This window comes from Hordeum vulgare, chromosome 4H (genome assembly GCF_904849725.1).
Source record: "Hordeum vulgare subsp. vulgare chromosome 4H, MorexV3_pseudomolecules_assembly, whole genome shotgun sequence".
NCBI lineage: Eukaryota > Viridiplantae > Streptophyta > Magnoliopsida > Poales > Poaceae > Hordeum > Hordeum vulgare.
Window position 1 is genome coordinate 263,018,221 of NC_058521.1, and position 72,089 is coordinate 263,090,309.

The 72,089-nt window shown below is 46.4% G+C and overlaps 1 pseudogene; it reads right to left on the minus strand.

The window, feature by feature from the left end:
• Nucleotides 1-2,691: 2,691 nt before the first annotated feature.
• On the minus strand, nucleotides 2,692-33,866 carry LOC123450442 (annotated as a pseudogene).
• Nucleotides 33,867-72,089: the final 38,223 nt, after the last annotated feature.

Sequence of the window (72,089 nt, forward strand, 5' to 3'; positions counted from 1 at the left end):
AAATAGGGGCAAAGACTAGAACCCTCAAACCCAACCCTTATAACGGAATATTCTGTTATAACGGAAGCGGCGGCGGCCTGGGCGGGAGGGGCCGGCGCAGGGGCGGGCGGGGCCGGCGCGGAGGCGGCGGCCAGGGGATCCATGGCGCGACGGCTGGGACGGGCGGTTTCCCTCCCGCGCTCGAGATGAAAAGGAGTGCGGGTTGGGATTGGGTTTGCCCTCCCAACCCTCACTTCTACAGGCTGCGAGGGCGTTTACAGGTTCGACCTCTAAAAGTTTTTACGGATTTAAGGGTTTAAGGGTTCTAGTCTACGTCGTTTTTTCGACGAAAACTGTAAAAAAGCGGTTATTTTCCAGAATTTAAGGGTTTGAGGGTTCTACTAGCGATGCTCTAACTAAGTTTTCTCCTCTTAGCATCTGGTTGTATTGGCCACGTGATGAATTGATCTCCTTTCTTGTAAGTGACACAATCATGGTTATGGAATAAATGAGAATTTATCCCAAAAAAAGAGAAAAATTAATTGAAGGTCCTCATACTTGTCTTGATGGTCATTTTAATCCACGTAATTGCAAATACCTGAAATATGATCCTCATACTTGTCCTAGGGGTTTACATACGGTCCAAAATACGATTTGCTCTATGTATTGGCTTACGTGGCGCTGGTCAAGTGGTACAACATGGCTTTGACCGGACAAGTCATGGAAATAGCCTGAATACATAGAAACTGGGGGGTTTCTAAAATTTCACCATAGATTGAAATAATCGCTGCCGCGTCGTCCCCTGCTAGTGCCAGTAGCCGGCGCCGCCAGGGGGTGCGCCATAGAGGAGCTCCTGCGCACCGCTGTCGTTGCTGCTTTGCCGGGCGAGGGGAGGTCGCAGCTGCTCTACTGAGCGCCGCGCCGCCCCGTCGCGTTGGAGGGGGCGACTAGGTGATCTCCCCCGACGCCATCGCCAAAGGAGGCAGCGTGTAAGTACATGGACTCGCCGCCAACAGCGGCGACGCCGGGCATTGCCATGGTGCTCAACGAGGTGTGCGCGCTGTTGTCGGGCACGGCGCAACGTCGAGCCTACGAACGAGAGCACACGCGTCGGTCTGAGTTCCAAGGCTACACGGGGCGCCCGCTCTACTTCCCGTGGCAAGGCGGGGACGCCGAGACGCGCGACATGTTTGTCCATGAGGTCGCCTGCATCGGCTGTCTAAAGTTTTCACACTGAAGAGTACAGCCAGTGTGGTCATCATGCTACGATATCTCGTCCATCTCCTCTGAACCGGGGCACCGCCTCCTCCGGTACGGCGACAAACACCTTGAAACCACCCTACCGCTGTTAAAGCAACTTCAGATCAATACAGACACATGGGGTGAATTTAGTTTGAACTCCGATGAACATAGGCCAACACGGAATAACAGAAAAGAAAGGAGTAGTTTTGGCGACGTGCTCAACCTTGCGTCATTTTCTCTTTCTTCCTTTTATTCAGCTATAAGCAACAAGTCTACTGAAAACCAGCCCACGATGCAGTCCTTTAGAGCATCTGCGATAGGCGTCCAACGCACGGTGCATAAAAAATCATTTTACAGCACACACATCTAATTTTAGCGTGCTCACGAACGCTGCCTTCAGCAATTTAACGCCCACGCGACACTTCAACAGGCGCGCAAAAACCTTCAACGCTTGCAACATGCATTTTTGATCAAACTATATATAGCATAGTTTTAAAATGATACAAACATAGTTTTTAACGATACATAGTATAGATAGCCTAGATAGATAAAAAAAAAACAATACATAGCATAACATAGATAGATAGAAGTCTACTCCTCATTGTCATCCTCGGACTCCGACGCATCGGTGTCCGATTCCTCCGTCGTGATGAATGCGTCAACCCAGCGTTCATCGTCGAAGGACCAAGACGACGATTCCTTCAACTTCACCTGAAAGAGTGCGGCTTGCTTCCGCGTACGCCTATCTTCACGATAGGCGGCTTGCTCCGTCCTCTTCTCCGCCCTCTACGTCCTCCTTTGCGCGAAGAATTCGCGCGCTCGTCAATGACGTCCTGCGGGAACTGTCGGCGCCACTCCGCCATGGCATGCTCGTCCATCTCAGCAATGCTGAGGCGGCGCTGCTGCCTCCGATTCCGGCGACCGTCCTTTTCGGTGACAACCCGTGGACGAGGCGCGAAGTTCTGCGCCCACTCCATCATCATCACCTTGGGGAAATTCATCCCCCGGCGAGGCCTATTGAGGCGCCACGCCGCTGCGACGTACGCGCGGGCGGCATCCTCGACGGTGTCGAACGTGCCGAGTCCGAGGCGCATGTCGCCAGATCGGATCTCGGCGTAGAAAATGCCGGAGGGGCGCGCGCGGACCCCGCGGTAGCCCAAAGTTTCCCGACGGAGCGGCGACGACGAGGCGAGAAAAGAGGCAAAGGGGTGCATGGCGAGACGAGGGAGGGCGCGGGGCGAGACGAGGGTGCGATGGTTTCGGTGAAATGGCACGTGGCGGGCGTCACATTTTATTGGCGCGTTGGACGCCACGCGTCAAATCTAGCGCGTCCATCTGTTGTTTTTTCCGAGCGCGTGAAACCGCCCCGCGCGCTAAAATGGAGTTCTTACGTCGGTGTTGGTGATGCTCTCGGCGTCACACCACGGATGCAATCGTGGTCAAGTCGTATCAGTTTTACAGAAAACAAACTAACTGAAAAATACTTTATTACATATAAGCATAAACTGAAACTAACATGACATGTTCAGGTCTGTTAGGATTAACACAACAGCCGCCTCTCGTCCCCGGCGCTGTACGGCAACAGGAAGCACACCTGCATGCTTCCGAGTAGCCACCACTAGAGTGGTAGCACAGCCCCAGCTGCCGCCTGTCCGTGAACGCGCTCACGCCATGCCGCCCCGCTGTGACGCCACCCTCCCTGTGCCGCAACTCATGTAGGTCGACATAGGACCGCGTCGGCAGTGAGCTGCGCCCTGAGCGCATCCACGCGCACGTCGCTGATGTGGAAGCACTCCCTCCCAGTCGCTCGACGCTCGTGCCCATGTCTGTCGCTCGCCACCCCGTACGGGCCATGCCGCGCAAATTCATTGTCGGTCGATAGGACGGCGTCGAACGGCGCCACGACCCGCGGCACGCTCTTGAGGATCAGAAGCTCCCGTCGGTCCCAGGCCGGCTCCGTCGCGGCCTCTGACTCCAACTCCCGCGTGAACCGCGCTGCGGCGACAAGGAATTTGGTGGATGCCATCGCAGAGCGTGTGTGACATCTGCATACCCAGTGTGACGCCGCCGCACGTGAACCGTGTGACCTAGAGCACAAGCGTTGCCAGTCCACCGTCGATGTCGCCCGACACGAGGTGGTCCAGCAGCGGCGAGTCCAGCCTGTCAGCATCAACGTAGGCCACTGACAGTTCCATCTCCATGAGGAAGAGGGCCACATCGTCCTCACCGGTCTCGAAGAGCGCGACGCTGTCGTTGTTGCGGAGGAGGCAGCCGACGAGCTGCGGGAAAAGGCCGAGTACATCGGCGATTGCTGCCTGGAGGACGTCGAGCGGGTCGAGGGAGACTGGGTGGACAGGGAACTACGGAAGAAGCGGATGATACAGAAGGAGATGTCGAGCACGTTACGGTCTGTAGAAGTTAGTAGCAAGGACCCGTGCGTTGCAACAGAAAAAAAAAATACCACACGTTTTTAATTGAGTTATTAAAATAATAAATCAACTAACTAATGTAGCCAGTCCTATCCTATTTTGTTGAGAAATTAACCTGTTTATTGTTAATTCCACCATGATGAGAAATTGAGCGGGACAAGCAAAGAAAACAAAGAAGCTACGTGAATTGATCAATTGACTGTTATCTTATTTCACTCATGGGATAAAGAATGTGGGATCAGATGACAAACTGAAGGTGATGTTCTATTCTCTGTCTCTACAACAATACAATCTTACATTCAATACATTCATTCATCAGCAAACAAATTCCCATAAAACAAAATTTCTTGCCGGTGCTTGACACACGGTTGGAGGCATGGGGAGGGGATCTTACCAGATGATGAGTTTCTGCTAGAGGAGGGGATACGATGAGGGGAGCAAGGGTTATGCGCCTCTATCTGCCCATAAGGAGTCGCCGTTGCCGCGCCATAACCTTGGAGTTCCCCGTGTGAGCCATGGAGGCCCGCCTCCACCTACAAGTACTTCGCTCCGCCACGCCTTATTTACGCGCCGTCGCCGTTCTGCATCGAGCAGACGCATCATCCTCAGTCACTGTAGTTGTCGCCTTGATTTGATCCAGAAGCTGTGCTCGAGCGCCGAAACGGGGGCAGCAAGCGGGCAGAGGTACGATCGCGGTGGCGGGTGGGATGAGATCGACAACTGTGGTGGTTGAGGTCGGCCGCGGCAGCGAGTGGTGTGGCAGCGGCCTAGGCACATGCGAGGGTGGACCAGAGTCGACTCGATGCGCTCGAGCGCCGCAACAGGGGTAGTGAGCGGGGAGAGGTATGGCCGCGGAGGCGGATGGTTTGAGATCGGCAACGGTGGCGATTGAGGTCGGCCGCGACAGCGAGTGGTGTGGCCGCGGCTATATGTGTTGGTTGTGATGTACCTACCAGTGCATAGCTCTCAGCGTCTCGGACGCGTGTAAGAGAGAAATCATCCTGCCTGATTTTGCGGACGTGCATACGCATGATAGCAGGCGAGCGTCATGCATCTATGTTTACGTGACAATGACGAACTGCAGGCGAGCGTCATGCATCTATGTTTACGTGACAATGACGAACTGCAAGAAAACATGAAGCACGTCTTGCGCACGAAAAATGGAGCTGTGTTATATTTCAGGCCGGCCTTCATGTTCTCCGCCAGATCATTGAGCATCATGACCTGCTAATGACGCCGGTCAGCGGGACATATGGATGTGTACGCAGGTGGTCGCCGGATAGCTGCTTACGTAGGGAGTCCCCACGACTTAGCGCTAGAGTGCTGATTATTATATGAAGGGCATGATGACCTGTTAATGGCGCTAATCATCGGATGGTCACTCGGCTACCTAGCTCATATGCAGAAGTGTCTTCGCCACCAATCGCCAGGCTCTGTACCGATGAATATTATATAACTTTTGCAGCGAATTGTTTTTTTCCTTTTGCGTTGGAGATAAATGATGGAGCGCGAGTTGAATAACAAAAATTACAGGGTCTTTTTTTATCAAAATGTCGCGGTGGGTTTTCCGACGGAAGCAATAACCGCTTTATTATTAGGTATAGAATCATGTTGCTCATGCAAGATTAGAAAAGAAAGGCAAACCGAGTTCTAATAGTATTAGGATTCCTAGTCCTAGTCTATTTTCATAGTCCCTTGTGGATGTGTATAAAAGACAACTTAGGGCTGTTGCCTGCAACACTAGGAAAAACGAAAAGCAATACAAAGCAAAGGCTCGACACGGGCCTTTAGCCATCAAATCCATCGATCGGCTTTATTCGTGTCGCTAGTTACGCAAGTTCCGTCAAGTAGCCGGCTGAAGCAAGAATCGCGTAGGCACGCCTGTACGGTTGCATACGCACGTTAAAAGCCAACACGGTCGGCGTCCAGGTCGGAGAGTGGCAGGGATGACGCTTGAGGCGGTGGCACCGGGGGGGGGGGGGGGGGGAGCCTCACGCTGTCCAGGACTCGCAGGTGCACCTGCAGCGGTGGCGGGGGCCGAGGCGCCGGCGGCTCCATGAGGGCTGTGCGTGCGTGTGACACCCTGCCGGAAGGGGAGCCCGCGCTGTCATGGTGGCAGGCGATGGGAGTAAAGGACGGAAAGAGCTCGCTCGTGGCCGGCGATGCACCTCGGCGGCAAGCCTGGGGCATGTAGGAGCGCAACTCGGATGCACTAGGGGCTGGGATTTTAGTTTTACCTATCTTGCAAATAAACCCTTGGTTTCCTGTTTATTCCAGCAACTAAGACGACATGGCGTGTCAGATGTTAGGTGGATCGAGTTGACATGTGCCAAATCAGCAAATACGTGTAAACCAGTAAGACAAACATAACGATTGTATTTCAGGTATCTCCAATTATGTGGATTAAATTGACCATTAAAACAAGTATGAGAACTTATAATGGATTTTTCTCAAAAAAATAGGAAAGGAAGACATGTGATTATGCTTATGAATTCAAGGATTATCTGACTCAGTAACTTTTAGCATTGAAGTCTGGAGTTGACTTGTTCACAAGCCAACTGTTCGTGCCCTCTAACCATGTAATTGTTTCATGTTTTCATAGAAGAGCATAATCCGTTTAGGCCCTGCTTGGAATGGTTATAAATTTCTACAACTATATTTATTTTACACGTGTAAAATATTGGCCATAGCTGATTTTTCTTTCGGAAACATAACGACCGGTCTATAACGGCTAAAAACGCTAATCCAAACGCGGCCTTAGAGCATCTCTAGCACACCCTGTATAATGCCCCGACCCATAAAATAATCGTCAAAATACAGGTCTGCGCGAAAAATGCTGGCCGATCAGACCTTGCAAACACGTCCGCCCCGTAAACGTTTTTGAGGAGCGCGACAAAATCGCATCCCCGACCCACGAAAACATAGGTTTCCACCTCGCCTATACGGTGCCCTGTATTCCAAGGAAGCGATTGGCGGGACGGACAATTCAGCCCGCGCCCTTTCCCCAGCCCCTTCCGCCGCCGCCTCACATTGGTTCCGCCAGTCCACCACCTGCGATTCCACCAAATCTGTGGGGTGAGTCGCACCGCTGGGACACTCGTGCCCTCTTTCGCCGAGCAGCTGCACCGGCTCCCCCGGATCCGCCAATCCACCGCGGCCGGAGAGCCACCGTCGGAGATGGAGTTGAGCCTGTGCGAGAAGTTTCTGCTCGAGGATTCATTCGATTCAGACGACACGGATGTTGAGATGATGCTTCTCACATTTCGCTAGCAGAGTTTGGTGATGGCTCGTGCTGCGAAGGAGCACGAAGACGAGAACCGAAAGAGGCGGCGAGGATCGACCGTCGACCGTCTTTGCATTCCTCGAAATTGCCATCTCAGAAACGAGATGCTGATGCAAGACTACTCCGCCGCCAATCCAATATATCCGCCGCACCTCTTCGCTGTAGCTTCACATGATTTATGAATTTGGCATTGCTTTTTTGATATGTCGGGTACTCTAAATGATCTTTCTTGAGGAGTTCAGTTAGAGGCTTTGCAACCTTGGAGAAATTCTCGACAAAGCGGCGACAATCGCTCGCTAGACCAATAAAACTCCTAACTTGCTTAACCGATTCAGGTTGAGTCCAATCAAGGACGGCTTGAACTCTCTCGGGATTGACATCAATACCCTTACCAGAGATTACGTGGCCTAGATAGGTCACTTTTGGTAACGAAAATTAAGATTTTTAAAACTTGGCATAAAGGCGATGCTCTCGAAGTTTCATCAATACCAGCCTTAGATGCTCGACATGTTCTTGTTCATTCTTCGAGTAGATGAGAATATCATCGACGTATACCACGACGAATTTACCCAAATACTCCATGAAGATTGAATTCATCAAGCGAGAGAAGGTGGCTGGGGCATTGGTTAAACCAAAGGACATGACGGTGTACTCGTATTGGCCATAACGAGTGACAAAGGCCATTTTTGGAATGTCCCCGTTTTTTATCTTGATTTGATGGTAACCCAACCTCAAATCCATTTTGGGGAAGACTGAGGATCCAGCGAGATGATAATACAGATCGTTGATCCTGGGGAGCGGATACGTGTTCTTTATGGTGACCAGGTTAACTGGTCGATAATCTACAACCATCCACTCCGTTCCATCCTTCTTCTTAACAAAGAGAACGGGACAAGCCCAAGGAGAAGAGCTAGGATGAATGAAACCTTTATTCAAGGCCTCATCTAGTTGCTTCTTAAGTTTGGCTAGCTCCAAGGGTGCCATCTTATAGGGTCTTCAGGCTATTGGAACAGTTCCCGGAATAAGGTCTATCACAAACTCTACATCCCTGTCAGGTGGAATTCCTGGCAGTTCTTCTGGAAAAACATCCGGAAAGTCACGGACTACCGGAATGTTTTCAGGTTCTGGAAGAGGATTGGCATTGAGGGAATAGAGTTGGCATTTGGCAACTCGAGTAGAGACATTAACTATCTCACCCGAGGGATGGGTAAGCTGAACATTTCTAGAATGAGTATCAATCTTGGCATAATGAGCTGACATCCAGTCCATACCCAAGACGATATTGATATCCGAAGATTTCAGGGCTATCAAAGATGCTAGGAAAACTAGCCTGTCTACTAGGATTTCATTGTCATAGGTTACCTGGAGGTTTGCCACTTACTACCAGGGGTTTGGACAACCAATGTGATTGGCATATCACAAAAGGACATGTTATGCAACTGTGCATAACTTTCTGAAATGAAGGAATGAGATGACCCAGTGTCAAAAAGAACAGACGCTGGGTGATGATTGACAAGGAGCATACCCAAAATGACGTCGGGATCCTGTGCAACTTCTTCTGCTGAAACATAATTCACGCGGCCACGTGCATGAGTTGGCTTCACATAGTAAGCTTTGCCTGACTTGCCTTGCCCAATAGACTTTCCATGTTGCTTGGCACCTATATTCTGGGGACACTCTCGTGAGTAGTGCCCTGGTTCTCCACACTTGTAACAGATGACCTGATTGGCACGTGGTGCAGCACTGCTAGCTGGGCCACCATAGGTCTTTGCTGGAGGGTTGGTCTGATTCGCCTTAGGCGCCACATAGGATGGCCTCGGGGTATATCTTGACGGCAGAGAGCTATTCGGAACCCACAGTCTGCGTTTTGGAAATGTAGAACCAGATGAGGGGCCACAGTCGCTGGAGTGATTCTTTGTGGCTTCATAATCGGTATGACCAGTCTCACCACTAATCGCCTTGTTGACAAGAGCTTGAAAGCTTGTACATTCGTGGAGGCGCAGGTCACGGCGAAGTTCAGGGCTCAGACCCTTGCGGAATCTTGCTTGCTTCTTGGCATCAATTGACACCTCTTCAGTTGCGTAGTGAGCGAGATTACCAAACTCGCGGCTATAAGCATCCACGGTCAACTTTCCCTGGGTGAAGGCACATAATTCCTCTCTCTTACGGTCCATCAGACCCTCTGGGATGTGGTGCAGACGGAAGGCTGCACTAAAGTCTGCCCATGTGGCTGCTGGTCCGGCAGGACGCATAGCTTCAAAATTCTCCCACCACATATTGGCGGGTCCTTCCAGAAAGTACGCCGCAAAGGTCACCTTGTCGGCCTCAGAAACATTGGGAGAGTGAATCTTGCGCGATATACTGCACAACCAATCATCAGCGTCGGGAGGATCGACGGAGTGATGGAACTTCGGGGGATTCAGCTTCACGAATTCATTGAGGGACACTGCATCATTCCTTGGCTGACGAGCCGTATTTTTCTCAATACGCTCTAGCAGACGGTTGGTCTCTCTTTTGTTTCTTTCCGCCTCAAGCATAACTTCCGCCAGAGAAGGCGGGTGAGGCAATTCTTCCTGCGATGCCTGACTACCTTCTCCCTGCTCATGGGCAGGGGCACGGTTCAGCCTGGTGAACACCATCCTGACAAACAAACTCACATCTTAGACTAATATTAACATCAATACTAGCTATGGATTAAGAATGCACTGAACACATGGAATGCGGAAATGAACATCCGAACAACATGGTAACAAGCAACTGCTATATATACACCATGGTTCATACACACCATTACATAGTTCAGTACAACCTTAACCGAAAAGCAAACTACTGAAAAGATGATACTACTCATCAGAGGCTTTCCAAGCTTCCTATACATTATTTATCTATGCCTTCGGAACTCATCTTACAACATAAGCGTACTCCACAAGACACACCGGACTGTGGAAGTACAGCGACTACCATACTACTCTTCCACTCACGGTTCAAGCATCCGCATAAAACATCTGATAAAGGTTGCCTCCATGGCCGAGGAGCTCAACCTGCAGATCAGGAAAAACTCGAGCCTGAGACCCCTGGGAACCGTAAGGACACGGGTGTGGCCTTGGTCCCCTGACTGGTGGTAGTAGAGGTCCCCGAAGAGGGGTGACTCCTCCTATAGCAGGCCAGTCAACATGAGCTGGAAGATCGGTCCTAACAGGGTTCAACATCTTTATATCTCCATACCCTGTCTGGACTACAGGTGCCAGCTGTGTCAAAGCCGTCCATAGACGGGCACGTGTAGCATAGAGATCCATACGAAGGGCACGAGCATCCCTGTCTCTATTCTCTAACATCTCAGCGGTGGACTGCAGCAGCGGATCCTCCATAGAGGAATCAAAGTAGACCCCACTGAGGTATCCTTCTTCTCCTGGCTGAGAGGCGGGAACATAGCAGAATTCTGAATTATGCAGCAGTGCATGTATGGCTCTCATGATGGTCAACATTGAAAAGGCAGCATCTTGTACCGCCATGTCAATAGTAACCCCCAATCCATAAGACCAATGGATCGGCTCCTCGGCTCCAGGGTAATCTGGGAATACCCTAATAGTGCACAGGTAATGACTCTGGTTGAAATCCCGGTACTGCTCCTCCACTGTATACTCTGGGTACCAGCGGTAACCGGCTACTGACATCATCCTGACCAGCATGGCCGTATGACCCGGCACATTAATGCACCTGGTCAGACGGACTACCTGACGAGAAGGACGGCCAGGCATATGAAAATAGAGAGTAGTGCAAAAGGCATTAGAGCTCTGGAGACAAAATTGGGCAGCATAACGGCTGTAAATGCTCAAAAACAATTTTGAGACAACCCACAAAAGATAGGATAGCATAACCACTCAACTATCAAGTTCAATTCTATGATCATCAAAACTTATTTTCTTTTCCGTGGAACAAAAGAATCTCGGAGTAACTCTCGACTCGTTGTCCTATAATCTACCGATTAGTAATACACGATCCTGAGAGAAAGATGAGTAACCTAGTTCTTAATCCCCGCAGAAAAGACGAGGATGACCAGAACAGAATGACTTGAGAAGAGAAGCAAGAATCTTATGTTCCCTTCCACAAACAATTCCCTTATATATAACTAATCAATTCTAGACTCAACTTCGACCAGTTTGGCTTGGTAATCCTACAATCAGTCAGGCTCTGATACCAACACTGTCGGGACCCGGATCCTAAGTCATAGGAATCCAGCCTGTAACACGTTGCATCCCTTTGCGGTCTCACGCACGGTTATCCCCACGGCTGCCACCTTACGTTAGCCGGGACCGTTTGTGCCTTTTGACTCACTATGCATTAGTGTCGCTAGCATTCCAATGTCCAAGAACCCGGGTATACATATCTAGTCATAAACTCAAGTGGCTCGACTGTACAGAGACATGCATACATAACCCAGCAAAGCAGGTGTCGATTATCAGCGAGTGTAGACGAGTCGTAGCAAGCTACAAGGACTCCATTACACCGCGTGACATTACCCAGAAAGGACAGACACAACAGCTAAGAAGGATACATGCCGGTCAACCAATGTGTCCGGAGCAGTAGCAAACTGCCAAGGCTCGGTGGAATCAAAAAGGGGCATTTCTCTGTATAGAGAGCTACTAAGGCATATGACTAGGTGTCGAATCCCATACATATCACACTGCATCACACGTACGCATGACATACTAGATATGCATAGATACAACAATGGCATCACACCATAACCATTCAACATCACGACATTTATTTAGAAGACTCGGAAGAGTCTTGCATAATATGTTCATACAAGCAGGGGTCACATGACCCGACACTCAAAGTCATACAAACCAACGGAAGCATAAAAGCTGTCTGAGTACAGACAGATGAAAGGATAAGGCATAAAGCCTGACTATCTACAGATCCCTTCTGAAAGGGGCTAGGTCGTAGTTGGGACACCAGCTACTCGTCGTCATCGATGTCTAGAAACAACCCACCTGTTGGCTCGTGGGTATCCTCTGCAACAATTATTAAGAAAACATGAGTACAAGAGTACTCAGCAAGACTTTAGAACAGATCTATCTACTCATGCTCAGGTATCAATAAAGGGGGTTGTGGTGTTTCATGCAGCAAGCCAACTTTGACTCTTGGCTAGACAAAACTACGTTTTTAAATAGTTTTGACAACTTTGTTTTCTCGCACACGAGTCCACTAACTCCACAACAATACACCATCATGGAATCATTCCGTCTTCCTACGGATATGCCATCCATGACACTCACACTTATCTTGATACTTTTATGGGTGGCCATTAAAGTTATCTATGAACAACATGTCTCCAAGTAGTCCATATCCGCGGACGCGACTATTCAAATAGATCATAACCCTGCAGGGGTGTACTTCTTCACACACGTCTCGCCACTTATCGCCATGTGCACGTCAAGCACCTCGGCAACCGTCAAGCGGAAGCCCAGCGAGGGAGTTGGCCACGACCGTTAACCACGCTAATACCTAGTCCAGGTTTATCGCATATTTGAGAGTAACCCGCACGGAAGTCCGGCCAAGGTTTCCACCACGGCCCCAAACAATGTGCGCAGGGTTCCCAAGCCCACCATCCGGGTGCCACTTGGTACACCGTGCCACTACCTACCGCATCATAGCCCACCTCTAAGGTTAGCACTATGCACGACCTCCAGTATGAATACAAACTCCAGAAACTACTTGCAACTCCTGGACCGGGTAATAGGCGATTAATAAGTCGAGAGGGTCAATTAAGTATCCCAACGTGTGGTAGTATCTAGTCTTCGATTACATACACGGAACTCAGTCCTTAAGGACGGTTCCAATGAAACAACCCGCCATGTACTCCTACATAGCCTTTGATCGGTACCTTTACCAAATCAGGTTCCACACTTATTCCTTGTCACTAGAACACATTAATCCATTCCTGTTCATCACCCAGAAGAAACAGACCTGACACAACTTCTACGCATAGCAAGCATAGCAGGAATAACACATGACACCTCAAGCATCTACCAGGTATGCTAGGTTGCATGGTTTGGCTATTTACTGTGACAATGACAAGTCATGCAAAGGAATAGGATCAGCTACTGAAGTAAAGCATTTGAAATAGTTTGTCCTAATGCAATAAGTGGGAGCAAGAGCAAGAACATGGGATGATATCGGGATGATCAAAAAGGGTGCTTGCCTTGTTGCTCAGCAGAGGTGTAATATCCATCAGTCGGATATTCAGTCGTATCCGGAGGGGCGGGGCCTACCGGAATAACAACCATAATTAATAGCAATCATATGCAACAATCATGATGCATGAACATGGCATGAAATGAAGGGTGATATGATTCAGTGTGGCTGGTAAAACCTTAGTTTGCATCTGGTTTGAAACCCAAATTCAAATATTATTTGAAATGGCATATTTATCTTAATAATTTAATTGATTTGACCTGATGCTGTTTCATAACTTTATTTTTCATGCATGAAAATAGCACCATTGTTTTCTTCGAATTTTTCTGATCAATTTGCATATATTATTTGTCTGATTTGGAGTTATAATCAATTTTCTATGAATTTCCAAAGTTTGCACTTATTCTAGAATTATTTTAAAACCAGAATTGAATTTATTGCATCAACATGACATCAGCAGGTCAGCTGGTCGTTTGAAAGTCAAACCTGACCAGTGGGACCCACTGGTCAATGACTCTTGCCAGAAATTAGTTGAGTTTAAACTTAAATAGGTATTTAACAGGGCTAGACCCACATGTCAGTGTTTGATTAACTTTTAATATAATTTTTTTTTTTTTTTACTAATCTCAATTAGCTAGGGGGCTGGCCCCACTTGCCAATGACTCAGGGGAGTCAACCCCACCGGCGATGGGGTCAAACCAACCGACGACGAGGCTTGGGCGACCACCAGAACAGCGGAGGGCGTCGGGATTCTGTTACCAGCGACCAAACGAGCGGCGGAGGGGCTCAAACGATCGGCCACTCGACCGCAAGCAAGATGGAGCAAGCCTCAGGGACTGAGGTGACCAAAATCGACGCCGGCGACGAGCTCGGCGGCTGCCGGAGCTCGGCCATCATCGAGGCCATCGAAATTGAGTTTAAAACGCGCGGGGTTGGGCTCCTAGAGCATTTACGCGACGAGTTGGAGCTGTTGGAGGCCTCACATGGACCAACCGGTCACCGTAGGGTCACCTGCGACGAGCTACAGCGACGGTCCTCGTCGGGCTCCGGTAAATCTGGGCCTAGAGCTCGGTAAAGAGAGGGGAAGATGGGGAAAAATACTTTCGAGCTCACTGCGGTGTCGAGGGGAGGCTCAGGCTGCTCGGGGAGGCACTGGATCCGACGAATCGACCGTGGCTTGCTGGCGGCTGAAGGTGGAAGACGGTAGTGACGAGGGTGAAGTAGGGCTCGGGGGCTCTTCTCCCTTGGCAGGGATGACCAGATCGACGAGGCGGAGCAAACGGCGCACTCAGAGGCGAGGTAAGACGGCCGGAGCGATGGTAGCTCGATCTCGAGCTCGCAGCAATGGCTCCGAGAGAGATAGAGAGACGCACATGGTGAGTGAGGAGGGGGAGAGGATGGGAACGGTTCCGGGGAGGCTTATCCTCCCTCTCCAGCGCATCAGGGCGAACCACGCACGTACGTAGGTGCATGGGCGCAATGGGAGAAGCGACGGCCAGCTCCTGCTCCGACTAGCGAAGGAGGAAGACGACATAAGGGAAATGGGCTTGGGCCACGTGACCGAGGTATAGACTTTTCGCATTTCTTTTCTTTCCCAGTTTCTGTTTTATCTTTTCTGACTTGGTTTTGTTTTATTTTTGGCTCCAAACTATTTCTAAAGTATTTCCAAACACATATAAAAGTTTCAACATTTTACGAGAAATTGAATTATTTGAAATCAATATATAATTGATTTCAATGACTTTTAAGTTTAAAATAAAATGCCAAAAGCATTTTGAAAATATATTTCACCCTTGATATTTTGTTTTCAAGAATTATTAGAAAAGACGAATTTTTATGATGGCCATTTTGGGTTCATTGATTTGCCACCAAATTTGAATTGTTTTCGAAAATAGAGTTGCTAGGGTTTGCTTTTGATTTCATTTCTTTGCTTTTGATTTGATTTCATTTTCTTGGATGCAAAGGAAAAGACATGAGCACAATCTTGTTAAACTCTATTAGGGATTGAGGGATGTGACATGCGCCCCATAAAAGTCAAGGAATGCATGGAAAAATGGGTGCAGAGGCATAGAAAAACCTCGCTCGACGTCGGTCACCAGGAGGACTCACTCGTCCCCCTACGACGAGGGCTTGAGCTCTCCCTCCTCCGACAGCCGCCAACTCCCAAAGGCCACAAGCCCTTGGCTCTCCAGCTCCAACATGTGGCTCTTGGTGATGTGCACACCATCGAGTCGCACTAGATCCGCCCTGTTGGCGCCCCAACGCTCGAGTAACCCACGTGAGCCTTTCTTCGCCCGCTCGGCCTTCACAGTCGCGCTTCTTGTCATCTTTTGTGCTGATCCCGACTCGAGCGAGAGGTGGCGAGAGGTAGAGCAACTTAGCGACCAAGTGCAATGGAGGAGGAGTCGAAGGAAGAGAAATCAAATATAGGACTCTCTCTCCCTCTGCACACTGTTCTTATAGTCCTGACCAGCATATTTGCAACTGTCAATCACCGGACAGAGGGAGATCCGCAAGATCTCGTGAACAACACTCTTGAGGCACGTGGCGGAAATCCCAATGGGACAATCGAGGCGTCGTGCCCATTTTCCGCACTAACCGCGATGCTGCCGTTTCTGCGCGCGCGCGTTGCCCATGCTTTGCAATCCGTGAAAATTCCACGGCCTTTTGGTACGAGTGGTGTCTGTGATCACTTACCCAAGATAGGATATTTCGGTCCGCCGAATACCCCCTGCAGGTCCTGGTTCACTCGATCACGTACAAGCATGGTAAAAAAAGTTCCCAAGGATGCAAGAAGGATCAATCCTCGCTCCTATATGATCATTCAGGGAACCAAGTACCCGTACGACTGAGTAACCAAGATTTATCTCCCAAGAGAAAATCGAGTGCCATCGGATGGCGCATGACTTCCTAGCTAGTCCGATCGATCGGAAATCCACAAATGTGAATCCGTTGTGTGTTCATCTTTGATCAGAGTGAAGAAGTCTCAGGCCGCTTTCGAGGCACTCCCGGAACGTTGGGAACACCCCGAAGTGTCTTTCACTCGGCCAACCAAACCTCAACCAATTCGGGGGCTAATGATGGGGTTACCTAGTAGTGGTTGGGTCATTGATCAGACATCCAGGGCCCACCTAGGGCCCCACATGGCCACTAGGGTCTCAAGACTACACACACATTCAAATCTATACACTCGATCCACTCGGACCCATGGTGTCACTCGGATGTCCTCCAATCTGTCGGTCGGACTTCAACACTTGAATAGAGGTGAACATGGACGAAGCGGTAGCTTCAACGACTGAGGGACTTAAAATCATACATGAAGTGCACACAAGGCCAACGTTACCAGTGATTACCCTAGTTAGTGGTGCAGTTTTTAGTAATGTCGGCATTTATTATCATTTAATGCCCTTGTAATGGCACTCGGCGGGTCCCGACACACTCTATATAAGCCGCCCTCGAGCTGTGTGGCAAGGGTTAAGCACTCAATGTAATCACACAACCCCTAGAGAAAACTAAGCCTCTAGGTAATCATTTCGATATGACTTCTAATGTTGGTGATGATTCTATGTCAAATGACTTGTTGCATGTTTGTTTATTTAAGCATGCTGTAGAATGTAAATTTGAAACAATGAAAGTGTATTCACTAATGTTGGGATGGTTTAATGATGAACATTCTCAATCTTTTGTTCTAAATAAGGATTTCACTTATACGTGCAAACTGAGTTGCAATATTTTCATGCCTTCTACTTCTTGTGATAATATTTTGGCTTTATATTTCATAACATATGAAAGTTACTCATGTATACATGTGTCTTATGTGCAAAAAACAAGGGAAGTAAAAAGTGGATGACATATACATATACAACATGTATTCTTTGTCTCCTTTGTTGACCATATTTCAGATTAAGCAACACCGAGGACGGCTTTGTTTTCAAGAAGGGGAGGATGATGAGGACATGACAACCTTGGATACGACCAAAAATATTTCATATTTACATATTTGTGACATGATTTCTTATAAGAATTATGCAATAATTTATTTATATTATCTGGAACAAAAATACTTCACTTATTTTTCACTCCATGCCTAAATGTAGAATTGTCGAACGCATGCACGAACCACGTGTGATGATAAAGGAAGAGGAAATGATTAGGTGTTCCTCAAGAAGTCCTCTCACATCAAAGCAAATTATTATGTGTTGTTCAAGAAATTTTCTCATGCCACTTTTAGGCCAAGAGAAGATAAAGTCCAAGTCTCTCACGTTCTGGACTCAGATTCGGACTGCACAGACACACCTGTCTCAAAACGTCAACAACATTTGCCTACGGACTCCAAATTGGGTGATTATTTTTTGTTTGAAAGTATATTTTATCTACATTTTATCACAATTGGAATCACTTTAAAATTCATCCGGATTGTCTAGATAATGATGAAACAATCTGAGGTTGCATCAGAATCCGAGTCAAACTATAACTCCAAAGGCGTTGTATCACCCCCACTTGGGCCGATGGGCCTTATACGACCAATGGTTGGTTTTAGACAGCCTTTGGACATCCTCCCGCCTCCTTGGACGCCACCCCTTGCTCCTATATAAGTAGATCAACCTAGTAGCTTTTTTTCTTGAGATTTGTTTAGTTAAAAGTTAGCCATTGCAACTTCGTGTATTTCGTTTGTGTCCAACGACCAAACCAAGACCGCTTTCGGATCCCCATCCTTATCAGTACTTAATATATATTCGCAATATTCATATTGCTTTTATCATATTCTTTTTGGTTCTTCAATTGCTTGGAGGAAGATACCTTTGTTGTCAGGTTGATGGTGCTCCGGCGTGGTCAATAACCTCTTGGAGTTGGTTTAGCGATTTCTAAGGCGCAACATCGTGCATGTTTGTAGTCGGATCGTCAAAGTCGTCTCCACAAAATCGATAGCCACCATCTCATTGAAATATCGGGACCCTCGCCTCTTTTAGCAATGATCATGTGTATATATGCATCACATCCATGGGAAAATAGGCTGACTCCTGCCTACACCTATTATTATTACTCCACCCATCAACCGCTATCCATCATGCATATAGAGTATTAGGTAAAAGATAGTAATACTTGGAGAACCATGACATGATGTAGAAAAAGTAAACTCAATTAATATGAACTAACCCCATTATTTTATTCTTAGTGGCAATAATACAAAGACGTATCTTGTCCCCTTCCTATAACTGGGATATAGAAATCTGTCAGATTGAACCCACTACAACGCACCCCTTTCAGTGAAGAAATATCAATCTACTTGGCCAAAGCAAATCAATAGATCGACGATATTTACGAAGCTATAATGATCATGCACATAATAATCATATTTAGAATTCAAAGAAGATTCAAATATTTATAACTAATAATCTAAACATAAACCCACAATTCATCGGATCCCACAAACGTACCACACAAAAGAATTACATCGGATAGATCAAAGTGAAGATGTGATGATCATTGTATTGAAGATCAAGATCAAGATCAATATCAAGATCAAGATCAAGAGAGAGAGAGAGAGCCATCTAGGTACTAACTACAGAATCATAGGTCTGTGTCACACATCACCATGGGAGCACCAAGGATGATGTAGAGGCCCTCCATGATCGATCCCCCTCTGATAGGGCACCAAGAAAGGGCTCCAGGTGGGCACACGGCGGAACAGATATTTGGGGCAACAAACAAAGTGTTTCGGGTGGCTCTCTAGGGTTTTTGGGATATTTGTGAATTTATAGGACGAAGAGGTACACCAGGAGGTAGCCAAGGGGAGCACGAGGCAACCACGCGTGCCTTACCACCCTGGCTACACCTGGTTGGCTCGTGTCTCACTTGTGAGGCTTCTAGCCTCCTCCCGAAGCTTCGATGTCTTCTTTTGGTCTAGAAAAAATCATCAATTTTTTCATGGCAATTGGACTTCGTTTGGTATTGTAAACCTGAAAAGCCAAAAACATGCATAAAACACCAACTCGCACTGGGTCAATAGTTTAGTTCTCAAAAATAATATTAAGTGGTAAATAAGCTCCCAAAAAGTGTCCTAGAATGATAATATAACAACATGGAACAATAAAAAAAATATAGATGGAGAAGTATCAGAAGGCCATTAAGGTTGTTTTCAAAGCTCTATGGCCCGAAGAAGAAAATGTGCCCGAGGGTATGTCCGAGCTCACTGAGCACCTCATAGGGGCTCGGTGCCGTATATAGGCCTGGAAAATATTGGACTTACGGGAGGGAGCGAGGGAGGCATGGGTGATGGTCAAGACCCGCTATACGAGCGTAGAGACGTAGCACTTGCCGAGGTAGTCCCAGTTGGCCCCGATGGGAAGGAGGTGCCCACTTGTTTGGTCTATGATGATGTGATGCATGCAACACATCTCTCTTAGTAGTACTTCACCCTTAAGTCTTTGATAGATGGGCTTGGTAGGGTGTAACATATGCTTATTACTCCATGTGTCTATGTACTTTACTTCAATTCAACCGTTTCTTTTGTACACACTTTATTAGCAAGCCTTTGGCTTCTACCGCCTTGACCATTGGCCAAGGAGTGCTTCCTACTTCTATATGAGCAAGCGGACCAGGTACTTCATATAGCAAGGAAATATAGCAATGGGTCTCAAAAAATAAGTTGATCCAGAGCTTATTTTATATTACATTTAGGCGTAAGGAACATCTTCCAAGAAAAATAGTTCCTCTGTCGGTTCCTTTTCTTAGGTGATCATTCATGGTCATGAGGACTTGCCTGCTCAAGGCGGGATAAGTATATCGGAGGTGAGTGGGAAGCTCACCGTTTTTTGAATAATAATAATTTCACTTCAATCGTTGCTGACCAACTATTTTCTTAAGAACGCTAGATTTCGACTTCACCCGTCTGAGGTACTGATCCATTTAATCCGACAACAACAATTGCAAGGTGCTCCCTTTACCCGCTAGCCAGACAATCAGGAAAGTAGGGTGTAAGCACACGAGCTAGGAAACCTAGTTTGGCCAAAACTTAAGTCATGTAAATGGATATGAAGGCATAAAACAATTAGATTGGAAGGAGACACCGATATTGTCTAAAATATGTTTGGTTTCGAAGAAACCGGAGAATGCAGTGTATGGGTACATTTAGCATGCGTCCGAAGAAACCATGTCACCTCGGCTACTGATCCATAACTAGAATGATTAAATAAAGAAAAATGTATAGACGTGAAATGCTGGAAACAAATTGAAAATGTAAAGAGGGGGCCTACATTTAACCGTCGAAGCGTCAGAGCACGAAGGCGTTCCGAGGATTCTGTTCCAGTTGGTTATCCGCAGGATGTCGTATGCAATATGCACCTTGGGAGAGAAATTGGTCTATTATGAAAGGTTTGTCCCATTTTGGGCGGAGATTATGCTTCTATTTTTCTGGATGAAACCTCATGACGAAGTCACCTTTGTTGAATGCCTTTGCCCAGACTTCTTGTTCTGAAAATGACGTGCGTGCTATCGGTAAAAGGTGGACCGCACCCAAGATACCTCTCGTTCCTCTTCAAGGGCATCAAGGTCATCGTGCTGATATAAATCGTCTTCCATCTGTTCATACATACACACTCTAGGCGCATCGTGAATGAGGTCACATGGTAGGACTGCCTCAGCTCCGTACACCTTAAAGAAAGATGTGTAACCTGTGGACCGATTAGGCATAGTGTATAAGCCCCAGAGTATGGAGTCAAGCTCCTCAACCCAATGATAGGCGGCCGCCTTTGTGGAGTGGACCAAGCATGGCTTGATGCCACTTAGAACATGGTCATTTGCGTGTTCGACCTATCCATTGGTCTGGGGATGATAAAAGGAGTCATAGTCGAGCTGAATGCCCATCTTTGCACACCAACTTTGAACTCTTTGGTAGTAGAATTTGTGTCATTGTCTGTGATTATACTGTGGGGGACACCATAGTGGTACACTATGCCAGAGATAAATGCAATGACATGTACAACCACGACCGTTGCCACGGGCATTGCCTCAATACATTTTTGTAAATTTATCTGTCATGACAACTACATACTTATTTTTGTCTGAACCCCCTTTGAGAGGGCCAACTATGTCAAGCCCAAAGACCGCAAAAGGACAGTGATTGGGATAGTCTGAAGAGTAGTTGCGGATATGTCGCTTTGATCGGCGAAAACCTAGCAGCCAGGCACCGTTGGACCAAGCTTTATGTTTCCTCTTAGGCAGTAGGCAATAAAAACCTGCTCGAAAAGCCTTACTAACCAGAGCCCGAGATGCAACATGATGACCACTCATGTCGGAGTGGATTTCTGCAAGGAGTAGTCACAATTCATCTTCGACTATCCACCTTTGGAGGATGCGGGTGACATTAATTTATAGAGATCACCTTCATGGACTCAATAAGCCTTTGATCGGCGAATTATTCTCCGTTTTTCAGTTTGGTTGTCAGGTAGCTCGTTACAGAGCAAGCACCCAAGGATTGATTAGTTGCATGGTGCGATTACTTCCATAACCTCATGAGCCGGGGTTGATTCTTCGAAAGTCGTGCCTCCCATTATCCCCTTATCTTCCTCGGCTGCCGGAGGGTTGATTCTATTGGAGTTTAGGGGATCCGCTACTATTTTCACATCGTGCAAAACCACATACGACTTAAAAAGACATTCTAGAAAAGTGTTTTATGGAACTAGGTCGTGCTTCGTGCCCATCCTTGCAAGGGTATCGGCTGCCTGATTACTATCCCATGGGATATGATGGAATTCAAGCACCTTGAAGCGGGCTGATATTGCTAGGTCGGTGTTTCGGTATGCCATCATTTTGGGGTCGTTTGTATCAAAGTCAACATTTACTTGTTATATACGTAGGTTGGAATCACCTCGGACTTAGGCTGGAGTCCCATGGACATGACTATTCATAGTTTATGTTGCAGAACCTCGTATTCAACTGAGTTATTTGAATCGATATACATGATTTGTATTACATATCGTATACTCTCACCAGTCTGTGAGCTGAGAACTACTCCGACTGATAATCCATCCATCATTCTAGAGTCGTCAAAGTACATTGTCCAATTGGAGTATGTACTGTATTCTCTAGGGAGTTCGGCCTCTCTCCATTCGGGCAAAAAATCGGCCAACACATGAGATTTAATAGCTCGGCATGGGCTAAACACGATTTTGAAAGGAAGGAGCTCGATTTCCCATTTGGCGATGCATGCAGTTGCATATGTGTTGTTGATGATGTCGCCTAGGTGGACGTCGGATGCCACAGTGATGGAACACTCCTGAAAGTAGTGACGTAGCTTCCGAGATGTCATTAAGACTACATAGGCAATCTTCTGGTAGTGTGGATATCTTGTTTTACACGGGGTCAATACCTTGGTAATGCAGTATACCCGCTTTTGCACCTGGAATTGTGACCTTCAACGTCGCGTTCGACTACAAGGACTGCACTGACGACTTGATTAGTGGACTAGATGTATACTAACATTGGCTCGCTACTCCAGGTGATGCAAGTATGGGAGTGGTGGTTAGGGGCATTTTAATTTCTTCAAGAGCATCGCTGCCTCGCTCGTCCATTTAAAATTCTTTGTTTCCTTCATGAGTTTGTACAATGACAAGGCCTTCTCTCCTAGTTGGGATATGGCTCGGCTGTGGGCAGAAACGCACCACGCAAGTCTTTGAACGTATTTGAGTTCAATAGGTATTGCTAATCCACCAAGGGCTCGAACTTTAGCTCGGTTAGCCTCGATTCCTCCATGGTAAATGTTGAATGCGAGCAGTTTACAAGCTGGTACCCTCAAAGGCGCATTTCTTTGGATTGAGCTTGATGTGGTATACTCAAAGACTCGTGAATATGTCAACAAGATCTTTGACTAGCTGTCAGACATCCTTGGTTTTTACAAACACGTCGTCTACGTAGGCTTCGTCTATTATTTCAATATGCTTTTCTAGCCATGTCTGAATCATATGCTGATATGTCGCACCTGCCTTTTTTAATATGAATGACATAGTGTTAAAGTAGAATGGCCCATAGGGCATTATAAAGGTTGTTGCTTCTTGACCCGATTCCAACATTTTGATTTGATGGTACCCCGGATATGTGTTACAGAAAGCATAAGGAGTCCTGTCTTGTAGTAGCATCAATGATCTGGTCTATGCACAGTAGAGGGAAGGAATCTCTGGGGGTATGCTTTGTTAACATCTTTAAAGTCGATCCAAAGCTGGCAAGATTTATCCTTCTTTGGTACCATGACCAGGTTGGCTAGCCATTCAGGATGTTTTATATCTCAGATGAATCCAGCCTCTAGTAGTTTGTCGAGCTCTTCTCCCATGGCTTATCGTTTATGTCAGAGAATCATCGTACTGTTTGCTTGACCGGTTTAGAGGCTTTGATGATGTTCAAGCTATGTTCAACTAGATTCCTTGAGATTCTTGGTATACCCGAAAGGTGCCAGCAAAAATGTCCTAATTTTCCCAAAGTCAATTCCATACGGATTCGTCAATCTGTGGTCCACATGGGCTCCAATGGACGCCATTTTATTTGGGTCCGTTGGGCGTACTTGAAATTTGACATTCCAATCTATAGGCTTAAACGAGGTCAAACTGGATCTTATCCAGAATGACGTCATCCTTTATTGACCGTGGCTCGGAGGGCCGTCAATTCTTTAATTGTTAAGGCCTCGGCCAGGGACTCTAGAGCCAGTGAGGCCATTTTATTCTCAGCCATGTGTGCTCTGTCTGGATTGTTGGCGATAGTTATCACCCTGTTGGGACCTGACATTTTGAGCTTCATGTATCTTTAACAGGGCATGGCATAAATTGTATGAATGCCTCTCTCCCTAGGAGAGCATGTTAGCCAGTTCGGAAAGGTACAACATGGAAGGTTAACTCCTTGGACCAATATTTCTTGGGAGTGCCGAAGACCACATCAAGAGTGATTTGTTCCTTGCATCGCGCTTCTCTGCCATGGATTATTTCTGATCATGATGGAGCTATGCTAGATGTGAGTTGTATCAAGTTGCATTATTTCCAGCATGCCCTCAGAGATGAGGTTTAAGATGCTCCCTCCATCCATTGGCACTTTATGTAACCAGTAATCATCCACCATCAGGTCGACCAGGGTGCGTGAGCAACGACTTAGGTCATCCACCGGCTGGTCGTCTTGTTCGAACGTGATCAGCGTGTCGAGCCATGTGGCCGGGGATTTTCTTCTCTAGGAGTGATCAAGCTACTGAAGGGTCCGCTTTCTTTGATAGGTCATTAGGAGTTCGGCTTCATCCGAGGAATTGGTTGGGTGACCAATGGCATGACTACCTGTGAAGAGGGCCTTACCACCCTTCACCACTAGTTTCACGACCAAGCAGGCTCGAAGGTTGTGTGTTAGATTTGAATTGAGGATAATAGAGTGTATGTGGCACGAGTTATCCAGCACTATGTCTAAGGAAGTACGGGGTCCCTTCTTTATCTTTTTATGTGGTGGTTCTACTAGCAAGGGGTGCTTACATGGCGTCCGTCATCATCCGGGGCTAGAGGTTTTTGAATCTCTAGACTCGATGGGTTCAAAATTTTGCTCTTCAGCCAACCATGTGTCTTCAATGGAACAAAATTTTAATACCAACTCAGGGATTTAGGAGAATGTTTGAACTCGACACTGAGCGAGGGAATTTAACACCCCCTCTTCACAGATGTGCTGAAAGGCGGCTAGTATCTTTTCATCAGGGCAATCGGTTATTCCGTTCTTGACAAACAAGAATCTGAACCATAATTGTCTTACTGTCTCCCTGGCTCTCTGTTTTATATACATTAGGTCCCCGACGTAGCCCCCCCCCGAGATACTCGAGCAGAAAGGACGTGGATGTCGCCAAGAGGGGGGGGTGAATAGGCGCTTTAAAATAATTACGGTTTAGGCTTGAACAAATGCGGAATAAAACTAACGTTTAATTTGTCAAGCACAAAACCTAAAACAACTAGGCTCACCTATGTGCACCAACAACTTATGCTAAGCAAGATAAACAACTAAGTGATAGCAAGATATATTACAAGAAACAATATGGCTATCACAAAGTAAAGTGCATAGTAAAGGGTTCGGGTAAGAGATGACCGAGGCACGCGGAGATGACGATGTATCCCGAAGTTCACACCCTTGCGGATGCTAATCCCCGTTTAGAGCGGTGTGGAGACACAATGCTCCCGAAGATGCCACTAAGGCCACCTTAATCTCCTCATGGCCCCGCAGAATGCAAGATGCCGTGATTCCACTAAGGGACCCTTGAGGGCGGTCATCGAACCCGTACAAACAAGGTTGGATCAATCTCCACAACCTAATTGGAGGCTCCCAACAACACCTCGAACCTTCACCACAATGACATATGGCTTCGAGGTGACCACAAATGCTCGGCGCAATCTCCACAACTTAATTGGAGACCCCTATGCTTGCCCGGAGCTTTACACCACAATGATTGAGCTCCGAGGCACCACCAAGCTTCTAGGGGTACCAAGTACCCAAGGGTAATAACCTTCTCAACTTCTCACTTCCACTATCACCGTGGAGAACTGAAACCGATGCAACTAATGCAATGGCAATAACACACGAAGTGGTCAAGTCCCTCACACTCAAATCCCTCCACAACAACAAAAGCTATGGAGAAATATGAGAGGAAGAACAAAGAGCTCACAAAGAACTCCAAGATCAAGATCCAAGGGGTTCCCCTCACACAGAGGAGAAATTGATTGGTGGAGATGTGGATCTAGATCTCCTCTCTCTTTTCCCTCAAGAACTAGCAAGAATCATTGGAGGGATTGAGAGTTAGCAAGCTCTAAGAAGGTCAACAATGGGGGAAGAACACGAGCTTAACACATAGATCAGGTCCAATGGGGAAGAAGACCTGCTTTATAAAGTGGGGGAAAGAATCCAACCGTTACCCCCACTCACAACCCGACCGGAGCGGTACTACCGCTGCTAGGAGCGGTACTATCGCTGCCAGAATGTCCGAGGGAGCGGCAGTAAAAAACTACTACCGCTCCAGGAGCGGTACTACCACTGGCACCTGGAGCGGTACTACCGGTGGATACTGAAAGTGCCATAACTTTCACATACGAACTCCGAATCGAGCAAACTCAAGCTTGTTGAATTCATGACGACAAGAGATATCCAAGAGCTATCTTAAGAACATGCAGTTATGAGAATGCAAATGATATAGATATGTGAGACCTCTATGAATGAAGAACCGACAAAAACTTCCAATATCGAAAATGACATAGAAGATGCATATGGACTCCGTTTTCGATGAACTCGAGCTTGTCATGAAGATGACCATAAGCTCTAAAACTCACAAGGATAAACACCAAACAAGAACCAAGATATGATGCAAGGATGAAAATGGTTTGAGCTCTCAACGAACAATACGATCAAGCTACTCACTTGAGAGCCCCCCTTGAAAGTACGACAAACTATCCTACAATAGAAAAACCTATCAATGGCAAACCTATACCTTGCACCTAGTTCTCTTGACCTAGATAATGACGATCTTGGCTTCCTCAAGATGGACCACCTTTCTTGATTGCTTCCCCATACTCACTATGGGTGAGACACTCTTCAGCACATTCTTCACAAGTCCATTGCCATCACAATGGATGGCAAGCTTCAAGCATGATATATTCATGATGCTCCACTTGAACTTGCACACCGCAATCTTGATGACGATCACCACTTGATGTCATCTTTCATAGGTTGAATGAGACCTTCCTCTTGACGCAAACCCATGGAAAGACACCTAACCCCCACATAGAACTCTCACGAAGACATGGGTTAGTACACAAAAGCGTTATGGACAATGCTTACCATACCATGGGATCACTTGATCCTTCTCGATACATCTTGTACACTTTGTGTGTTGATCATCTTGACTTACTCTCTGCTTAGTCTTCATCAACCTTGTCTATTTATGGCCAATCTTTGGATAATACTTTGAATACAACCTTGGTCATCATATGAACTCCTTGAAACCAACATATGGACTTCAAGAAGTGCCTATGGACAAATCCTTTGAATATAACTCAATGCAACCATTAGTCCATAGGGATTGTCATTAATTACCAAAACCACATACAGAGAAGTATTCTCTAACACGGGCAATACTCGACGTGGGGGTGGGTGGGATCGAATATTTCAATCCAATAGTGGGGGACTCCAATGTGCCCCCGTGTTCCTTGCGGGAGAAGTGTGCGCAGAGGGAGGAGTTTTAGTTTGACTTAACAACCAACACGCCTGCCCTTACTAACCGATCTATCTCATGTTCATCCCTCAGAGGGGAGTTCAGATTCAAGATTTCTCTAGTGGGGTTTCGTCGGCTGAGCTAATCAAAGGAGCAAAAAGCTTTGAACGAAACTCCAGGCCTTGCCTTACCACCTCAAATGGGGAGTGCGGCCTAGGGTCGATCGAGTCCTCCGATGATCTAATGGCAGGAGTTACCGATGCACGAGGGATACCATAAGGACTCACATTTTCAGTTGGCAAAGCCATCATTCCAAGGCGATCCGACTGCAATTTTGTCAATGAAATCACGAATGTTGGTGTCAAAACCGGCAAACCTTAGGTATGGGGACCCAACTGTTAGATTGGATCAATGGGTAAAAAGAGACAAGGGACATGATGTTTTCACTCAGGTGTGGGCCCTCTTTGAGGAGGTAAAACCCTACGTCCCGCTCTTGCTATATTATGGGTGTATGAAAGTACAAAGTTGATCTACCTCGAGATTGTAAGTTGCATTCTAAGCCCTAAGGATGATGATGAATGAATATGTGTCTACGGACTAACCCCATTGGCTTATATACACCTGAATTATCTCGGGTTACACATGGTCAGTTGCCTATCTAGGGATTACACGACGAATTTATTGAACATTCTTGGAGTGCACGCCAGGTCCTTGGAGAAGTCCGATATGCTTACACCATAGGTTAGGAGTCCTTCCTTCTGCAGTGGGCCATTAGTCTAGCGCATTGACTGGACCGACTAGGCGGGGACCCCCTTACCGAGGACACCGTCAATCATGCATAATAGAATTGAAAGAAGGCTAAATTACTTTCAATGAATAATCTCATCATAAAACCACAATTCATTGGATCCCAACAAACACGCATATGGAACTAGCACACGACCCACAAAGGCATGAGACCTTATATCGCTGGGCCAACAGCTTGCACTAGAGAATGCCCGTCGGGCCCTCCTCGACCACTAGCTTCTGCAAAAAACAAACACCAGGGACAAATGACAAGGCCGAGAACGAGTACGAAATGGACATCACACCTTGCCTTTGGGGCTACTAGCTATATTGTAACACTCAAAAGTAACCTGGCAGCTGACCTCCACAAGGATGTTGAGCCCATCCGTCTAGGCACTCAAGACATCCCTCTTTGTTGGTTACAACTACTTGTGATTTGCATTGGATTTTTTCGCAAAGAGGAGCGGATAATACAACACAATATTGCTGAGAACCAAGGTTATCGAACTGATAGGAGGACCACACAACTCCCGTATTCAGCGCCTACACACGAAAGAGCAAACACTTGCACCCAACACGGGCAAGAGGGTTATCAATACCCTTGAACTCGTTACTTGCAATTAAATAAGTAGTGTCTATGACAGTTGGATAAATATAAATTGCAAAGTAAATAAAGGCAGCAACAAAATAGCAGTGTTTGTAAATTTATATGTGAATAGACCTGGGGGCCATAGTGTTCTCTAGTGGCATCTCTATTGAAGAAGGCATACGGGGGTAAACAAATTACTATTGGGCAATTGATAGAAAAGTGCATGCTTATGCAATATTTATTTACGACAATGATTATGTGTATATATGCATCATGTCCACAAGAAAGTAGACCGACTCATACTAGCATTTACTAGTATTACTCCACCCATCGACCGTTATCCAACATGCATCTAGAGTATTAAGTAAAACAAAGTAATGCTTGGAGAATGATGAAATGATGTAAACAAAGTAAACACAATTAATATGAATGAACCCCATTGTTTTATACTTAGTGACAGCAATGAAAATACATTTTGTGTCCCTCTCAATTACTAGGATTGAGCACCGCAAGATCGGACCTACTACAATGCACCCCTCTCACTGAAGATAGGTCAATCTAGTTGGCCAAACAAAATCAATAGATTGGAGAGATTTACGAAGCTATAACAATCATGCAAATAAGAATCATATAGTAATTCAGAGAAGACTCAAATCTTTTATCATGAATAATTTGAAAATGAACCCACAATTCATTGGATCCCAACAAACGCACCACTCAAAGTGCTTACATCGAATAGATCATCGCAAAGATGCAATGAACTTTGTATCGAAGAACATAGCGAGAGAGCCATCTAGATACTTAGCTATAGACCCATAGGTCTATGGTATACTACTCACACATCACCATGGGATCAACAAGGTTGATGTAGAGGCCCTCCATGATCGACCCCCCCTCCGGCAGAGCACCGAAACAAGGCTTCAGATGGGCACACAACAGAACAAAGACTTGCGACGGCGGAAAAAGTGTTTCGGGAGCTCCCCTAGGGTTTGCAGATATATGAGGATTTATAAGCCAGAGAACGGGTTCGTGAGAGCCGGGGATGGCCCATAAGCTAGCAGGGCGCGACCACCCCCTAGGCACACCATGTTGGCTTGTGGGGCCCTCGTGTACCCCCAGTGTTCTCCCAAGCTTCTAGGTCTTCTTTTGGTCCAAACAAATCATCATGTTCATGGTATTTAGACTCCGCTTGATACTGTAAACCTAAAAAGCCAAAAAGATACAGAAAACAACAACTGACACTTGATACTAGGTTAATAGGGTAGTGCTTAAAAATAATATCAAATATCAAATAAATGCCCAAAGTATCCTAGAATAATAATATTATAGCATGGAACAATAAAAAAACATAGATACGTTGGAGACATATCAACATCCCCAAGCTTATTCATGCTCGTCATCGAGTAGGTAAATGATAAAAATAGAATTGTTGATGTGACGTGCTACCCAACATGTAATCTATTGCTAGTGCAGGTGTGATCACCGAGAAAAGATGAATTAACAAACAACAACGTAGTAATATCCATGAACATAAGTAACATGATCATCAATTTTCAAAATATATGATCCTTAAATAATGTTTACTCCCATTCATTTTCTCATACTAGTATGGCATGGCTCCTTCTTCACCACATATATACAAATGTCAAGCACCACGGTGTTAGGCCAAGTATTTGGATCGTACTTTTTTATGCGCTTCAACTTTTTATTACTCACTCAATACATGAGCGTGAACCATGGACATACCATATAGGTGGAATAGAATATGATGGTAGGTATCAAAGGGTAAAAGTGGAGAAGAAAGTCTCGCATCACCTTGGTGTATCAACGGGCTATGGAGATGACCATCAATAGATATCAATGTGAGGAGTAGGGATTGCCATGTTAAGGATGCACTAGAGCTATAAGTGTATGAAAGCTCGAGTGAAGATAAGTGGATGTGCATCCAACTTGCTTGCTCATGAAGACCTCGGTCATTTTAGGAAGCCGATCATCGGAATATACATGTCAAGTTCTATAATGAAAAATTCCCACTAGCATATGAAATTGACAAAATAAGAGACTCTCTATGTGAAAAACATGGTGCTCCTTTGAAGCACAAGTGTGAAAAAAGAGGTAGTAGCATTGTCCCTTCTCTCTTTTCTCTCATTTTATTTATTATTTATTTTCCTTTTCTTTTTTATTTATTTATTTATTTCTTTTTTTATTTCCTTTCCTTTTCTTTTTTTTCTTTTTTTTTTCTTCCAGAGTCTTATCCCAACTTGTGGGGGAATCATTGTCTCCATCATCCTTTCCTCACTGAGACAATATCCTAAATAATGAATATTAGCACACTTCTATTTACTTACAAGTTAATATGAAAAAAATCTACTAAATAATATGAATCTATATGAATGCCTCTGGCAGTGTACTAGGATGTATAATGATCTAGCGTAACATGTATGATAATGATGAACCGTGGTTTTGCTACAAATGCTACGTTACCTAAATGATCATGCAAAGCAATATAACAATGAGTGTACTAGTCATATGATGTGATGATGGAAGTTGCATGTCAATATATCTTGGGATGGCTATGAAAATGCCATGATAGGTAGGTATGATGGCTGTTTTGAAGAAGGTATAAGGTGGCTTATGTGCAACAAAGCGTATCTTGTCACGTGATTTGGATGCACCATCGAAGTTTGCACTCATCCTCGAGGTGAGAATGGGCAATGTACGGTTCGGAAGAGGCTAGCCAATATGAGGTGGTGAGAGTGAGTACATCCATAGATTCACATTAGTCATAAAAACTCATATACTTATCGCAAGGTTTTATTAGTTCTCCCGAAACAAAGTACTACTCTCATGCGCTAGGGGGGAGGTTGGTAGGAGCTAACCATCACGCGCCCCGACTTAAGCAACACATGTTTTCAAAGACGAAAAATAATTCTCACATGTCATCACCATGTCATAACCAATATTTAGATGAACATAAAATTAACATTCTTTAATTATCAATATTTTTACAAACCAACAATCATGCACTCAGACCATGTCATATTACTACATCGATATCATTAACCTACAATTTGTCCTTTATGTGCTATTCGTGGTTTTGATTTTTCACTCCTTGAATACCTATTATTTTTGGACTAGTCTTACAACCCATGAAAATTACTGTCGCTGTTTAGTAACCCTCAAACAAATTTAGTGAAGTATAAAATCAATATGCCACCATGCTCTAAAACATATAAGTGAAGTACTAGAGCAACTGCTTAGCTCAAAATATATAAGTGAAGAATAAAGAGTATTCTAACATATCATGGTTAACATGTGTCTATCTTATGTGGGTGTGTCCAGCAAACAATGATTGTGGAAAACTAAAACAAAAGCAAACTAGAATACACGATGCTCCAAGCAAAACTCAGATCATGTGATGAATAAAATATAGCTCCAAGTGATATACCGATGGATTGTGACGAAAGAGGGGATATATTCCAGGGCATCCTCAAGCTTAGATGCTTGAGACTTCATAGAGTATTACCTTGGGGTACCTTGGGAATCCCCAACCTTAGGCTCTTGCCGCTCCTTATTCCTTTATCCATCCCGATAACACCCAAAACTAGAATACTTGAGCAGACAAAACTATACAGAGAACTCGTGAGATCCGTTAGTAAGATAGGCGAACCATAAACTATAGGTAGTATTATAAATTTATTCATATTTTATAATTGCATAAGGTACTCTATTCTAACTTCTCCATGACTTATACCCCCCTCTATATAATCTATATCATCATCAAAACTAGCAAAAACATAATTTGTCTAAGACAGAATAGGCTGCAGTGATGAGCAAAGACACCATACTTCTGCAACTCCGAAACTTATGACAAATTAGGACAACCTGAGGGTTTTGTTTGACATACTGTGTAAAAAATTCAGATTATAAAGACATTCCAGTAAAATCATAGAAATGCCGCACCAGACGATAAAGCTCCTGTTTTGCATCGTATCAATTCTACTCATATTAAAATAATCCCAAAGGCTTTACTTGGAACAAACACTAATTTAAACATAAAAAGACAATCATTACAGTAGAAATAATCATGTTATATCACACAAACATAACATAGGACAAGAAAAACAAGATAACTATTGGGTTGCCTCCCAACTAGCGCTATTGTTTTACGCCCCTAGCTAGGCATAATGCGTATGATCAGGTGCTGGACCCTTTCATGTATTTTAGCCCAAGATCTTCCAAAATAGCACTTAGTAAATCACCTTTACCAAATATAGTTGGCGAACCCAAAGGTTCAAAGAGGTTCTTATATTTGTGACATTATTACTAGCATCATCATCATCATAGGGATCATCATATTATACATGAATTTCATGATTAATAGGTTCCCAAATAGCATTGTCATGCCAATCCTTACTAAAACCTTCATTAGTTCCCTCAGAAATCCATTCAAAGTTGTCACAAGTTTTAAGGTATAGTGCTTGCATTAATTCTTTGGCAGGGACCTTCCTCCTCATATTGTCACTAAACTTTGATAGTCAATATATTCCAACTTACAGATAGCATATCTATTATGAAGAATCACTTCTATGGGAGGATGTTCAGATTTGGTTCCATAAAAGGTAAAAATATGTCTAGCTTCCCACACTATATAATCAAATTCATGCATAAGGATATCAATAACAATTTTCTTAATATTTGGATCGTGTATGCTAGGGAGTTCCAAAAATATCTTTTGAAGCAGAGGATGAAGGTGCACAAACTTATTTTCTAACTTTAATATAAGCATGGAAATAGCAAGAATGCACGACAGCTACCAACGGCAAGCAGCTAAGCAGCGGCAACAGCACTAAACGCACCAGCAAAACAGCACATGGCAGCAGCTAGCTTGGCAGCGGCAAGCCGACGGCGGAGGGCGCAGGCGGCAACCGGGGCCCGCACGGGAGGCGTCCACGGCGAGAGGAGGCGGCCGGCGGGGCTGCGCGCTCGAGACGAGGGAGGCGAGGTCGGGCCATGGCGGGCGGCTGCGCGGTCGGCACGAGCAGCGAGCAGGCAGGAGCATGAGGGGGAGAGGCTGCATGCGGCGGCTCGGGCGCCTCGGGGCTGTAGCAGGCGGCGGCAGGGGACCTCGGGGGAGGCGGCGGCCATGACGGGGCGACGGGATCGAGGCCCTAGAGGGGAGGCGAGGAGAAGGGGGCTGCGGCTGCGCGAGAGGAACGAGGGATCGGGGGAGGATGACGGGACGAGGGGGCTGTCGAGCGCTAGGGTTGGAGGGGGGCGTGGGCCTTGGCCGGCTGGGCCTTGGCCTGGGTCCTCCCTTCTAGTTTTTTTTTCTTTAAAAACCTTTAAAACAGAAATTTTTAACTAAAGAAAGGCTTTTAACAAAGTAAAGGAAAAAAATAATAAATAATAAAATAAGGACAAAGCCTTTGCTCCTTTAAAAATAAACCCCAACTCTAAAATAGATTGTGCATTTCTTAAATGATTAAAAACTAAAACCTTTTAAATAATTAAAAATTAAAACCCTTTTCAAAAGAATAAAAAAATCAAACCCCTTTTATTTAAAGACTAAAATAAAGGCTCTTTAAAGGAGAAAAGAAATGAGACTGTTTTAGAAAATAAACAAAGGAAAAAAATAAAGGAAACCCAAGGGGTTGCCCCCACATTTAATAAAAGGATCTTTTAAAAGAAGACGAATCGGTTAAAACTGAACTTTAGCAAAAACCGCAAAAACAAATAAAAGAGGAGAGGAGGGGAGTGAAGGTTTAGGTCCGCGGTGCAACAGGGTTTCAGGTGGCTCTCACGCACGCACTCTCATCACTCCAACAAGACAACGCGACTCACAAGGCACTGACACCCAACAACACGAAGCAACAAGCAACGGCGACAAAACACAGTTGACATGATGCCATGCATGATGCCGTGATGCAAACTAAATGATGATGCAACCAACAAAATATAATCACTCGACGGAAACGGAAATAAAGGGGAATCTTCTGGGGCGTCGGCATCAGGCTGTCACAAAAGCCAATACAATTAAAAGGGGGCGAGGTAGTAAAATGAACTAATTGCTCAAATGCTCAAAGTTAGCCACCAAAACACTCAATCATTTTCCCCACATATCTACTGTGTCAAGTTCCACATTCACAAATTCGGTGTCACCAACATTGCTACATTGGACCCACCAAGTTTGAACCTAAGACAAAACCCTAGCCATTCCCACATAATCGGTGCAACCGAAACTGCACCGGTGCTACTGAGTTTGGGTGACCAACATTCTGTTGCCAAGATACGCAAAATCGGAATTTCCGAGTTTGAGTATCGGTGCCACCGAGTTTGGCCATCTGACCGTTAGTCACATTTTCGATGCCACCGAGTTCTATATATCGGTATCACCGATATTCAAAGTTCACACTTTTAGTACTACTCGGTACCACGGAGTTGTCCACTTCGGTGTCACCAAGTTTACATTTTTGTGTGTAACAGTTGGATTTTGGCTGCTGCCTATATATACCACTTCACCCACCTCTCATTCATGGGAGAAGCACTTAGAACATAAACTTCATTTCGACATCCATTTTGTGAGAGAGAACCACCTACTCATGTGTTGAGACCAAGATATTCCAATCCAATCATTTGAAACTCGATCTCTAGCCTCCCCAAACCGCTTTCCACCAAATCAACCTCTCCTACCCATGCATATTCTGTGAGAGAGAGATTTGTGTAGAGGAGACTATCTTTAGAAGCACAAGAGGAAGGAATGCATTTATCTACCCCATCTATTACCTTTTGGAGGATGGTGCCTCCTAGATTGGTTAGGTGTCGCTTGGGAGCCTCCTACTTCGTGTTGTGGAGTTGAACCAAGATGTTTGTAAGGGCAAGGAGATCGCCTACTTCGTGAAGATCTACCGTGTGTAAGGCTAGTCCTCCATGGACGGAAGCCATATTGGGATAGATAAGGCAGCTTCTTTGTGAACCCTTTGTGGGTGGAGCCGTCCGTGGACTCTCGCAGCCGTTACCCTCCGTGGGTTGAAGCCTCCACTAACATGGGCGTACGATAGCGCCACCTATCGGAATGATGCCAAAAATCGTCATGTCAACCTAATGCGTTTGATGTCCCTACCTTACTCCTCTACTTTACACTCGCATGTTTTACTTTCCGCTGTAATAATATTAGAACTGCATGTGTAGGGTGTGCTTGACCTGTTATAACCGCCGTAGCTGCCTGTCAAGTAAAATCGGGAAAAGGCAAAAGAATTATCTTGTCAAGTAGTCGAATCGCCCCTCTCTAGACATACTTTCGATCCTACAAGTGGTATCAAAGCTTTGGTCTCCATTTCATTGGTTTAGCAACCTAGGAGAGTATGGCATCTAGTGAGGGAAATTATCATCGTAGAGGTCCTTACTTCGATGGCACTAATTTTACTAGTTGGAAGCATAAAATGAAGATGCACGTTCTTGGCTTTAATCCTCATGTTTGGGTTTTCTTTGTGTTGGTGTGCAAGGTAACTTCTTTGGAGAAGGGCATGAATGAGATCGTGATGCGATAGCTGATACACTGAAGATGTTGCAACTTAATGCTCAAGCCTACGATATCATCTTCAATTGCCTTTGCCCCGAAGAATTCAACAAAATCAGTCGTCTTGAGAATGCAAAAGAGATTTGAGATACTTTGGTTCATACGCACAAAGGTACTGATTCTGTTAGAGAATCTAAGTTGGATGTGCTTCAAAGTCAAATTGACAAGTTCTATATGAAGGATGGTGAAGGAGTCGTTTAAATGTACTCTAGGCTAGCTCTCATCACCAATGAGATTGCTGGCTTAGGAAGCGAAGAGATGACCGGAAAATTCATCAGCAAGAAGATACTTAGAGCTCTTAATGGCAAGTATGACACAGTGTGCACATTGATTCAAATGATGCAATATTACAAAGATCTCAAGCCAACTGAAGTCATTGGTAGAATTGTTGCTCATGAGATGTCACTCAAAGACAAAGATGAGTTGCACAACAAGTCAAGCGGTGCTTATAAAGCTTCATGCGATGCTTCCGCTACTTCAAAACACAATCTTTTCACTTATGAACATATAAGCCTCATGGTCAGAAAATTCAGCAAGTTCTACAAGAGTAGAGGCAAAGATAGAACCTCAAGTTCAAGACATGATGAGAAGCGTTCGTCCAGTCGTGACCGAAACTGCTACAACTGTGGGAAACCCATACACTACTCAAATGAGTGCTCTGCTCCCTACAAAAGAAGAGAAGAGTCACCTCGTAGAGAGAGAATGAGTAGAGAAGATCACTATGAATGAAGACACTCACGGTGAGGCAAGGAATATGAGAAGAAGGACCAATACACCAAGAGCAGTTCAAGAAGAAGACATCAAACTCATGTTGGTGAATGGGTTTCTGGCTCCGAATCCGATCACCACTTCAGGAGAAGCTATCACTTCCACTCCAACTATAATCAAGATGAAGATGTGGCCGACATTTCACTTGTTTCCTCCAACTCCTACGACTTATTTGATTCACCAAATGAGGGAGTCGGAAACTGCTTCATTGATAAAGGCCCCATGGTATCACACCCCGAGTATCTTGATTTCAATAGTGATGAGGATGACTTGTTAGGAGAAGACGACTTGCTTCTAGATAAAACTAGTGATTGCACTGAAAATGAACTTGCTAATTACCATGATAGTCAAGAGAAATCAAATGATGACGATCAGAAAGAGATTGAACGACTAACTCAAGAATTAAAAACTCTTAAGTCAGCTCATGAGACTAATCTAGAAGATCATAGAGAGCTTGCAAGAACCCATGAGAAGCTACGCTTCGAGAAGCTCAACTTGGAGCAAGACAATGAGTTCTTAAAATCAATCAATGATGACCTTCAAAAAAAGAGTTCTTCTTATCTAGCCAAACAATTACTCTTGTTTAATTTTGTTCCACAAGTTAAGCCTAAGAACACTAGTAACAAAGACAACAAGGTTTCTTCATCTAGTAACAACAATGCTAAAGCTAAATCCAATAATGTTGTTGCTAGTAACTCTATTGATTCCACTAACGATTCTCTTAGCCAAGTTACACTTTAGCAAGAAAATGATTTATTGAAAGGGATTATAGAGAGAGGTGTCTTCAAGAGTCTTCCCGGAAGTAAACAATTCGAGGAAATTGTGCGCAAGCAAGGAGGACATCGGAAGAAACAAGGTGTTGTCTATTTCAAAGTCAACAGAGATAATTGGGAAGAAGGTCCATATCCTACTCCCAAGTTTGTTCCCCAAGAGGAGACGTCCACTCCTTCCTACGGAACAAGCTCACAAGATGACCTTCTAGCACAAGACCACAAAGGCAAGGGAAAGCTTCAAGATGACATTGACCCATTTGAGGAAGGACACCTAGCCAAGGTCAAGTGTGTTCCCAAGTATACTACTGGCTCTACTCAACAAGTGCTAGAACAACTCCAAGGATTCCCATCAATTTGGTGTGGATTCCCAAGAGGAAGAACTAGAAGTTTTTGAGGGGTGACTGTGCAAATGAAATTCACTCTAATTCATTGTGGCAAGAACTATATGCAATCAACCTCAACCTTATGCATTAGTTCAAGTAGTCACACGTTCCCTCAAAGGTAAGCAAGTAACTAGGTAATCAATGCATCTTTGGACATCATCCCATGTGTGCTTCACTCCATGTCCATAGGTATGCTTGCATATGTTCCTTTTTTTTCTTTGGGACTAACCCATGTAGGTGAGAAGAGTATGAAAACAACAAGGATTGCTCCCAAATCAAGATGAGCTTCATCAACTTTGAACATCCACCACTACTTCACCTACTTGAAGTGTTCTACGACAAAACCCAAGGTTAGTTGATCCCTCTTTGTGGGGATATGATATCAAGGGGTAGCTTTACTCTAATACTTGAGTATAATCATCTCCTAAGGATATGAACACATTAATGCTTATGTAAAAGTGGTAAACCCACTTGTGCTTAACAATGAGTATGACCTATGATCAAGTATTCTTGCTTGGCTCCTATGTCAATATACTCATATATAGATGACCTTGTCATCGCCCGAGTGCTTGATAGCTGTTAGGATGTCTGTGCATGTTCACCATGTTTCTATCATCATTCTTATTGTGTGAGCACGTTGGTATGAATGAATTTAATAATTCAAGGACATCCAATTGTTGTTATATGGCATTTGTTTTATCTTTTGCCAATTGGATGGACAAGAATGCCTACGACCCTTCTCTAGCTATATATGCTATCTCATCTCAAGTTCTATTCATGCTTCATCACAAAACTTGAACAAGCACTTGTCGATACCTGTGGGTGAAGGTGCACTCGGAGTCCAGTATCGTCAAAGGCTGCCTTCCAAAACCTCTTTGTGACCAACTCCACAAACTCAGAGGCACCGATTTTCCAAAGTTGATCAGGTTTTCTCATCTTGGTACCACCGGAATTGCCAACTCGGTTACACCGAGTTTTCCTGTCTACTAACAGTTGAGGAACTTGGTGACACCGATTTTGCCATGTCAGTGACACCGATAGCACACAGGTATATACAACTGCGGACCGGACCTTTTGATTTCACTTCGTCAAACGGTTCACTCATCAAACCCTCGCTGCCCCCCGAGACCCCAGGTCATCGCCTTGAATCCGCGAGCGGCGCCGCCGTTGGGAATCGCCGCCATGGACGAAATCTGTTCCTTCGTAATCGTCATAGCCGAACCGCTACGGAGCTAGAGTACGGTTCAATCCCCGTTGCGTTCCCCGTCTGATTCTCACGGATTGGATCCTATAATTCTTCTATCCACTTTGTGCAAACCTCCTATCCACGAGATAAAATCAGTAGATTTGGAGAAGTAGGAAATTTTGGATCTGATCTACCGCAGAATGCAACTTGGTGAGACCGAGTTTGTAAAATCAGTTCCACCGATTTATGTTTTAGGCTTCGTGAGAAGCAACTCGGTGAGACCGAGAAACTATTTTTAGTTCCACCGAAAATGACTACCAAGTTTCTATTATGACAGAGTGTGCACATTGATACAAATGATGCCAAATTACAAAGATCTCAAGCCAACTTAAGTCATTGGTAGGATTTTTTCTCATGAGATGTCACTCAAAGACAAAGATGAGTTCCACAGCAAGTCAAGCGGTGCTTATAAAGCTTCATGCGATGCTCCCGCTACTTCAAAAGACAATTTTGTCACTGAGGAAGAGCTAAGCCTCATGGTCATAAAATTCAACAAGTTCTACAAGAGTAGAGGCGAAGATAGAAGCTCAAGTTCAAGACATGATGAGAAGCGTTCGTCCAGTCGTGACGGAAACTGCTAGAATTGTGGGAAACCCAGACAATACTCAAATGAGTGCTCTGCTCCCTACAAAAGAAGAGAAGAGTCACCTCGAAGATGAAGAACAAGAGATGAGTCACCTCGCAGAGAGAGAATGAGTAGAGAAGATCACTATGAATGAAGACACTCATGGTGAGGCAAGGAATAGGAGAAGAAGGACAAATACACCAGGAGCAGTTCAAGAAGAAGACATCAACCTCATGTTGGTGAATGGCTTTCTGGCTCTGAATTTGATCACCACTCTGGGAGAAGCTATCACTCCCACTCCGACTATAATCAAGATGAAGATGTTGCCGGCATTGCACTTGTTTCCTCCAATTCCTACGACTTATTTGATTCACCAAATGAGGGAGTTGGAAACTGCTTCATGGCTAAAGGCCCCAAGGTATCACACCTCGAGTATCTTGATTTCAATAGTGATGAGGATGACTTGTTAGGAGAAGATGACTTGCCTCTAGATAAAACTAGTGATTGCACTGAAAATGAACTTGCTAATTATCATGATAGTCAAGAGAAATCAAATGATGACGATAAGAAAGTGATTGAACGACTAAATCAAGAATTAAAAACTCTTAAGTGAGCTCATGAGACTACTCTAGAAGATCATAGAGAGCTTGCAAGAACCCATGAGAAGCTACGCTTTGAGAAGCTCAACTTGGAGCAAGAGCATGAGTTCTTAAAATCAATCAATGATGACCTTCGAAAGAAGAGTTCTGCTTATCTAGCCGAACGATTACTCTTGTGTAGTTTTGTTCCACAAGTTAAGCCTAACAACTCTAGTAACATAGGCAAGAAGGTTTGTTCATCTAGTAACAACAATGCTAAAGCTAAATCCAATAGTGTTGTTGCTAGTAACTCTATTGATTCCACTAATGATTCTCTTTGCCAAGTTACACTTGAGAAAGAAAATGATTTATTGAAAGGGATTATAGAGAGAGGTGTCTTCAAGAGTCTTGCCGGAAGTAAGCAATTCGAGGAAATTGTGCGCAAGCAAGGCGGACATCGGCAGAAACAAGGTGTTGTCTATTTCAACGTCAACGAAGATGTTTGGGAAGAAGGTCCATATCCCACTCCCAAGTTTGTTCCCGAAGAGGAGAAGTCCACTCCTTCCGAAGGAACAAGCTCACAACATGACCTTCCACCACAAGACTACAAAGGCAAGGGAAAGCTTCAAGATGACATTAACCTATTTGAAGAAGAACACCAAGCCAAGGTCAAGTGGGTTCCCAAGGATACTACTAGCTCTACCAAACAAGTGCTAGAACAACTCCAAGGATTCCCATCAATTCGGTGTGGATTCCCAAGAGGAAGAACTAGAAGTTCTTGAGGGGTGACTGTGCCAATGAAATTCACTGTTATTCATTTTGGCAAGAACTACATGCAATCAACCTCAACCTTATGCATTAGTTCAAGGAGTCACACATTCCCTCAAAGGTAAGCCAGGAACTAGGTAATCAATGCATCTTTGGACATCATCCCATGTGTGCTTCACTCCATGTCCATAGATATACTTGCATATGTTCGTTTTTGCTTTGGGACTAGTCCATGTAGGTGAGAAGAGTATGAAAACAACAAGGATTGCTCTCAACTCAAGATGATCTTCATCAACTTTGAGCATCCACCACTACTTCACCTACTTGAAGTCTTCTATGACAAAACCCAAGGTTAGTTGATCCCTCTTTGTGGGGATATCATATCAAGGGAGAGCTTTACTCTAATACTTGAGTATAACCATTTCCTAAGGATATGAACACACTAATGCTTATGTAAAATTTATAACCCCACTTGTGCTTAACAATGAGTATGACCTATGATCAAGTATTCTTGCTTGGCTCCTATGTCAATATACTCATATATAGATGACTTTGTCATCGCCCAAGTGCTTGATAGCTGCTAGGATGTTTGTGCATGTTCACCATGTTTCTATCATCATTCTTATTGTGTGAGCATGTTGGTATGGATGAATCTAATCATTCAAGGACATCCAATTGTTGTTATATGGCTTTTGTTTTATCTTTTGCCAATTGGATGGACAAGAATGCCTAGGACACTTCTCTAGCTATCTATGCTAGGTCATCTCAAGTTCTATTCATGCTTCATCACAAAACTTGAACAAGCACTTGTCGATACCTCTGTATGAAGGTGCACTAGGAGTCCAGTATCGTCAAAGGCTGCCTTCCAAAATCTCTTTGCGACCAACTCCACAAACTCGGAGGCACCGATTTTCCAAAGTTGATCAGGTTTTCTCATCTTGGTACCACCGGAATCACCAACTCGGTTACACCGAGTTTTCCTGTCTACTGACAGCTGAGGAACTCAGTGACACCGATTTTGCCATCTCGGTGACACCGACAGCGCACGTGTATATATACCAGTGACTGGACCTTTTTATTTCAATTCGTCAAACGTCTCGCTCGTCAAACCCTCGCTGGCCCCCGAGACCCGAGGTCATCTCCTTGACTCCCCGAGCGGTGCCGTCGCTGGGAATCGCCGTCGTCGACGAAATCGGCTCCTTCATCATCGCCGTAGCTAAACTGCCACCGAGCTAGGGTACGGTTCAATCCCCTTTGTGTTCCCCTTTCTTATTCTCACACATTGGATCCTTTAATTCTTCTTTCCAGTTTGTGCAAACCTCCTATCCACCAGATAAAATTAGTAGATTAGGAGAAGTAGGAAATTTCGGATCTGATCTGCCGCAGAATGCAACTCGGTGAGACCGAGTTTGTAAAATCGGTTCCATCGATTTCTATTTTAGGGTTCGTGAGAAGCAATTCGGTGAGACCGAGCAACTATTTTTAGTTCCACCAAAAATGACTACCAAGTTTATGTTAAGTGAGTGTGTTTTCTCGGTTACTCCGAAAATGCCAACTCGGTGCCACTGATTTATATCGTGCAGAAGATCATACCGTGAGTTTCAGACTTCAAATTTTCAAAAAATATCTGAATTTTGTGATGCTCATCCATTTTGTCTTTCCTATATCCACTTCGCAGGTTCTCCTGTGTCGGATTTCGAGCTCCACAAAACCCTAGGACCTTACCTAGCCCGCTACTCGATGGAAACAGAGAAGGACTTTCTTGATGGTGAGGGGAACACACAACACAATAGTTTTCCCAGGTTTGGGCCGTTGCGAAGCATAAAATCCTACTCCTGCTTTTGAACCCCCCTCTCAAGAATCCTACTCTCTCTATTTATAGCAGAGGCCCGGGTCCTCTTCCCTCATAGCTTCGGCGGGAAGAGATACCACAATGGCCAATTTCGGTGGGGGACAAGGGAACATGCTTCCCATGTCGAAAGTGGTCTTCGCGTGCAAAGTAGCTGCCAGCACCACACAGGTGGGCGCAGGGATGACGCTCGTCCTGCGGGTGGGCGGCCGTGGTCTTGTTGCACCAGAAGGGAAACCTTTGGAAGATGCCTTTGGAACCCTTGTACGCTCCCACCTCCTTTGCACTAAAGTGAAAACTATCCCGTCCTGTCATCTACTGCTCGTCTGTCCTTCCCTGTCGTCACCCTTGACTCCTAAAGCCCGGCCTTGCCTCGAAATATCCGCCGCTCCGGAGGGGTCCTGAAGAGGTCCCCTACGGGTCTTGTTGTCGCTCTTCCTTGCGAGGCTAGGCCCCTCACGAGGGCCTTGTCCCTGGTGGTGCCGTTCCAGTCGATCTTGTGTTGATGAAGTGGGCCACCCCGGGCCGCAGGCAGATCTGGGTACCCCCATTCCCAGAACACCGACAGTAGCCCCCGGGCCCAAGGCGCGCCTGGGTTGGCTTCTCGGTGAAGCCTTGAAGGCGGCCCGAAGCGTCGCGGGGCCCATTTTCCTGCGGGTCAGGCGGCCCATGTGCCCCATAGATGCGCGGCGACGCTCTCGCTCCTCGAGGCGCCCAGGTGGTGCCAGCCCACGACGGTGCGATTCCCAAGAGTCGCGCAGGACATCATGTTGCTCATTGAATGGCATGGGTGTGACTTGACCACACCCAACGACCCTCACGGATGTGACCGATCAATGGAGAGGTGAGGCGACGTGGGCGACAACGCTTCCGTCGGCCCACCTCGCGGCTCTCGTGGGGCGTGCGACGGCCACGCTCCTGCGAATGTTGGTGGCTAGTGCTCGCCTATAATTTCGCCCAGCCCCCTTCGAGGGGGCACCACAACCTAGAGCTTATTCTTTGCTTCATCTGACTGCCACGAGAAAACATCTTCTCTCCTTCACCCTTCTTCTTCATGGCGTCCCCCGAAGACGGTTCTGGCTGGGGGAAGCGTGTGGCGCCTCCTGCGCCTTCATCCGCCCCCGGGGCTAGTGGCGGAGGGCCCTCACGGCCTTCACGCGTCCGCCACCGCTGGGTTATGGCTGATGAGTAAGTCCTTAATTGCGTCTCCTTTGCTTGTTGCTTCTTCCGTTGTCCTAGGGTTCATCTTCCTTCTTCTTCAGTGCGCCCTCCTCCAAGAAGCCAAAGCTCGGCGAGCTCCAAGAGGAGGTGAGGAGCTTCGGTCCCGGCTTGAGAGCGCCCAGGCCGCCCTCCGTGCCACCCACCATGGCGAGGCGAGGGCCAAGGAGGAGCTATCATCACTGCAGCAGCAGGTCCGGGAGGTGGCAGACGCCGTGCAAGTCGCTCGGGACGAGGCGTCGTATGCCCGGTTGGTGGCGTCCCAGCGTCCTCTAAAATTCGCGGACATCACCGACCGGGCGACCGCCGTGACGCGCCGGTTTGCGGGGAAGGCCCCGGCACTACCTAACGTGAGGAGCGACAGGGGCTACCTCGTCTTTTTCCAGGAGTTTGTGAAGGCGCTGGAGGCTGGCGTCCACCTCGTGGAGGAGGACAGCAACGTCCAGCGCGCGCGAGCTTCTAGGCCTTTCCCTGATGCTCATCTTCTCCAACTTGCGCCGCCTTGCTCCGGAGCTCGACCTCCGGCGCGTCGTCGAACCGGCGCCTGTTGAGTCCCGCCGTCTTCTCCGGGATGAGATCCGCCCGCATGTGGACGTCCTGGTGGGGCGGTACGTCCAGGTGCCCGCCTCGAGCGAGGATGGTGGTCCCGACATCGGGCTAGCTGGCGCCATGGGTGACGTCGGCAGCCCCTCCCCTTAGTCCCCCAAGCTCCTATTTGTGTGCTCTTGTAAAAGTAGATCAACAACTCTTCCCTACGGGGCATTAAGCTTTCGCCGTTATTACCTTCGATGTTCTCCTCTCTCCCTTTTGCTCCTGAGATGATGGCTTGCATGTTGGTGGTTGTTGCCACCGGGCTGCAAAGCTTAGGGCCCGTCGCTGCTCCTGCCGTGACTTTTGGACGACGAGGGAAGCGCGACCTTCTGGAGATCCTTCCCTTCCAAGGCACTTTTCGTGCCGCCGCGTGCTTGGGCGTTGGACTCCCTCCTTTATACTGTCGAATCCTTAGGCCCTGCATCCGTTCGTTAGTGCGCATGGTTTTAATTCAGCGTTAGTTTGTCGTAAAGCGAGAGGGTCCCGGTCGTGTCCGACGAGGCACTTAGCTCGTTGGTTTGTGTTGGTCCCTTGCATAGTCCCTCCTCTGCAGTTCCTGTTTCGTAAGTGGGACGAGGCGAAGACCCTTTCGGCACTCTATGTGTGCAGGTCCTGGTCCCGCACATTTCCCTACCGCTGTGAGGCACAACCCGTTACCAAGGCTGCTCCTCACGGGGCAAAGCCCCGGCACCCTGGGGGCCGAGTGGCTTTGCGACCAGTAAGGCTCCTGAGGCGCACTGCTTAGGAGCCCCCTTGACACTCAAGCCGCTCTGCGTCGTCAGGCCCTGGCCTTAACGGCCGGTAAGGCTCTTGAGGTGCGCCCAAGAACTCCCTTTCTGGCGCCCGAGCGATTCCGCACTTCGTTCCTTTGGTCATCGCCCCAAGGGGCCCTGAGGCCTCCCGAGACTCTTTGTGGTGGTATCAGGTTTCGGTCCGGACCCCCGAGTGGGAATGACCACTGAAAAACATTGCCTCTGAGGTGGCAAGTTCTTGCATTCATGGTCCTTGACTCCTAGGGGTGGCGCACAACGGTTGTCTCCAAACACGTCCTCCGGACGGGAGGTTTCGAAGCCACTGAAATAAGAAACGCTAGAGAAAGTCCCCCTTTTATTTTTCAAATGTAGGGCATTGAGACTAGAAAAAACCAGCTTTTGAAATCAGCCAGTTCAAACTCAGCAGAAGACAGTTCGAATCCAACAAAAAGCAAGCAAGCGCTGGGTCCCACATTAAAGCTGTCATAGTCATTAGCGGACTATATGGGTTTCCTTGCCAGCTGCGTGCATGGTCATTGGCGGACCATGCTGATTGCCTTCATCTTCTCCCCAGCGCGGAGCATAGGGCTGCCACTAGGCGTGGGATGGACCCCTTCTGCATCCTCGGGGGGCCCTGGGCGTATACAACCTCGGCTCGTTATGACGTGAGAGTGTCACGGTGGGGGTGTATATGGGAGGTCGCGTGGACGCTTTAGCCTCGTGAGTGTCCCTACCCCCGAGGCATTGGGGCCTGAGCTTCGTGAGTCATTGGTGGACTGTGTTGTACCCAGCGTGGAGCATAGGTCTTCCACTAGGCGTGGGGTAGACCCCTTCCACGTCCTCGGGGGGCCCTAGGGGTAGACAGCCTCAGCTTGTTATTATGTGAGAGTGTCATAGGGTGAAGTAGGTTCCGGAAGGATTGAAGGACGATGCAGAGGTGCGACGGGTTGATGCAGGGCTTGCGTGCTCCTTCCCGGGAGGCCAATTAAGGGCTTTTCTATGACTCTACGTTGACACGTCCCAGTCCCGCACATTTCCCAACCACCGTTGCATGGGACCGAGTGAACGGTTGTAGCTACGGGGTCGGGCCCTGCCTCCCCTGACAACGACTGGATCACCAAGGATGCTGTCATGGGAGGCAGGTGGCCTTGTGACCGGTAAGGTTCCTCAGGCGCGATGCTCAGGAACCCCCCTCTAATGTTCGATCGGCTCTACGTCGCTAGGATCCAGTCCCACACATTTCTCGTCCGCCATTACATGGGACCGAGTGAATGGATGTAGCCACGGGGTCAGGCCCTGCCTCCCCCGATAAAGATCGGATCACGAAGGACGCTATCGAGGGTGGCAGGTAGCTTTGCAACCGGTAAGACCCATGAAGTGCCATGCTCCGGAGCCCCCTTTTGACGTTCAAGAGGCTCTGCGTCGCCAGGACCCGACCACACACATTTCCCGACCGCCGCTGCTTGCGATCGAATGAACGATCTCAACTACGGGGTCAGGGCCTGCCACCCCTGATAACGAACAGATCACCGGGGACGATATCAAGGGCGGCAGGTGGCCTTGTGACCGGTATGGCTCCTGAAGCGCCATGCTCTGGACCCCCCTTGACACTCGAGCGCCTCTGATTTTATCCTGTCGATTGTGGTCTTGAGGAGCCGTGGGGCTTCCCCAATCCCCGCGTTGGGGTGATGCGTAGCGGCCGGTGCCCCCGAGCGAGGAAGGTGGATCGGGAAAAGATGCAAACAAGGATGTGTGTCAGATCGCCAAGTGGATGCAATGGAAATTGTAAAAGATTTGGCAAACAATACGTCATGCAGAAGTATGCCCCGAATAGTTGAAGTCCGTGCAGTCAGCAGACACTTCTTAAGGCAGTAAATCCAAAAAATTACCTCGAATAACCCCCTTGCGCCCGAGGAGTGCCTCGCGAGGCCTAGCCCCCGACGCCCATGCCTGCAGCATGGCTGTCGTGGGTGATCCGTGCTACTTGTGTCTCGTCGCGGCATTCGACTCGTCCTCCTCAGGCTCGTGAGTTTGTCCTTGCGTAGTTCTTCCACGGGGAAAGCCATGGGCGCCACGCCCCGCGTCTTGAGGCCGCCTCCTTGCCCGTGCCTCTTGGGCCCAGTTCAAGGAGGGCCCCCAAAATGTTCCTCACTCCTGAGGAGGATAGGCGTCGGTGGGGGGCGGACGGATGCCCGAAGCTCTTCCTCGTCGGGAGGGTGAGGCAGTGCCGCATATTCCGGCACGTACGACTCCATGTAGGCGCTCGACCATCCCTCGTGGCCGGTCAACAGTGCGTCGGTGGCGGCCCCCCTTGGTGGCGAAGGGGGGTCTCCTCGAGTGTAGTGCTCGGAGTTCTTCCTGCGAAAGGCCTCCGCGCGAAGACGCTGGTTCCTGTTGCTGCCGTCGGCTGGTCCCGGCGCCGCCCGGTGCTGACTCCCACCTTGATGTCCTGTCATGTCTCCGCTATCGTAGTTCGTCCGCGCCATCGCCTCTGCCCTCTGTTGGCTGCGCCTGAGGGAACGCTCCTGTCTAGCCACCCCGGGTTGTCGAGGGCCGACTTGGTCTAGGTGATGCGTGCCAGCATGTGCGTCGGTCGTAACGCGTTCACCTCGAGTCCTTGGTGGTTATCGGCGTGGTGTGCCTCGGGGCCGGTCGCTGGGGTCTGGAGAAGCTGGATGGCAGATGAAGCTCGTCTCTCTCGGCCCCGCCCAGAGCGGGTAGGGCCCGAAGCTTGCAGGCCCAGGGGCTGACATGTGGTGCGAGCCCCCAGCGTCTAACACCTGTGGCCTTGAGGATGCATCGGGTTGGATGGTCTTCTGGGCGATGGCGATCAACTCCATGATGTGGTCTGCCTAGGCGTCGAAGCCCCCTGGCGTCAGTCATTTGCGGAGCATCTCTCTCACCATCCGCAAGCGTCGTGTGCGCTGAGGTCTCCCAAGTTGATGCAACGCACTCCGGGTACCCGGGCCACCACCCAGCCACCATGCGCATGGGTGGCACGGGTGGCCGCCATGGTGGAGACGATGTTGACGACCTGGTACGAGCCGCCTGTTACAGCGACGCCGACATGCGAGCTTCCAGCGGCTGTGATGTGGCGGTCAGAGACCAGCTCGACAAGGCTCGGAGAAGCTGGTTGGTTGGCGGCCATCGGTGCAGCGACCTGGGAAGGAGGAACCTAGGAGAAGACCTTCACATGCCCCCTACCTGGCGCGCCAAATGTCAGATTTCGGGGTCCGCAAAACCCTAGGGATTCGAACACAGGGGTATATACGTTGATCTCTCCTGGTTCGACCTTACCGAGCCAGCTACTCGATGGAAACGGCGAAGGACTCACTCGAGGGTGAAGTGAATACATAACAGAACAGTTTACCCAGGTTCGGGCCGCTGCGAAGCGTAAAACCATACTCCTTCTTTTGGTGGATTGCCTCTCGCGAAGGTTGGTGGATGAACTAGTACAATGCTCTTGAGCCTGCGGAGGCCAAGTGGCTAGGTGTGTTGCTCGACGGTTGGAATGAACTCTCCTCGGTCTGGTCTCTGGTCTGAATGAACCCCCCTCTCAAGAATCCTACTCTCTCTATTTATAGCGAAGGCACGGGTCCTCTTCCCTCATAGCTTCGGCGGGAAGGTATCCCACAGTGGCCAATTTCGGTGGGGGACAAGGGAACATGCTTCCCATGTCAAAAGTGGTCTTCGCCTGCAAAGTAGCTGCCAACGCTGCACAGGTGGGTGCAGGGATGATGCTCGTCATGCCGGCACGCGGCCGTGGTCTTGTTGCACCGGAAGGGAAACCTTTGGAAGATGCCAATTGGAATGCTTGTACGCTCCCACCTCCTTTGCACTAGAGTGGAAAAATGTCCCGTTGTGCCATCTACTCCTCGCGTGTCCTTCCCTGGCGTCACCCTTGTCTCCTGAAGCCTGCCCTTGCCTCGAAATATCCGCCGCTCTTGAGGTTTCCTGAAGAGGTCCCCTGCGGGTCTTAATGTCGCTCTTCCTCGCGAGGCTTCACCCCTCGCAAGGGCCTTGTCCTGGGTGGTTCCGTTCCAGTCGATCTTGTGTTAATGAAGTGGGCCAGCCTCGAGCCGCAGGCACGCAGGTCTGGGTACCACCATTCCCAGAATGCCGACATGCTATTTGCTATTGTGCTTGTCTGTTAGTATGCCAGGTTTAGATGACAGTCAAAGTGATTCCAGAGAGCGGAATGTTGACTTAGAAGCTGGCACTAGTCCAGAGTGGATGGCTTCAGACCCTAGTTCTCCCAGTTCCCATGGCTTGCCCAAAGCAGTCACCACGCAAAGGAGGAAGATAGTTTCTGATGTGGAAGACTCAGACTTTTTGCCAAAAGAAACTTCAGCCCCTCCAAAGTCTCCTCCAAGGAAAGTTGTGAGGAAGATATCTGCCAGTGCTGCTGAAGAGAGAGCATGAGATTATGCCAAGAAGGGAAAAACTATTGCCAAGGATGCACTTGCAAAGAAGGTTGGTGTGAAGAAGCCCATGAAGGGAACACTTCATCTTATTGGCAGAAAGACTTCTATGTTTGAAGACCCAGAAGAAGCTGAGGAAGAAGCTCCTGAGGATATCCCAATTCCTCCCAAGAGGAAGAAGCTGATGGGTGATGCAATGAAGTCTTCTCCAAAGTCTGCTGCAAAAGCAAAGAAGGCTGTAGCTTCCAGGAAGACCACCAGAGATGTACTTGCAGCTGCTAAGAGCAAAGGCCTTGGATCTAGTGCCCATGCTGCAGAGGGTGAAGAAGATGAGAAGGCTCCAGTTCTCAGGAAGCTCAGACCATACGTACCACTCCACGGCGATGCTCATCCTGTAGCAGAGGACATGAAGAAGAGGAAGGATGTCGGATTAAGAAAGTGGAGAGCTGCTGATCCATACAGTGTCAGAAGAAGAACTACTGTTGATCCAAGGTTTCACACCAAGGAACAACAAGATTTTTATGAGACTGTCTTGTATGACAAGAGCCCTGCTGTTAGTGATATGAGGTATGTCGACTGGGCATACATCAAGGAGAATGAGAATTTCTTTCCACATGTTCAACATAACTTCAGGCTAGTTGACATAGAAGATTTTGTTGGTAAGGAGATGACCCCATGGAATGACGAGATGATCATGCAATTCCGTGCAACCGTTCATTTCTATGATGACTCTTTACTTTGGATAACTGATGGACACATATACGATGCTACAATTGCTGAATGGGCTGCTATCATTGGTGTTCCCAAGCAGGAAGAAGCAGATGTAGATGTGTATGCAGATGCTAAGCAGAATCACAACTCCATGGCCAACATGTACAAGACCATTCCACATTTGTACTTGGCCTGTCACAAGCTTGGCTCAATATACTTTCTGCAAGCTGGTATTCCCACGACAAACACTATACTACGATACACTCTTATGCCTAAGTCAGGAGATGAGAAGATGTTCAGAGGATATTCAATCAACCTCCTGCACCTACTTGATACCCATACCAGATTTAGAATGATGGACTTGATGCTATTCGAAGGACTGCTATGGATCAAAAGAGATCATGTGCATATGCACCTTATATTCAGATGCTCATCAATGCCAAGCTAGGCAAGCATGCATATCAACTTGATCATCCCCATCTACCTTATACGCCCGAGTTTGAAGATAATGAGGTTGTGATGGATGACAATGATCCCAACTCAGCTGCATCAAGAATGGCAGCAGAGGCTGAAGCTGCTAGAAATAGGCCACCTCCAGTTCCACAGCTCAGAACTCAAGCCGAGCAAATGGCATTTCTAGTAAGCACTATACAAGGCATGGAGAAGAACATTCAAGAGATCATGCAAAATCCGAAGAGCCTTGAGAGAGTTGTGGAGACAAAATTCCACAACATGGATATGAAGGTAACTGAGTTGACCACCATTGCCAGACAACTTCAACATGAAGTTGACTCTGTGGATATTCCACGCTCAGAGGATGAACATGAAGATGATGATGACGAGGATGAGTCTCTTCATCCCACTACTACACAGTAAAGCTCCAGACCCCGGTCAGTTGTTGTTCCTGCTCCGGAGACAAGACATACATCTTCGGCACAAGCTTCAACACCTTCAGCACCAGCTCCAGCTCAAGATCCTTTAGTATCAACTCCTCCAGCTCCAGGGATGTCAGCAGAAGTCTTCGCAGCCGCCGTTCTATCAACTCCATCATCAGCTTCCCAGAGAGACGAGCAGTTCTATACTTTTGAACTTTTTGGTAACTTGTTGCCAAAGGGGGAGAAATCTATAGATCATAGACTTTGTGTGAGAGAGAGCTTTTGACTTTATTTGCTCTCGTTTGGTTTTAAAAACTTTGTTTGTTGGATGACTTTATCCTATCTGTGTGTCTGATCATACGGTTTATCCTGTGTGATGCTACGATATTATCTTTTAGCTATCCTTGTGAAGATCACTCACTTATCTTGTTGGTGTCATGTTCATTGCTATTCTTTTTACGAACCACCAAGATGTATGTGACATGGAAGAGTAACCCATGATCTTAATCGATTGTGCATTTTTATTCAAACACGAATTTTAAATAATGCACAAATTTAAGGGGAGCTCTTGCTTTTCACATACTTCTCGAAGCGTCGATGCTAATCATTGATTATATCTTTTGTTGAAGCTTTGATATATATGTTGTCATCAAATACCAAAAAGGGGGAGATTGAAATCACAATTGCTCCGTATGGTGGTTTTTATAATTGATCACAACATATGCATCATTGGAATAATGTGTTTTTCAAGTATATTTCAGAAAAGTTCAAAGATGTTATGGCTTAAGGTTTATGTGGAGAGGCCCGTGGATGCAAGAAAGGAATAATATTGGCTCAAGCTTCAAGCTAGAAGACTCTTCATTTTTTATTTGTGAGAAATCACTTTTGAATCCATAGGAAAGCCAATACTATTAAAATGGGGTGACATAGTAAAATGAACTGATTGTTCAAATGCTCAAAGTTAGCCACCAAAACAGCCAGTCATTTTTCCCACATATCCACTCTGTCAAGTTCCAGATTCACAAATTCGGTGTCACCACCCACTGAGTTTGAACCTGAGACATAACCATAGCTATTCCCACCAAATTGGTGCAACCAAAACTGCATCGCTGCTACCCAGTTTGGGTGACCAACATTCTGTTGCCAAGATACACAAAATCGCAATTTCCGAGTTAGAGGATCGGTGCCACGGAGTTTGTCCATCTCACCGTTAGTTACCTTTTCGGTGCCACTGAGTTCAATATATCGGTCTCACCGATATTCAAAGTTCACACTTTTAGTACTAGTCGGTACCACCGAGTTGTCCACTTCGGTGTCACCGAGTTTGCACTTTTGTGTGTAACGTTTGGATTTCGGCTGCTGCCTATATATACCCCTTCACCCACCTCTCATTCGTGAGAGAAGCACTCAGAACATACACATCATTTCCAAATCCATTTTGTGAGAGAGAACCACCTACTCATGTGTTGGGACCAATATATTCCAACCCAATCATTTGGAACTTGATCTCTAGCCTCCCCAAACTACTTTCCACCAAATCAACCTCTCCTACCCATGCATATTCTGTGTGAGAGAGATTTGTGTTGAGGAGACTATCTTTAGAAGCACAAGAGCGAGGAGTTCATTGATCTACCCCATCTATTACCTTTTGGAGGGTGGTGCCTCCTAGATTGGTTAGGTGTCGCATGGGAGCCTCCTACTTCGTGTTGTGGAGTTGAACCAAGATGTTTGTAAGGGCAAGGAGATCGCCTACTTCGTGAAGATCTACCGTGAGTAAGGCTAGTCCCCCGTAGACGGAAGTCGTGGTGGGATAGACAAGGCTGCTTCTTTGTGGACCCTCCATGGGTGGATCCCTCCGTGGACTCTCGCACCCATTACCCTTCATGGGTTGAAGTCTCCACTAACATGGATGTACGATAGCGCCACCTATCGGAACCATGCCAGAAATTGCCGTGTCAACCTTATGCATTTGATCTCCCTACCTTACTCCTCTACTTTACACTTGCATGTTTTACTTTTCACTGCAATACTATTAGAACTGCATGTGTAGGGTGTGCTTGACCTGTTATAGTTGCCGTAGCTGCCTCTCAAGTAAAATTGGGAAAAGGCAAAAAAATTATCTTGTCAAGTAGTCTAATCACCCCCCTCTAGACATACTTTCGATCGTACATACTTGCGATGTACATTGGGTTTTTCCACGAAGAGTATAGGATGATGCAACATAGTATAGATATGTATTTACCTTAGTTATAACCAAGGTTATTGAACCAATAGGAGAACCATAGAACTCCCATATTCAGCACCTACACACAAAAGAGCAAACACTTGCACCCAACGCGCGTAAGAGGGTTGTCAATCCCCTTGGACTCGTTAGTGGCAAGGAAATAAGTAGTGTATATGATAGTTGGATAAATATAAATTACAAAATAAATAAAAAGTAAATAAAGGCAGGGAGGAATTAATAGCGTTTGTAAATTTATATGTGAATAGACCCACGGGCCACAGTGTTCTCTAGTGGCATCTCTTTCGAAGAAGGTATATGGCAGGTAAACAAATTAGTGTTGGGAAATTGATACAAAATCGCATAGTTCTGCAATATTTATTCAGGTCAATGATTATGAGTATGTAGGCATCATGTCCATAAGAAAATAGACCGACTTGTGCCATCATTTACTACTATTACTTCACCCATCGGCCGCTATCCAGGATGCATCTAGAGTATTAAGTAAAACAGGGCAATGCTTGGAGAACCATGACATGATGTAGAAAAAGTAAACTATATTAATATGAATGAACCCCATTGTTTTATCCATAGTGGCAGCAATAAAAATTTGTTTCATGTCCCGTTCTGTCATTGGAATTGAGCACCGCGAGATTGAACCCACTACAACGCATCCCTCTCACTCAAGATAGATCAATCTAGTTGGCCAAACCAAATCAATAGAGCAGAGAGATTTATAAAGCGATAATAATCATGCAAATAAAAATCATATAGTAACTCACAGAAGAATCAAATATTTTATCATTAATAATCTGAACATAAACCCACAATTCATCAAATCCCAACAAATGCACCGCACAAAGAGATTACATCGAATAGATCATCGCGAATATGCGATGAACTTTGTATTGAAGAACATAGAGAGAGAGAGCCATCTAGATACTAGCTATGGACCCGTAGGTCTGTGGTAGACTACTCACACATCTCCATGAGAGTAGCAAGGTTGATGTAGAGGACCTCCATGATCGATCCCCCTTCCGGCGGGGCACCGAAACAGGGCTTCAGATGGGCACACGATGGAACAAAGACTTGCGACGATGGAAAAAGTGTTTCGGGAGATCCCCTCGGATTTTGGGAATACATGAGGATTTATAAGCCAGAGAACGGGTTCGGGAGAGCCGGGAGTGGCCCATAAGCTAAGAGGGCGCAACCACCCTCCTAGGCACGCCATGTTGGCTTGTGGGGCCCTCGTGTTGCCCACTGTCTTCTCCCAAAGCTTCTAGGTGTTCTTTTAGTCCAAAAAAATCATCATATAGTTTCGTGGTATTTCAACTCCGCTTGATACTGTAAACCTAAAAAGCAAAAAACATGCAAAAAATAGCAACTGACACTTGGCACTAGGTTAATAGATTAGTGCTAAAAATAATATGAATCCACAAATAAATGCCCAAAAAGTATCCTAGAATGATAATATTATAACATGGAACAATAAAAAATATAGATACGTTAAAGACGTATGAGCTACCTCACCAACAAGCATAATGGAGGGCAGGGAGGGGTGCGCTAAAGAGGCAGCGGGATGGCCCGTGCTAGCCTCCCCGGTACCCCCTTCTGAGCAGACACAACTTTTGAGCTAGGGACCTCACCTGAAGTCAGCGCCGCTACAAAGTAAAAATAAAACGGCAAGAAGAGAGTTTGAATACCATGATAATCAAAGACACCCTTACCTACAACACATGGGGTGGCCTCCTGTGGGGCAACCAGAGGATCGCTGAGTGGCCCCAACACATCCATCACCACAGCATCACGAGCTCCTTGCAAAAAGAACACAAGTCAGATCTCGACAAGAAGCTGCACGAGGAACAAACATTAGTGATCTCTATGTACACATACTTTATATGCGTCGCGAGCTTTCATCTTTTAGCCGATACGCCTTGAGGATGGAGACATAGGAGATGTCGGCTCAACCTCCGACATGTCACCCCTAATGGAGGCCCATTTGACGACCACCTAAGCAGGGGCAACGGTATCTGGGCTCGATTCCCCTTGTCGGCCTCATCATCCCCTCTGAAAGTGCATGCTATGCCCCTAATTGTCTTTTGGTGTTAATGACAACACATACATAGGAAACTAATCCTATTTGTTGAGTGTATCTCAGGACGGCAAGTACTTTAGTAGATTAAGATTTATGTGCCAAAGGTTGCCTGAAAAGATTGGTGATGTATATTTCGAGAAGACTCGGGATTAAGAAGAGATGCTGTAGAATAGTCTTTTGAGTTTACTAATATTGAGTATAGGGATTCCACACTATTAAGAGGGGATCACAGGCTTTGTGATAAACTTGCTCATACCACATCTCTACAAACATATCAAACACCACATACTGTCCACCGTCTGCAATTCAATATATGTCCAATTACCTCGGACATCCGGCTCCCTCCGGACGTCCGAGGGCCGGACGTCCGGCTGGCTTTGGTAATCCGCAGCCAGACACCAGTAGTCTGTAAGGCTTATATCTCGGACATCCGGCTCCCTCCGGACGTCCGAGGGCCGGACGTCCGGCTGGCTTCGGTAATCCGCAGCCAGACACCAGTAGTCTGTAAGGCTTATATCTCGGAAATCCGGCTCCCTCCGGATGTCCGAGGGCCGGACGTCCGGCCTAGCTCCGGAAATCCGGAAGTCAACACCAGTAGAATGTGTGCACTATATCTCGGAAATCCGGCACCCTCCGGATGCCCGAGCGCCGGATGTCCGACACACATCGGCAATCCGGAAGCCACCACGAGTAGAACTTGTGCTGTATAACACGGACTTCCGGGCCACTCCGGACGTCCGTATGCTGATGAATTCAAATATGTTCAGGCACACCTACAGGCCTCGGACGACCGACCACTGTCGGACGTCCGGCCGCTGATGAATTCAGAAGAGTTCCAGTCATGCTTATAGGTCTCGGACGACCGACCCCTGTCGGATGTCCGGACCCTCACGGACGCCCGGACTTCCGACAAGTGTCGGACGTCCGGACCCTGTGTGACTTATTGCACCTCCAACGGCTGGATTTCACTCCACACTATAAATACTCTTCTCCCACCTCGTGAAAGGGTGTTCAACACAGCTAAGACACATCCAAGAACACCTTTCCTCTCACTCACTCTTGTCTACACCAAATCCTAGATCCCAAGAGCATTTGTGAGTCCTTTTGAGTGTTGTTCCAATCAATAGATAGATCGTCTCCCTCTCCTCCTTCCCACCGAAGTGATTTGTGATTTGAGCAAGTTTTGAGCAATCCCCGTGATCTTGTTACTCTTGGAGGTTGGAGACTCCTAGGCGGTAGGAGTCTTCGGAGAGGAATCAAACCATTGTGATATCCCCCGGAAAGTTTGTGAAGGTTTGGAAGCCACCTCAGGGCTTACCACTAGTGGTTGAGAAACACCTTCGTGGAGTTATCTCAAAGGGAGAATAGGGTGAGCCTTCGTGGCATTGGTGTGCCTTCGTGGTAACATCCGCCCCTCTAACGGTGACGTAGCTTCCCTCCAAGGAAGTGAACATCGGGATACATCCTTGTCTCTCTCGGAGTTTCGGTTATTCCTAACCCTAACTCTCTACTTGTGTTCATCCTTATTACATACTTGTATTTGCTTATTGTTTACCGCTTGCCTTGCTTCACTGCTAATAGCTTACTCTTTGTCATAGCAATTATTAGGCTTACACTTATATTCCACACTTTAGCCTAAAATTGCTAAGTAATTGTTAAAATTTGGATTTGTACCTATTGACCCCCCTCTAGGTCCATCTCGATCATTTTCAATTGGTATCAGAGCCTCGTGCTCTATTTGTGTGGCTTAACCGCCCTAGAGCGAGATGGACGTGGATCCAGCTGCAGTAGCTCCAGTGCAGAGGGACGGGACTTCCGCGGAAGTCAAGTCTTTCACCTCTGAGGACCTGGAACGGGCCCTTGCCAAGAAAAAAGAGGAGCATGATGCTTCTCTTGAGTCCATAATTCAAATGAGACTAGCAGCACTAACCACGGGGACAACCACGTCCCCGAGGGCCTCAGGGCCACACGTGCACGGTACTTCATTTGGCCAACCTCCTCTGGAGAGGAACCAAACCAGTGTTCCATGGCTTCATGCTAAGTCTCAAATTGAGAAACCTAAGTACAATCCTGGAGGAAAACCTCCCTTGCTTGATGACAATTCCTATTTTGCTTTGTGGAGAGTTGGTATGCAGGATCATCTTAGGTACACCAATGATGAAATGCTGGACATCCTCGAGCATGGGTACAATCCTGTTGATCCAAGATGCCTCACGCCTAGAGAAAATTATGACAAGCATCTCAATGACACTGCGATCATGTGCATAAGAAAGGGAATGAATGACAAGCAACGAAGACCTTACATTCACATCACAAGTGGCAAGGAATTGTAGGACAGCATCATAAGGACCAAGACCGGTACCTCCACTCTTCGGCTTGCCCAATATGAAATTGCCAAGGGGCAATTACAGAATTTCTGTATGGAAAAGGGTGAATCTCCCAAGCAGCTACTAGAACGGCTCATGACTCTCGCCGCAGACATTGAGTCATGTGACTGTGACAAGACGCAAGATGGTTTCAATCTGACCAAGAGATTCCTTGTGGACAAGTTACTTCACGCTCTTGCTCCATATCACCATCAAATGGTATGGGACATGAAACAACATCATGCTTTCAAAGAAATGACTCCGGATGACATCATATCCACTTTTCAATTATTTGAAGAGTCAAAGGCAAATGCAACAAAGCACCTAGCCATGCATGGCACTTCAACATCAAAGATCAATCTTGCTTTGAAAGACAAGCATGAGTATGACGAAGAAGAAAGTGAAGAAGAAGAAGGTGATGATGACTGTCAAGATGGTGATGATGTTGACTCTGATGAAAGCCCATCGTTTGAGGACATTGCTCTCTTTGTGAAGAAGTTCAGTGCAGGGAAGTTCAAGGGAAGATTTCCAAAGAAGAAGGTAAGGAAATGCTATAACTGTGAGGAAACCAACCACTTCTCCAACGACTGCCCTTATGAGAAGAGAGAAGACAAACCAAGGTTTCCAAAGACCTTTGTAAAGAAGAAGTTACCAAACCCTATGAACTCCAAGTACAAGAGGACAGATGGAAGAGCAATGGTTGCAGAAGAAGAATCAGATCTAGAAGATGTTGTTGGAGTTGCCGGAGTAGGTCAAGATACACATAGTACCTTGAGGCTAGTCAACAAAAGTGGGGATGTTGTTCACTACAACTATATGAAGGACTACAAGGGCAACACTCACAAGTGTTTGATGGCAAAGACTGCCATGGGAGATGGGGAAGACCAAAGCTCCCATGATAAGGTTAAAGTAACCCCACAGTTAAACTCTTTCAGTCTAGTTTCTAACCACTCTGATGAGTATCTTGATGCAGAAGATCATTATGAGGATGATGATTTAGATCATCCCATGTTTGCTAAAATGAACAAATTTATGTGCTCTCTTAAAGGAAAGAAGCTCACTATGTTTCGCATACTTATGGAAATGGTGAGTAAGCACACCAATACCATCAAGGAACTCGAAACCCTCGTCACTGAGGAGAAGGAGAGAAATGAACTCCTTGAGAAGAAAGTCCTTTATGAGGAAGCACAAAATGATGCATTATGTTCAAAAGTAGGTGAAAACCTTGATAAACATGCTAATGATCTTGCCTCCTTGAAAAAGGCTGAAAATGTGTGCAGAGAATTACTAAATGATAAAGACCGACTTGTGAACTCTCATGCTTCTCTTTCTAAGGACTGTGAGCGTCTATCCTTGTCTCTCAAAGACAAGGAAGAGAAACTCACTGTTCTTACAAAGAGCTTTGAGGCACTTAAGGTCACTTATCTTGACACTCTAGCTAAGGCCTACTCCTCACCTATTATCAATGTTGATACCTGCACTACTAACCCTAGTAGTGAACTGACATCTATCCTTGAGGAAAACTGTACGCTAAGGGCACAGCTAGACAGAGGTCTCATGACATGTGCACAAGGACAAAAGACTCTCAATGAGATCTTAAGTCGACACAATGGAGGTGTCGCCAAGAAAGGGCTTGGGTTCAACCCAAGCACTGCCAAGAAAAGTGCATCTCCTCTGAAGTGTACCACTCCTCTTAAGGAAATATTTGTACTAGAGGGACACACGGAGAAAGGTAAGGTTGTGAGTGGATCGGCCACTAGGGGTCCGTCTACTCACAACAAGACAACCAAATTCATGCCTCCATCCTATGTACTACGCAAATCAAAGGAAGGAGAAGTTTATGCTAAATTCGTTGGTCCCCGTAATACATTTCGATTCTATGCCATTTGGGTCCCTAAGACTCTTGTAACTAATGTGAAAGGCCCCATGACAAAATGGGTACCTCAAACCAAGTCTTAATTCGTTACAGGCTGTTTTCTCCGGTGCAGCAAAATGGGTGATCGATAGTGGATGCACCAATCATATGACCGGAGATAGTAACTTGCTCTATGACTTCATGCAAGCCATTCGACCATACATGAGCATTGTATTTGGTGGAGGGTCGAAAGGGCAGGTAACTAGGTTGGGCAAGGTGGCAATCACTAATGACATGTCTATTGCAAATGTCATGCTTGTCCAATCTCTTCAATATCATTTACTTTCAGTTCGTCAATTGGCTTCCGTCGGTTATGACACACTATTTGGACTAACGGATGTGGAAGTTTTTTAAGAGAGACACTCTTGAAGTGGCTTTTGTTGGAGAGTTGGATGGCAACCTTTACACGGTTGATTTCTCGAAAGAGAGCACTTTCCATACAACTTGTCTAATGGCCAAGGCCGACATGGGATGGCTGTGGCATCGCCGGCTCGCCCATGTTGGCATGAAAAATCTTCAAAATCTCTTAAACGGTAATCACATCCTTGGACTAACAAATGTGTATTTTAAGAAAGATCGTGTGTGCAGTGCATGCATAGCTGGGAAGCAACATCAATCAAGACATCCACCCAAGAACGTTGTATCCACTTCGAGGCCGTTAGAGCTCCTTCATGTTGATCTATTTGGGCCTCCTTCATGGGCAAGTCTTGGAGGGAAAAAGTATGGCCTAGTCATTGTTGATGATTACTCAAGATATACATGGGTGTTCTTTCTCAAGTCCACGGACGAGACGAAGGTCACTTTCATTGACTTTGCCAAACAAGCCCAGCGGAAGTTTGACAAGGACATCAAGGCAGTAAGAAGTGATAATGGCTCTGAGTTCAAGAACTACACCCTGGAAGAATTTCTTAGTGATGAGGGGATTGAACATCAGTACTCGGCACCTTACACCCCCAACAAAATGGTGTGGCAGAGAGAAAGAACCGGACACTTGTGGAAATGGCAAGGTCCATGTTAGATGAATACAAGTCACCACATAGCTTTTGGGCTGAGGCCGTCAACACAGCATGTCATGCATCAAACCGACTCTTCCTCCGATCAATATTGGAGAAAACTCCATATGAGCTCCTAACTGGGAACAAGACCAATGTTAAGTACTTTCGTGTGTTTGGATGCAAATGCTTCATCCTCAACAAACGGGAACGGTTAGGGAAATTTCAATCCAAAACAACTGAGGGGATTTTTGTTGGCTATGGGTCAAACTCTCACGCCTACAGAGTCTACAAAAAATCCACTGGATGTGTTATAGAAACCTGTGACGTGACGTTTGATGAATTTAACCGCTCCCATGGGGAGCAAGTTGATCTAAATGATGCAGGTGAAGAAGACTCTCCACAATATATCTTAAACATGGGTGTAGGTGCACTTCTGCCTATGGAACAAAGACCCCATGATGATGATGAAGATGATGAGAACATCTCGCATCCTCAAGAAAGTTCACTACCCGTACCTCCACAAGATATTAGCACACCCATCATGCCAGTTTTTGAGGATCAAGTGGGAGATGACACTCAAGAACAAGTTGATCTTCAAGAGGTAGACCAAAGCATGGGTATGCTTGATGATGAACCTCAACAGGTGCAACGCGAAGAGGAATATCTTCCTCCGCACATAAGTGATCCATATGTTGAGGACATTGATGATGGAAACGAAGTTGAACCTCGTGAAACCTTGACCTAGATCATGCCACGTGTGGCCGGTCGTGTTGATATTGATCAAATCCTCACAGGAGTATCGGAAGGTAGAGTGACTCGTAAACAATTAACAAACTTTTGTGCTCACTTTTCGTTTGTCTCTAGTACCGTGCCACACAGGGTTCAGGATGCACTATGTGACAATGACCGGCTACTTGCTTTGCAAGAAGAGCTAAACAGTTTCACACGCAATGAAGTATGGTCATTGGTAGAACGACCAACTGAGGAACATAATGTTATTGGAACTAAATGGATTTTCAAGAACAAGGAAGATGAGAATGGGACTGTTCTGCGCAACAAGGCAAGGTTAGTAGCACAGGGGTACTCCCAAGTTGAAGGTTTGGACTTTGGTGAAACTTTCGCCCCTGTTGCTTGTCTTGAGTCCATTCGCATTTTATTGGCCTATGGTGCTTTCAATGGTTTTACCTTGCATCAAATGGATGTGAAAAGTGCTTTTCTTAACGGTCCTCTAAAAGAAGAGGTATATGTATCACAACCACCTGGGTTTGTTGACCCTCATCACAAAGACCATGTATATAAACTTCACAAGGCACTTTATGGTCTTAAACAAGCACCCCGTGCTTGGTACGATCATCTTAAGAAGTTCCTACTCGATGATGGCTTTGTGATGGGGGTGATCGATCCCACTCTTTTTACTAAGAGGGAAAATGGTGATTTGATCTTATGCCAAATCTATGTAGATGACATCATTTTTGGTTCTCCTAACATCCATTTGTGCAAGAAGTTTGCGGCCTCCATGACCAAGACCTTTGAGATGTCACTCAACACGGACTTGAAGTTCTTTCTTGGTTTTCAAATACAACAATTTCAAGAAGGGATTTTCTTGTCTCAAACTAAGTATCTCAAGGACATTCTTGAGAAATTTGATATGACAAATGCTAAACCAATGAAGACACCCATGGCCACTGATGTAGTTCTAAATGAAGACTCAAATGCTATTCCTTTTGACCGATCTACTTATAGCTCCATGATTGGTTCGCTGCTTTACCTTTGCGCATCTAGACCGGACATCATGTTAAGTGTAGGAATATGTGCTAGATTTCAAGCTTCCCCTATGGAAAGCCATCACACGGCGGTTAAGCACATTCTTAGATACCTTGTTCACACCCCAAAGTTAGGCTTATGGTACCCTAAGGATGCAAAGTTTGATCTTATTGGGTATTCTGATGCGGATTGGGCCGGTGATAAAGTGGGACGGAAATCCACTTTCGGTGCATGTCATTTTCTTAGACGCTCGTTGGTAAGTTGGTCCTCGAAGAAGCAGAACTGTGTTTCTCTCTCCACAGCCGAGGCCGAATATATTGCAGCCGCAAGCTGTGCTACTCAATTGCTATGGATGAGGCAAACACTGAAGGATAATGGTATCATGTATCGACACGTTCCTCTTCTCTGTGATAATGAAAGTGCCATAAAGATCTCCGTAAACCCCATTGATCACCCTTGCACAAAACATATTGATATTAGGTATCATTTCTTGAGAGACCATGTGCAAAAGGGTGACATTGATATTACCCATGTGGGTACCGACATGCAGTTAGCCGACATTTTCACCAAGCCACTTAGCGTAGCTAGGTTCTGTCAACTTAGGCGTGAACTTGGTATCTTGGAGCTTGACAATATATCTTCAAATCTTGCACACATACATACACTCACATTATGGTTGTGTCTTGATGTGCGCATATATTTAGGGGGAGTGCGTAGTAATTCTATGTGTTTTCAAGCTTACAACGTACGCACAGATCATTTCATGCATGTAATGCTTCTAGGAAAATAGTGCTCATAGTTTGTCTTATATATATATATACCATGCAAGTCATCATCATCAAAACACTCCCCCCCTCTATCTCTCGGACGTCCGGCTCATCTCGGACGTCCGACGCCTCGGGGCCCCTATATAAAGCTGGGCGCAGGGCTGCGCCTTTTGCCCTAATCCCTAGCGCCCCATTTTCTCCCAGCCGCCGCCGCCAGCCCTGGGGGCTGCTCGGGGAGCACCTCCCCAGCGCCGCCACCCACGAGATCGAGCCGATCTCCTCCGCGGATCCCCTACTCCTCCGTTTGTACTCTTCACGGGATCCATCTCAGGTTGCTCCTCCGTCTTTTCTCGCGTTGGATTTGATTTCCCCCATGTCTCTCCTTGTTCGTTCCACATTTGGGGATTCTTCATACGCGTAGGGCTCCATGGGTAAGACCAAGCACACCGCTCGGAAGACCGTGGCCGGCTCATCCTCTCGCATCCCTATGAACACGGCGTCGGAATCGTATGAGCCACACCGTCCCTTCAAACAGGCTGCCCGGCGTTCTCCGCCCCGGCAGTCTCCGTCTCCCTCACCGTCTGATGATGCTGACCCCGACTTCGAGGAGGAGCTTGCCGCCGAGGAACTTCCTCAACCCGTCGCTTGAAGGTCCAAGATCGGTTCTCGCAGGGCATCCTACATGCCACAACCGCCTCCTGCCTAGCCTGAAGGTGAAGCTCGCCGCATCTCCTTAGAGCCTCCTGCCACGTTAGGTCGTAATATCACAAACTTCACCACACTTGGGGCTGCTTCCTATCTTACTTTCCGCCGTGACGTAAATCAGTACGAAGTCGGCAGTGATTCTACGGATTCACGTTTCCGCACAAACGTCCAGGCGGACATCTTTTCCGCTGTCATAGTTCCTAAGGGGTTATCTAATCATCTTTACATTGATGTTGAGCACATTCGCATGCACCCGGCGAAATATCTGGGTGCCATTGAGCTTATTGAGTCATCGGGGCTTGCCGCCCCGTTTGCTTTTCATTGCGACTATAATGCTGCTGCCATTCACCAGTTCTATGCCACATGCCATTTTGGCTCCGACAACACTGTCACCTGGATCACCTCTGACGTTCTCTTCAAAGCCACTTATGCTACTTTTGTTGCCGCACTGGGTTTTCCTCATTCCGGTTATAAAATACATAAGGATGATCTTAACCATGCGCCTAAGACTATTGACGTGTGTGGACACCTAATCAAAGCACTACGTGAGCTTGATGCGGATGAGCGCCTGAAGGACATTAACCAGGTTTCCATCTGGCGCTCACCTTACTTCATTATCTTTCAGTGTGTCATCCGCACCATCTATCTCAAGATGGGTGATAAGGGTTCTTGTAGTGGCTATTGTATCGACATCATGTACCACTTGTTCGAGAACCCCAAGAGCAAAATCAATGTGCCCCATTTCCTATGGCATGAGATTCGGCTTGCTAGCTTTCTGTACAAGCGAGCCTTTCCTCACGCTGCTTTCATTCAGGCACTTATTAACCACGTTGCTGATTTCTCTGTGGCTACCACTCGACTCCATCGCAAGTGGTCCATTCCCGCTCACATGGCGGATGACTTTGCTCCCAAGAACGCCCCTTCTTCCTCTACTACCACTCGCGGTACTGCTGCACGGGCCGCCACCCCTTCATCTAGCTCCGCTTCTCTCGGTCACATTGCCAAATTCCTTGGCAAAGCTCACTCTGCTTTGATGAAGGTTGTCTCTTTTCAGTGTGGTCAAACCCATGATGTGGTTTCTCGCTTAGTTTCCTCTCAGAATGCCCTCAAGGCTCGTCTGAGAGCCTCGGGCGATCTTAGTGTGAGTGATGATGAGGCCCCTCCTGCTACTCCTTCCATTGATTTTGGCTTCCCTTCTGGTCCTGAGTGGTCTGACTTCTTTGACGAGGCTGGGGGCAGTGGTTTGGCTGATGATGGTGATGCGCCTTGAGCTTGGTTGGTGCTGTTGATAGCTCCCTTTTTGGTACTTGGTGCCAAAGGGGGAGTAATGTATCATAGTTAAATTTTTATTCTCGTCATTTTTTTAGTCTTTGGAGATTTAATGTAATGGATAAAACTCATGTATGGCTACTTATGAATGGTTGTGACTTGCTATGATATCATCATAGACTATTATGTCTTGCTCCTTTATTTCTATGATGATCTATTATCCTTCCATGTTGATCCATTTGGAGCTTCGATTTCTTTATCATGCATATCTTGAGGGGGAGCTCCGTACTAAATATCTCCTAGACTATAATGTATGTTTTAATATTTTTTGAGATCTATGTATATGTTGTCATCAACTACCAAAAAGGGGGAGATTGAAAGTGCATGTTATGCCCCTAATTGTCTTTTGGTGTTAATGACAACACATACATAGGAAACTAATCCTATTTGTTGAGTGTATCTCAGGACGACAAGTACTTTAGTAGATTAAGATTTATGTGCCAAAGGTTGCCTGAAAAGATTGGTGATGTATATTTCGAGAAGACTCGGGATTAAGAAGAGATGTTGTAGAATAGTCTTTTGAGTTACTGATATTGAGTAGAGGGATCCCGCACTATTAAGAGGGGATCACAGGCTTTGCGATAAACTTGCTCATACCACATCTCTACAAACATATCAAACACTACATACTGTCCACTGTCTACAATTCAATATATGTCCAATTACCTCGCACATCTGGCTCCCTCTGGCCGTCCGAGGGCCGGACGTTCGGCTGGCTTCGGTAATCCGCAGCCAGACACCAGTAGTCTGTAAGGCTTATATCTCGGACATCCGGCTCCCTCCGGACGTCCGAGGGCCGGACGTCCGGCTGGCTTCGGTAATCCGCAGCCAGACACCAGTAGTCTGTAAGGCTTATATCTCGGAAATCCGGCTCCCTCCGGACGTCCGAGGGCCGGACGTCCGGCCTAGCTCCGGAAATCCGGAAGTCAACACCAGTAGAATGTGTGCACTATATCTCGGAAATCCGGCACCCTCCGGATGCCCGAGCGCCGGATGTCCGACACACATCGGAAATCCGGAAGCCACCACCAGTAGAACTTGTGCTGTATAACACGGACTTCCGGGCCACTCCGGACGTCCGTATGCTGATGAATTCAAATATGTTCAGGCATACCTACAGGCCTCGGACGACCGACCACCGTCGGACGTCCGACCGCTGATGAATTCAGAAGAGTTCCAGTCATGCCTACAGGTCTCGGACGACCGACCCCTGTCGGACGTCCGGACCCTCACGGACGCTCGGACTTCCGGCAAGTGTCGGACGTCCGGACCCTGTGTGACTTATTGCACCTCCAACGGCTGGATTTCACTCCACACTATAAATACTCTTCTCCCACCTCGTGAAAGGGTGTTCAACATAGCTAAGACACATCCAAGAACACCTTTCCTCTCACTCACTCTTGTCTACACAAAATCCTAGATCCCAAGAGCATTTGTGAGTCCTTTTGAGTGTTGTTCCAATCAATAGATAGATCGTCTCCCTCTCCTCCTTCCCACCAAAGTGATTTGTGATTTGAGCAAGTTTTGAGCAATCCCCGTGATCTTGTTACTCTTGGAGGTTGGAGACTCCTAGGCGGTAGGAGTCTTCGGAGAGGAATCAAACCATTGTGATATCCCCCGGAAAGTTTGTGAAGGTTTGGAAGCCACCTCAAGGCTTACCACTAGTGGTTGAGAAACGCCTTCGTGGAGTTACCTCAAAGGGATAATAGGGTGAGCCTTCGTGGCGTTGGTGTGCCTTCGTGGTAACATCCGCCCCTCTAACGGTGACGTAGCTTCCCTCCAAGGAAGTGAACATCGGGATACATCCTTGTCTCTCTCAGAGTTTCGGTTATTCCTAACCCTAACTCTCTACTTGTGTTCATCCTTATCACATACTTGTATTTGCTTATTGTTTACCGCTTGCCTTGCTTCACTCCTAATAGCTTACTCTTTGTCATAGCAATTATTAGGCTTACACTTATATTCCGCACTTTAGCCTAAAATTGCTAAGTAATTGTTAAAATTTGGATTTGTACCTATTCACCCCCCTCTAGGTCCATCTTGATCCTTTTCACCCTCCTTGAAAGATAGTGACGAGACATCGCCCAATGATGTTCCATCATTAGTCACCCTGCTATATGCCCCTCCTGGTAGAGTTAGAGATAGATACCAATTGTAATCTCAACAAACTCATTCTTTCTCTCATTTCTTTCCTCTCTTTGTATGCAAGAGATCCTGGTGATCGTTGCCTCTTCTTGTACAACAAGGCAAGTCTATCGCCTAAATCAATATAAACATACACGGCTCCCTTACGACGGAGTAGGAACACTTCCTCGATCAAATCTTACATGGTATACAGAGATAGCCTCCTCCCTATCATCTAGCAAACACAAAACCTAAAGACACCCTTCCATCGCCATGGCTACGAGCTCAAGCACCGTCGGCCTCAACCTCGGTGATCCACCAATAGAGAAGCTCGCGAGGGGGAACCACATCCTATGGAAGGAACAAGTCATGCCGGCACAGTGAGGCGCGCAAGTGACCAGTCTTATCGACGACAGTGATGTCGTACCGTCGGAGATCGTAGAAGTTACCAAGACGGACAAAACCACGACCATAGAGGCCAATCCTCTATATGGCCCATGGTTCTTGAAGGATCAACATGTTCTGAGCTACCTAATGAACTCTCTCACCCAGGAAATCCTTGCGCAGGTCATCTATAAGGACAATACCTTTGATATGTTGGCTGATTTTACCACATTTTCCATTGCAGAGTCACAATCCTGGATAACAATCTGAGGATAGCCATCGCCAGCACGAAGAAGGGTAGTATGTCTAGCAACTCCTTCATCGCCAACATGAAGAGCCTTGGAGATGAACTTGTAGTAGCGGGTCGTGAGGTAACCAATAGGGAGATGGTTGCCTATATCCTCGGCGGCCTCGATTGGGACTATAATCCTATCATTGCAGCAGTCAGCGCCATCAAGAACTCCAACACCGTTGATGTTTTTTTTGCACAGATTTCCGCCTTCGACCAAAGGATGGAGATGCTAGGCGACGGATCTACGGGCTTCCGATCAACGACCAATGTCGTGTACAGAGGGTGTGGCCAGTCCTGCACTAGAGGAGGATGCGGGCAAGGAAACAGGGTTCCTGGTCGTTCTGATCGTCGGGCCTGCCCTTTTCCTGTTCGCGCTGGTGGAAGTGGTGGCTTTCAAGGGCGTCAACGATAGCAACCACCACAGCAACATCAGCAACAACATGACGGAGACTACCCCGAGTGCAAGATATGTTACAAGTACCACGCTCGTAGTGCTAAGGCATGCTCGCATCAGTATTAGGAGGATCGTGAAGAGAAGAAGAAAGCCAATCTCATCACCAACTCCTACGGAATTGACACCAATTGGTACGCAGATTCCTGTGCTACCGAGCACATCACAGGGGAGCCCGACAAATTGACGATGCGAGAAAGGTACCACGGGGGAAACAAAGTGCATACTGCAAGTTGAACTGGTATGGATATTTCTCACATTGGTAATTCAATTGTTAAGACCCCCCAAAGAAATTTGCATCTCAATAATGTCTTACATGTTCCCCATGTATCAAAAACATCTTGTCTCCGTTCATCATTTTACACTTGAAAATAATGTTCTCATGATCTTCTTCCTTACTCTTTTGTGATTAAGGACTTGGCAACGAGGAGAGTCATCCTTAGATGGAAGTGCGAGGCAGCCCTCTACCCAATCATATCACCATCCTCTTCATCATGGTCAAATAAACAAGCCTGGAGTGTCACCAAATCATCTTCGGCACGGTGGCACGGACAATTAGGTCATCCATCTTCGGTCATTGTTCAACATGTTCTTAGTAAAAGTAATCTTCCTTACGTGTCTAGTGTTGAGTCAGTTTGTGATGCGTGTCAACAAGCTAAAAGACATCAATTACCGTATCCCATCTCTACCCGTCTATCTCCTGCTCCCTTGCAACTTATTTTTTCAGATGTTTGGGGGATAGCTCCCATGTGAGTTGGTATATTATCTTATTATGTAATCCCTCCGTTCCAAAATATAAGACCTTTTAGGAATTTCACTAGAAGACTACGTACGGAGCAAAATGAGTGAATCTATACTCTAAAATATTTCTATGTACATGTGTATGTAGTTAATAGTACAATCTCTAAAAAGTCTTATATTTAGGAACGGAGGGAGTAAGATTTATTCATGACTATGGCAAGTTTATCTCGATTTATTTGCTAAACAAACGATCGGATGTCTTCCAACTTTTCAACAATTTTCAAAGTCTTGTTGAACTCGAGCTAAACTCTAAAATCCTTGCCATGCAAACACACTAGGGTGGTGAATATGAGAAACTTAATTCCTTTTTTCAACAAATTGGAATTTCACATCATATCTCTTGCCCACATGCTCACCAAAAAGTTGGCTCTACCAAACGAAAACATCGTCATGTTGTTGAAGTAGGACTATGTAATGACTAAGATGCCACACTTTCCTTATTTGGGGGCGAGGCCTCAAAAGGGGAAAGAGTCGCATCCATACATTTCGCAAGCATGATAAACATTGCATTACACAATAGATGGAATGGTATTAATATTTTGCTTACACTCGCCACAAGCTAAATTACAAAGTCACACAGTGATGCATTATTCAAATAAAAAAAGGGCCCGTCTATGGACAAGATAAATGACAAAAGACAATGCTATCCCGCCTTGCTAGGCCCACGATCATGACCAAGTGCCTCTAATCCTCGGGATACGTCACATACAGCCTGCCACTGTCCTCGTAGAACTCCCACTTCAGCTCTTATATCCTCGGAAGCATCTGCATCTGGGGTACATGTACCTATGGGTGGTTGTAGTAATCTGTGAGCCACGAGGACTCAGCAATCTCATGACCTCGGTATCGAGTCTAACTAAGTTATTAGGTGAGATTGGGGTATGTGTTTGAGTCAGCGGCAACCTAAGCATTTATGGTGTCTAACTTATGTGAAACAAGAATTAAGACAGAGTGTTCTACGCATGACGGTCATGTACTAAGAACAATCACTAAGTGATCCTGAACACCTACTTACGTCATTCATAACCCCAAAGTGTTCTCAATAAGAGAAGGAACTTTGAAAGAAACAGTCACGGTTACATACATAGTTGGCAGGTTTTTTAGTAAGGTTATTTTAAGTTATCTAGAACGAGATGTTAACAAAATATCCATGATTGCCACCTAACCACGGGCATGGCTTTCCGAAAGCTTTAACCCTGCAGGGGTGCTCCAACTAATCCATCACAAATTACCACAGGCCGCATAGAAATCCTCGACCACCAAACTCGTGATCTCGTGGGATCCCTTAGTGGAAAACCTCAACTCTGAGAAGATCCAAATTCTCACCGAAATCCCAATGCACAAGATACATCGTTAAGGTAAGACAAGTCCAGCAAGACCACCCGACATGGCGACGACCTCGATAAGATCCGCGTATCTTATTCTCACGACATGTCGGATAAGCTACGCGTACGGTGTCCTGATAGAAATCACCCAAGTTGCCCTTGGTTGGCGCCGCGAAGTGCTCTAGTTTGGACCAACATTCATGAGGAGCACTAGCCCAGGGGGGGGGTCATTAAATTGGTCGGAGTAGCTATTCCCTATGCTTTTTATTACTAAGTTGTTAGCAAAATTAACACCAAAGTTGGGTCTTAACAGACAAGCTTTAATGCTAAACTATTTATCAAGGGGGTCCCCATAACAACCCCGAACATGTTAGGAGCGCTTGGTTATGGAATAAAACACCGGTAGCCAAAACTAAGGTGGCAAGAGCGAAACAAATCACCAGGCAAAAGGCCAGGACTTCCCCTCTTTACCAAGTATATAGGTGCATTAATTACATAGCATTTAAATAAGATCATAACAATTGCCCATGTTATCACATGGACCAGCCTGCACCTGCAACTAGCAATGCCAATAATAATGGTTGAGCAAGCCTAACTTAGCCAAACAATATTTGCTAGGAGGGGAGGTGTTTGAGGTTTCATTGGAATGTTTGATGGCCTAGATATCATGTGGTAGGCAGCGGAGAAATAACAATGGAAACGAATCAACTAAGCATAACAAAGCTAGAAACGGTGTCAAGGTCATGATCATCTTGCGTAT